General features: G+C 40.7%; 1 protein-coding gene across 1 annotated transcript; it reads left to right on the top strand.

Annotated features, from left to right (window-relative positions):
- Positions 1-859: 859 nt before the first annotated feature.
- igdcc3 (immunoglobulin superfamily DCC subclass member 3) lies at positions 860-57,782 on the top strand. Its single transcript, XM_022767798.1, has 14 exons — positions 860-926; positions 7,420-7,725; positions 32,673-32,817; positions 32,938-33,068; positions 33,396-33,533; positions 36,125-36,283; positions 41,529-41,694; positions 51,226-51,473; positions 52,631-52,795; positions 55,546-55,734; positions 56,125-56,229; positions 56,457-56,592; positions 56,795-57,005; positions 57,651-57,782. The coding sequence occupies exons 1-14, from the start codon at positions 860-862 to the stop codon at positions 57,780-57,782; spliced, it is 2,298 nt and encodes a 765-aa protein (XP_022623519.1).
- Positions 57,783-72,089: the final 14,307 nt, after the last annotated feature.

The raw sequence follows: 72,089 nt of genomic DNA on the forward strand, positions 1-72,089 counted from the left end.
TTATTAATATTGGAAACGGGGCCTTTTTAAAAAAAACAAAAATGACACTAAAACCTGCAATGTGTTGGACAAAATGGTTTATGGTTGTTGTTTTGTTGTCATTTGCTTCATCAAATATTTTGTCTACACGTGTGCAACCGATGGCAGAAGAAAGATCTGTATGAGTTTCCCACAAACTGCACACGTTGTGGTCACAATCCGTTAATTTATCCTGATCACTTTTAGAAACATCATCAGTTATCATCAAAGTCAGCTATAATCAAATATTACCAGTTATTATTAACTAGTTCATTGATATTGTGATTAAGACTATTGCTATTATTGGTAATATTGTAATTACCAGCCAATATCTGTAGAACTATTAGTAGTAGTAGGATATCTGTTGTATTTGTTGTATTCACATGCAAAAATCGTGCAGTTTTTGCAGGTTTCTCATGCGTTGGGAGCGAAGCAGTCAGCCGTCGGCTCTTTTGTTCCGAGAGCAGATTCAGTGTGTGTGTTTTTGTGCGTGCCTGCGTGCGTGCGTGCATGCATGCGGCGTGCATGCATGCGGAGAGAGAGAGAGAGAGAGAGAGAGAGGGAGGAGGGCTGTCTTCGGGAGGATACAGCAGAGTGAGTGAGGAGGAGAGGGAGAGAGAGCTGGATGCTGACAGATTCCCTGATAGATGGTTAAAATGGCGAAAGCTTGTTCGACCCTAGCGAGCCACCAAAGTGTAGCACTGTAGGTCGGAACATGTAGTAGCCGAAGCTGGATTTTTCTGTGTGTGTGTGTGTGTGTGTGTTTATTTTTTTTACCCCCCATCTATTCACCTCACATTGTTTTCTGCAAAGTGCTGGAATATTTTCTAGAAGTGTTTAAATGGCATCCACAAGGCGCCGCCGCCTTGTTCCTTGCTTTTTGGGAATACTCCTAAATGCTTTAATCGGTAAGTAGCATTATCTTACTACCGGAGTGTGATAGCTCCAGAGACTGGACAGCCGCTGTCAGTCTGCTGCTCTCCGGAGCCTGGTGCATGCTGCAAGCGGCGATGAGTGCGTTACTGACCAGTAACCCTGAACTTGGCCCCTCTCCGCTGTCCGTTTGTATTTGGCCAGTAAATGTCAGTGTGTAGTCTGGTGCTGGAGCCTTGTGCACTGCGGCATTTATACCTGTAGGATAGTGAGGTGCATATGGATACTCATCCATGCTACTGTGTTGTTAAAATTATATTTTTGTGCATTCTGCAGAACTTGAAATGTCATAGCAGGCTACTGGTGTTGTTTTCACCCTCACTTCATATGCACAACATGTTCAAATCCAGATGGCTTTTTGAGCTCTTGGATGTCCAGGCAGCACCGTAACAATACACGGTAGCCACGTGCAGTGCAGTCAGCAGAGTTTCTGAGTTGTTTCCATATTTATATAGATAGGAACACGATTTGAAGGTTGTACGGATTATTCTACTGAAAGGTGTTCAATATAGGTGCATTGAGAAAGTCGCATGTAGTCGCATTACACTGGTTCCAAGTCCTGGAGAAAACACTACACAGTGGTGGTGCCTGTTATCAGAAGTGGTTTCCTAGTTCTCCGCAAGACTGCCTTTTAATCAGGTGTCTCAGGAGCAGTATCAGAGCAACTTATCTCATGTTGTTGGTAATCACATGGTCTTAATGTCACCAGTTCAACAATAAAATGAGAGGTGGGACTAAACTCATCTAATACTCATAAAACTTATGAAGACAGAGTTGTTTTTGTAGATTTACATCCACTGCTGCCTTTATCTCTTATCGCAGTCAACATATCCAGTTGTGTGACATAACTCTTCAGAGGTTAAAAAGTGACATGCTTTCATACGTAAAGGGAGTTTTATTTCATAAACTGGGGACTTTTAAAGCTGAGTTCTTGACTGCTCAGTCCTAACAGCATACCACCCCGTGGCTGGGTGAAATGACAGTGGTTATTGCTCTGAGGATGGATTAAAAGACTGTAGTTATTGCCTGCTGGGGAGAATATTTGTACAGATTAAATGTCAAGACTGTCCCTCTCCTCCTTTTCAAATTTTCCTTTTCGGCCCATTGTTCATTATGATAGACAGTTTCTCTCTCTCTATGTGAGGCCCCTTAATTCAAAGGCAGGAGAAAGTATTGAGTATTTGCAAAGCATACCACACAGGGTCCCACAAAGGCCCCCACTGGAATCATAAAGGCTAGTACACAGTGGTTCATAACATGTCCAGTCAGAGGGCTGGGAACAAAAACTTCAGAAACACGGCTCTGTGATGGATGTAATTCCAATCTAGCCATCACATTAAAGAGACTGAGCTCTTTCAAGTGCTTGTCTGCCTCAGAGATTAGATTCAGTTTAGATAAAGGCACTTTTTATGACATTTTAAGCAGAGTTAATATGAGCGACAGAAGCGTTAAGACGAATATCTGCATGAGATCTCTTATGGATTGAAGAGCTCAAACTCTGAGGTAAAATACAATAGATCTTTCAGAAGATGTCATCATAAGAAGATCTTGGTTTATCAAAGGCTTTGAATGGATTGGCTGAGTTAGCTCGTGCCTTTCAAGCTTCGTTAAAAAGTACTATAAGAGTTAAGTCGAAGCATGTATGAGAAAAATACTGAGACTTAACTTTATTACTGTTTATGTTCCTGCTTATTAATATTGCTGTAAGCTCATTTATTCTAATCTAAAGCCATCAGAATGAATTTGGTGTATCAGGAGTAGGATTAGGATTAGGACCGTTACCACAGATGAATACTGTGAGAGATGACTGTACAGTACATTGACAGCAGAGAGAATGGCCAAGAGAGGTGAACTGTGCGACAGCTGCCCTATCTACTATCATGACAACATATGGACTGTTTCTCAGCATTCTTGTGTTGCATTTTTACTACTGTAGCCTATACTACTGTCATGTCTGTGCACTCATTACTGAGCTGCTGTTATTATAACAGGTGAATACCAGGACACTTGAAACTACATGTTCTTGAGCATTAAGTATCAATGCTGTGCACATCTTCCTCCTGGAAATATAATGATGGATGGAGATGGATGGAGTCCTTCGCTGTTGCACTTGTTTGAAATGCAAGTACAGAACTTTCTCTGTGCATGCTGGAAGACACATTTAAAGAAATACTCAATACACATTAAGTCTGTGCCTATTTAATACCCCACCACTTTTGTGGACAGGTTTCTTCGAAGTGGAAATGCTGCTTCAGTTTTCAACCTACAGTTCAGTGAGGATACATCCACAATCTTTGTTCAGTGTAGCAAACATTTCAAACACACTTAACATGATGCCACAGCAGTCAATCTACTCAGTAATGTAAGAATATGTTGTATTTATTGTGGTGAACAGGAATGTGTGGCCAAAGAGCTGCAACAGATGGAGAGGAGAGAAAGCAAGTTATTTAGCAATAAAGGACTCTTAATCTATAACTCTGCACTACTCCTTTAACAATATGATATTTAAATGCATTAAGTGGTATTTATAAAACAATACTAAAGCTGCAGTTGATCAATTAATTATTTACGTCATTATTTTTCAAGCAAAAACACCAAACATTTGATGTTTCCAAGATTTCAAATGAAAAAGAATTCACTGCTTTTCTTGGTCTTATCAATGAGTGATTATAGAAAATGTAATATTTTGTCAGACAAAACACGTCATTTGATGATAACACCTTGTCCTCCAGTATGCGGTGATGGATATTTTTTCACAGTTTTCTGAGGTTTTACAGACCAAACAATTGAATCAAGAAAATAGTCAGCAATGAAAATACTGGTTTGTTGCAGCTCTAGGCTATACTAAATCTAAGCAATATAACACAGCATTACTTTCATAGGGCTATCATTTGGTATGATGTGCAGCAGTCAGTCAGTAAACCATTATATCCTCACTGCTGCCTGTAAGAAGCCTGTGGTGTGTGTGTCCTAAGCATCACTTAGCTCTGTCAGTGTTGCCTGTGTCTGCTAACTACATCTGTCTGTCAATAGCTGGTGTGTGATCCTCTCTTTACTGTCAAAGCAGTAAACCTTTGTGCCAGCCAGCCAGCCACACTTAACAGTGAATAGTAAGCCAGAGCATGAGCCACATTTAGCCAACACTTGTCTCTGGTCTCACCCAGTAATCCTACATGCCAGCGTCTCTTTCCTCTGCAAAGAAAGAGCATTAGGACGTGTGTGTGTCCGTCTGTCTCCTTATCTGGCCATGAAAATCCACGCCTGTATAGATTCATGTCTGCGAACACGTGTGTGTCTGTGGACAAGCTTATTCTCAACACCAGTTTCTGCAGCTGTGCTGTCCTCTCTCCCTCTGCTCTGGATGCTCAGCCTTCACAGATAACCTTAAACCACCTAGACCACACAAAGTGTAAAATCCAGCCATTCCCTGTTTCTTTTGTCCTCTTATCTCCTTTGTCTCCCTGGATCTGTCTTATGATTCAGTGTTGTGTTCAAAATGATTTTTTCTGACCTTTCTCACACTGTTGTTTGTAACCTTCTAACCACCCAGAGCTCAGAAATGCATTAGCTAGTCACTGTAGCAACAACCTTTATTCATTAGAAAAGCCACAGCCCAAGAACTTTCACATTGTTCCAGCTAATGGAAGAAACTGATTAATTGAAGTCACAAGGAAGTATATACAACATCAATAAAGCTGTTTAATCAACTCCAAATCAATGACATTGTAACACGCTGAACACTGAACCATCATTATCCTGCTTGCTGCGAGGCTTGATAACACTGACTAATGTGATTTGACAGCTGAAAGTAAAAAGCCTCCAATATATTTCAGTCAATCTCCACAAAGGAAGGTTGAATGTAAAACACTTTCATGTGCTTTGCATCCGCGTATTTGTCCAGAAGCGTTTTATGCAGTAGATAATGCTTTGCTTCACTTTGAGATTTATCCATGTGTTGATCAAACATGAAGTGTGACTGACTGGATGTGTGGCTGCGAGCTCTTTGCATGCTATTTTCTTTCTGTGCTGGCTGCTTCCTGTGTGAAAACGTGATTTTTGTTGGACCAAAGGTAACGGAGCTCTGTGGCCAGCATCATTTCGGTAGAGCAGTAGAGCAGGCAGTGAGATCACTGCCTGCCAACTAAGGGTTAAATATTTCTCCACTGCCACCCCCTTGTTTTTCACAAGTGGTAGCACTGATGTCTCTCTGGTCCCATGGCCATTTTACTTACCGTGCTTGCTGAGTGAAGAAAAAAAAAGGGGGGGGGGGGGGGGGCACGTAAAGAAAGGATACAGTGCAAGATGAGAGGAAGAGGAAATGTTTCTTTATATTATACTCTATATGTGATCTTCATGAAGGAGTGAGTCAGTGAATTCCTTGCCTGCACCTAAGGGGAAGTATTGCTTGGATGGAATTTGAGGGACGAAGCCGGAGGTTCTCTGTTTTGACCCTTGTGCTTTGCCCCCCACCCCCCGCCCTTCCATAGTCCCCCTCCCACCAGATTCCAGGGCCTGGGGCAGAGACTGGTAGTGCTTAGTCTATCAGCAGCTGAAACATGATACCAAGAGAGCCCGCTAAGCTCCTCTTTTATAGTACCAAGTCAGGTCAGGCTGTTTACATCCTTTATTTATTGTTCTCCCACTCCTCCTACTTTACCCTCAGAAACCACAAATACAGAAAATTGGATCTTCCTCACACCATCATCAAGTGGGAAGCATCACTGTCAACAAATACAAATGATCTGGAGAATCGTTTTGTTTTGATGGGTGAAAAAAGAACAAGAGAACACATCAAACGTACAGCACATACAAGGCCATACATGGGAGGGGAACACATACTCTGGATGCATTCAATCTATAGCCTATAAGTTCCCTTGTGACCGTAGCCTGAAGGTAGCTAAGTCAAGGCTTTTTATTCATGAGGTGTAAGGCCTAGTGAGCAGCTTTCACTGACATGACATTGGAAGCATTCTTCCTGCTTGTTCAGGTGTCAGGGTTGATATGAAAAGTATTACTGTTGCAGTTATGACCTTGGATAGTAATTAGTAGGTATAGAACTCGAAATAAATAGAGCTTCAATAACTAGTCAGGAAAATATCAGGATGAATGAATTGCACAATGCTTGTAATAATACTGCATGTGTGAGATCACATAACCCCTGTTTTAACCTATATTTGATTTTAGAATGAAGATTTTACTCATTACTTTTAAAGCTCTCCATGAGCTGGCTCCTGCATATATGTGTGAGCTCTTGTGTCCACATGTGCCTGCACTCATCCTCAGATCCTGCAACAAATCTCTGTGAGCAATCCTGCAAAATCCAATCCTGTCTGAACTTTAACCTAAGGGGATTGTGCATTTGCTGAAAGGTTCCCCAAACTCTACAGTCTTCCTGTTGACATTTAAAGGAAAGTGAGAACACTGAATTACCATGAATTGGTAGAGAGATGGGCAACAGAGGTCCACAGCAGGACTCAAACTGAGGATGGTGCGGATCATGGTCAGCATCTTAGCCCCGAAGCTACAGGGGCACCCCTTTATACCGTATATTTCACAAATAAGTCTTAACTTAGTGTGCACTCATTTTCTTTTTCTCAAGCTTTAATGGAGTTTGACCATGACAACTGAGCAAATTCCATCTCTGCTGAGATGAAAAAGCTTTTTCAACTCTACAACAAAATAGAGTTATCCAATCAGATTTTTCTTTTTTTTTGTCTAGCCAGTGAAAAGGTTACCAGGCTCACTCACTGGTTAGCACTTTATAACCAGGACCAAAAAGCCTGAAGCCCCCATAGCCTCACGTTTGTTTAGAAAGTGGCAGCTGAATTAACCAATCGGATTTTCATTTCTAGTGGGTGGGGCCAAAAATCATTGCACTAGGCGTTTACAGCTCTAGGCCAGCGCTATGGCACAGGGTTTCCTATTTTATGTCCAGGATTTTAAGTTAGCAGACCCGTGGTTTCAGCCAGTCAGTCAGTCAGCAGTCACTTCCCCGGGTTGATGGTCTCGTTAGTGTCAGTGTCTGTGCGAGACGCTTCCTTTGATTGTTTTTTTTTTAACCTGAGCGCAGCCCTGAGCTCAGCTCACTCTGAACCGAAGGTATAGCCGCGGTGTTTCTGCTTGAACAGCATCGTGCTGGGCAGGTGACAGGTCTGTTTACAGTTTATGTATGTCACAGCACGGGAAAGTGGCGAAAATTGGCATGTTGACCCGCGTGTCATTTTTTTAGGTAAATGAAAGACTCACGGTCCGCCACAGGCAAACACATAGATCTAATGAAACGTTTGAACAAACTAAAACTCAAGATTGTGAGAAATAAGATGATTTCAGCAAACTTAAGGGGAAATGTGCTTTGTTGTACATGGTCAAGAATGAAGATTCGTGCTTAACTATATAGTTATCGTGTGTGTGTGTGTGTGTGTGTGTGTGTGCGTGCGTGTGCGTGCGCGTGTGCGCGTGCCTCCTCAGGTGTGATGTGCGAAGCAGAGCTCTCCTTCACCCTGGAGCCCAGCGACATCATCGCTGTACAGGAGCAGCCCCTCATGCTTCACTGCCAGGTGGACGGCATCCCCCCAATTACAACGCAGTGGAGGCATAACGGCCTGCTCTTAACTCAGGACCAGCATCATACCACCTTCATCAATGGCTCACTCCTGATCGGTCACTTCCAGAAGACCAAATCTGATGGCTCATCTGACGAGGGCGACTACGAGTGCATGGCCCAGAATTCTTTTGGGCTGGTGGTCAGCCGTAAGGCCCGCATTCAGGCAGCCAGTAAGTCAATTCTCTTGTCTTTGGCTTGTTTAGTTTCAGGGCTGGATTTGCTTTTGAGGAGGCCATAAAAAGTTTGTGTCCACATATACTCACTGTAAACCTAATTGGGTTTAAATATGTGTGTTTTTTTTACAAGTTTTACTTGTTAGTCCACAACTAACATGATTGACCATGGTACTGATTTTTATTTTTGTTATTAGATATAACCTTCAGATACCAACATAATAATTTGTCTGTGCCTGATTGTGTTGTCAGTAAGTTAAGAAATCATGATTGAACAATGCAGTTTAGACACAAGCAGAAGCTGCAACCACAGCCACTTACTTAGGTTTGATTAAGTTGTGCTCTGTGTTCTCTACAAATGTAAACATTGTAATTGAAATATGGCCTTAAGTAATCACATTTCAGGCCAGTCCCAGTCATCGGGGTATTGTTGTGCATGTAAATGTACTTAATATCCCTGGCTGTGGAGTGATTTGAATATTTTAATATCATTCTTTGAGTGTAATGAACTTTCTGATGCTCATCTACAGTGCTGCTTAGAAATTCAAGCCTTTGAGTTTAGCATTAACAAGTGCTCATGCTGGGAGTCTCCAAGCTTCTTTGTAAGAGTGCAATAAGCTCGAAGCAACCCAGCAGCCCACTCCCTGTAAGAGGCATCAAGATAAATTTTCTCTGGCTCAAGCACCAAATCTCTTATTTGAAGTCATTCTAGATCAACATTAAGTTCCTAGCATCGTTGCCGTGGTTCATTTTTAACATTATATCATATCATAGTGAGACAGTCTGACTCTCTGTCTTCCTCTCTTCTCTTTTCTCTCACACACCTACAGTGCATGTCTCAACTTACTTTAAATCAAAGGCATCAATGATGTACGCGTTCTTCTGTGGACACACTGAGATGTTGCAGCAGTGACTTTAGTGATACTGTACTGTTCCACACTGTGCTGAGTTAAGACTTTTTGAAGGCTCTGTTATGTATATTCTGTAACACAGAGATGGACAAAGGCTCGCAGAAGCCTGTTGATTCCCGGGCTGTGTGTAGACAGCATACTGCTGTGCTGTTGTGGCCAATACAGCTTTTCCACTCAGTGGGATAGGGAGGTTAGCATGGACGTCTCACTGGCCAAAGGGAAAAGTCACTTTATCTCAGTGGCTGGCGCTGTCAAACACATGAAACCTTTTAAGGCCTCACTGAAGGGTTTTTCTTTTCAAAGGTCAGATTTTAGATGCTATTTTACCACTTTGTTTTTATTCTGCATCAGGGAAAAGTCTGTTTAAGTTATCTGTATGGTCCCCCTATTTTTTATTTCACACAATTACTTTGACATAGTGGTAAGAAAGGATGAGGAAAATGAAAATCCATAGATATATAAACATGAACAGGCTGCAAGGAAAGCAATAGAATTATCCTGATGATTTTTACTGCAGCAATGTACACTAAAATTATATAAAGCTTCGATATTTGGCAGCATTCACTAGAAGTTGAAGTTTTGTTTTTCACTTGAAGTCCTGGCTTTTTGTTTTCTTGAAATCTGACGTGAAAAAATCTTAATCAGAGTTGGAATCAGTTTCATTACCAGATAGATGGATCAGTAATGGAAATTTTGGGTAATGGTTACAAATTATCCAATAATCAAGTGTAATTTTAAGGTTTTTGAATGTAATATTCAGCAAATTGATCTTTTTTAAATCAAGTTTTATGCCTTATGAACATGAAAAACAAAGGATTTATACGAGTGTAGAGCAATCCTCCATCACTCACATGTTTCTGAAAAATTGAATGTGGGTTTAATCTCAGTGAATGAACCTGACCTTGGCTGCGTCTCAGAGCTGGTTGCTCAGGTTCAAAATCATTCATGGTGCAATTATTCTGTTTTGTCTGGGCTTTGCTCTCCTGCAGACCTTTTCCAGATTTCCCTTTTGACTTGTATTGATTAGGAAGGGACCAAAGGATTACTGAAAGTCACATCCTGACCCCTGACCTCTGACCTTTTGCAGCGTGTTAAGCAGTCTTTTGGCGAGGCATTGACTGAGCAAAGGCTCTGCAATAACTCCCTAATGGAGTCTCACTTCTATCAAGGTAGCAAGAAGTCATCACTATGAAAATAATCCTCCAGAGACCCTTCAAAAGGGACTCAAATGATAAAAACATCTCACTGTAAAATGTTACCCATCACTGCCCACTAATACCTTCTGTATTGAGGAAGATTTAAAAAAACAAACAAAAAAAACCCAGTAATGTCGCCATTTCACTGTGGGTTTGACCATGTTTTCAGTTTTTATTGATTGGCAGTGTTTGAAAAGAAATGCCCCAATTCCTTTATTAGTCAAATTAATGGGGCTTTCGTTGCTCCATTAATTGTGGCAGTTGACTTGTTGGGATCTTGTACCTTCCCTGTTCACTAGCAGGCACGATGGCTTTTTCCTACCTGCATTGTTTCTGTTAGGCTGTCCTGAGAAGGCTTTATAGATGATGTGAACTACTGTATACTCAAGAGGGGTTTGGACAATTACTGGTCCATTTCATCCTCTCCTGGCCCACCAGAGTTCTGCACAGGGCATATATTATTTAGTGTTTTCATTTTGTTTTTGAAGAAAAATGGCCCAAAACAAGTAAATGATCTCCTTACAAAGGTCAGTGACTAGTGTTTGTTTCTTTTTCTGTTCCAAGTGTTTGTTAATGTTGATGCTCTCTTTGTGTATTTGGGGTAATTTGCTGTGTTATAGACCCTCTTACAACAGAGCTCTGACTTGTACCACTGTGATGCAATGGGTGGTGTGATTACTGAAGCCTCTTTATAGCCCTCCCAGTGGATAAAGCCTCCATCTTACCCTCCACACTACCTCCCTCCATAAATTTCACTTTTTATTTGCTTGACAACCATTTGTGTGAGCTCACTGTCGGGGGCTGGTGTAGGACGGACTCCCCGTTGCCCCTCTAAATCGGCAGTCGGTCCAGGAAACACTTTTTTCCTCCAAAATGTTATCTCTTTGATGGTCGGTTTCTCTCTCTCTTTCCTCACTTTCTCTAGGACCTCCTCATTAGCTTAGGTTCAGGAAGCTTTTCATCATTTGGATGAATGACAAGCCTGGTACAGTGGGCCCGGCCAGGGCTCCTGCCCCTCCCCCACAGCAAACCCGCGTCACCAGGCAACACACCACAAAAGCCCCCCGTTACAAAATAGCTTTTAGGATCAATTGAAATGACTTGCTTTTGTCTGTTTGTCTGGATTTAATTGGAAAGAGTTGAAGCTTTTTTAGGAAATAATTTTTTTTTTCCAGTCCCATTCATATGTGGAGACTGTAATTGACCTCAGGGACTATTCGAAAAGATTTGCAAACACAATATGAAGTGTGCTGAGAAAAGGCAAACTCATGAGCATGAGGAGGGTGAAAACACAAACAGTAAAAATGCAATAAATGAAAGTACAATAACAGTGCATTATTTGTGTTATTTATTTTATGCTCCAGTAGTGATGTAGAGCCCTTGGCTGCCGGATGATAATTTCCACCTTGTTCAATTCTGAAATCGTCATGGTAAATTGTGCTGCCATTACAATGGTAGGCTTCTGAATGAGACTTTAATGAAAAAGAAGAACCCAGGGGGCCGTAAAGGATGAAATAGAAGACAGAGGATGCCTGTAAAAGTGTCTCAGTTTATACCCATGCCTCTCATTTGCTTGAATTTAAATCCTCTGTAAATGTAAATGGGTGTGATGTTGACCAGGCAAACTCAAATGTGTAGCTGTGGCAGATGATGAGAAGTTGCAACATGCTACTCTTAAAAGCTGTGTTGACGGCTTGCCACTAGCAGCCACTCAGACAGCGGTTAGCGAGAGTGATTTATGGGGAGCTCATGTTAGTTTACACGAGAGTGTTTGTGCATGCGTGTGTGTTTGGAGGGTCGACGGTGGGCTCTCCATCACCCTCCGACCTTCCTGTCCCCACCCCTTTCATGGCCTCCTGCCTGGGTGAATGCTGAAGCTCCATCCCCGCATCTCCTTGTAGCTGCCTTTGTCTGCGAGCCAAACCCCGCCCTCGATCGCCCCCCCCTCCTACCCTTGCTCCTCTGTGCTCACTTGCCACGAAGCAAGTCATCCCTCTGTCATATAGATTAGCCAACTAAATGCCATATAAGCCTGTTCTGACATTTAAACACGAAGCCTCTTAATGTTTTCTTTTAATCCTTGCTAAATCAAAATTAGTTCATGCAAAAAAATCAACTGCATGTTTGACGTCCGTGCATGACTAACAGAGGAATACTCATTGTATGCCACAGAGCAAATATAGGATAGTCATCGCATGGTTCCTCTCACTGATATCACTGCTCTCATTGATATTCATGTCTTGAAAACATCACATAGTAGTAGTGCATACGGGCATGGCCTAAGACTGCCCTATTCCTTCCTCTGGGCAGGTATGTGGGCTGATGTTAAACCTGAGTGTTCCCCCCTGCTGCCTGGTCAGCGCCCCTCCATCTGTCTGCCAGTGTGTCAGAAGGATTGAGGAAGAAAGGGCTTTTTTCCTTTTTCTTCTGTACTGATGAGGCGGGCTGAAGGGATGAGAGCTCTGACCTCTGCTGTGTAATGACACAAGGAACTGGTTTATTACTGTACACCTGCGGACTCGGATGTCATTGCCTGATTATCCATGCTCGATTTGAGCTGATTTAGAGTTTGCAACAATGAAGAGGTTTCATTGCTTCTTTTAGAAGAGTGACCTGTTTTTCAGTATTGGTTCAAAATGGGTCCTTTTCCTATACTGTGTTGTTACATACAAGCAAAGGCAAGGGTAAACAACTGCCACCCCCACCCCCCTCTCTCTCATGTCTATAAAGATGCTGTTTGTCCTCTGTTGTTTTTTTGTCAGGAAGCTGAATAAACAGCAATACAGAATGTCCCTAATGAAAACTGGATATTTGCATTGACAAATGCTTGAGCTTGTTCAACTCTCTTGTGGATAAGGAGGCAGGGTGAACCTCTATTATTTCTGAAGATGGTACATCATTGACCTTGAAGCAGTGGAACATCACCAAGGGATCCTACAGTATGCCTTGTTGTTTTACTTTACTGCGTGTCCTTATATGGTGGTGGCTGTCAGTGAGATGCAGTGTAAAATTTGGTTTCAGTGAGATTTCCAAGCCAATTGAGACAGTTTAAGTCACTTGTTATTAATCACTTATAAATTAATTATTAAATACATGAATTACTATTTATGTTTTATACAGTATTGATAATGCTGCATTGTTGGAAACAAAAAGGGCATGCACCCCAACTTGCTTTGCAGAATAACATCAGTTGCATTCCCCTCTATCCCCATGTGTCAAGAATGAATTGCTAATATAAGAAAATCAAGAACACAGTGGTTGCTATTGTGCTTGAATCTTGAGCCATGCTGACAGGACTTGGAGAGCTATAACAATGTTCTGTTAGAGAGGAGCTGCTTCATAATGTGAGGGATGAGCTACTGTGTGGAGCAGAACATTTACCCTTATGCTCTAAAAATAAATGCCTGTGTAAACAACATCACTCTGGGAAATCGAGCCACTAAACAGGGGAAGGTATATACTGACAAGTGGTGAAACGGCTGGGTGATAGAATCCTTATCCTTATCCTTATCCTCCAGAAGCACTGTCTCCATGTTTGACGTGGTTTTAAGCCTATTTATGTCTATTATATAGTGATATAATAACACATGGAATTATGTTATGTGTGTTTGTGGGACCAAAGATGGGACTAAAGGAAACAGTAGTTAACAGATGGTTGGAGGCTTAAATGAGCCTTGTGGTGCTACAGTGGTGCTATGTAGTAGTTTACGTCAGTCAAAGATGTAAATAGTTGTGAAATAATTTAGGGCTTTAAGTCTTTTTATATCTGGCAGAAGCATTTTGTCAAGCAAATACCAAAACTGGATACAAGATTATTAGCTGTTCAGATGGGGATAGGTTGTACCTAAATCTACATATAATTTCATGTTGGAAAAGTAAAACAATTAAATTTATCTGTCCATCAGAGGTTGTAGAAAATCGTGTGCCATCCAACATTTAATGTTCTTAAGACATTTATTTCCAGCTTGGTAGCTGGATTTTGTTGGGGACTATATGAGTAGGTTATAGAGAGTTAACAGTAAGGGATCCAGAATTCAACGCTGAGGGACCCCATAGGAATATTTACTAGGACTGGAGTATCTAGAGACTGAAATGACTACTCTTGACTTGCCGTTTCTTTCTTATTATACTATGCACATTTCTTTTCCAGCAATATAAATTATTTAAAAATGTGAAGATACAAAATGACGAATCATTGTGACATGAGTGACATGAGTGTCCAGTCCAGATGGATGAAAATGTGGGAAGGACAAACATTAAATTAGAGTACAAAGTAACCACTGATCCTTTGGTCATCAACATCTTGGCTTGATGTCATTTTTTAATTGGTTTAATTAATTCAAACATTGTATTCATCCTGTCAGTGGTGCTCTGTATATTTAAAAGATCTATTTAGCTCTTATCCAGAACAACTTAAAATGCATGAGCAAACTTTGACCTTGTGATCACAGGATGCTGCCTCCTTCCACTGTGCCAACTTTTCTAGCAGCTGCTCTCATCAGCTGTGTACACCGTAGCTGATCATCCAGATAATGCCCATTCAGATAACATCTTTTTATTCCACTGTCATACAAAGGAGTGTTAACTTTGGAAAACATAATACTTAGTAAGTAAGTGAAGGTAGCCCCTAACAATGTGAGGGGATTGCGCCTTTGCTTGAAATTTGTGTAGCGTGTGTGTGTGAGTACGTCTGACTGCATCTATGTTTGCGTGCTCCACAAAGTGGGACTCTGTTAATGAAGTCTGTGTTGGTCTGCGGATGTCTCTGGGCCACCCTAGCTACTCTCAAACAAACAAATGAAAAAGGGGCCTGAAATTCCTTCTGCCTGCTTTTAAGGCTCATGGGAGGAATTCCTAAGTAATAGAGGTGAAAGGTGAAAAGAGAGAGCAGAGGCTGGGACCAAAGGTTGGATGAGGCGGACCAGTCTTGCAAATGCTGGAGTCTGGCTTTGCAATCTATACACAGCAATCTTGCATTGACCTGTTTTGATCTGGACAAATCCAGCATGATCTCCTCTCCAAGGGTTTCGTCTGTACCAATGAATCTTGTGTTTTTCAAGCCAGCGTGTGTCTTTTCGTCATCTTCACTTCAACCGGCCCAATGCAAGAGTGTGTTTGAATTGTCGTCTTCCAAAGTGAAGACAAAAGTAGCTTTTTTTCCTTACTGTTTTAGGTGGTGAACCTTCATCAGTATCAAAACGAGGATGTGGTTTAGATTACGGTTAGGCAAGAGGGAATCAAATTTTGTCAATAGAGGGTTCTCCTAAGGACGAAGGCATGCCAGTATGTGGGTTTGTGCTGAGTGTGTATGTTGGTGTTCCTGTGATTCCAGGCTTTCACCAGGGGCTTGGGTAGCTCTCGCTGCTGCCCCGTCACCACGCTTCACTACACTTAACAGAGCCTTTATGGTCAGATTGTGCAGTTAAAAGCCTTTACAGGGTCTGCACCATCCACCAATAAAAACACCAAAACTCCCTCTTCCTGTCTTTTCCTTTGGCAGACATTTTGATTTGCATGTGTGAAAATGTGTAATAAGGACGAAGACAGAAAGGAGGTGGAGCCAGTGGTGGATATTAGTCGGTGTTATTAGTAGTAGAGATAATAGTGAACATAATAGTGTTATCTAACATTATTGCCCCCTCAGTTGTTCACAGACACACACACACACACACAGACACGTAGACACACAGGGCCCCTCAGTCCAGTTTTCCACTTTGTTTAAGCAGGGATCAGGAAATCTTTCTGTGGTGGCCAATAAGCAGAGGAGTGGGAGACAAAGGCCAGTCAGTGATGGGAAGGCAGCAGCTCTCCTTTGGGCCTCAGCCACCTCTCCCCTCTGTAGCCCGTGTGTGGTTGTGTGTGTGTTTGTGTTTGTGTGTGTTGGGGTACCTCTTGGAGCAGAGCAGCACCTATTGTTAGTTGTGAAATGCAGGGCAGTGGAGTGGCTGGGAACAGGCAGAGGCTGTGGAGATGTGCAGCCTCTGGTGGCTCTGCTTTGTGTTGGTGGCCTGAGCGTTTGTTCTCCTGACCGACTCAGCTAGCTGAGGCCCCCTTTTGTCACTGCTGACTCCGGGTGGGTGTGTTTCCCCTTGCACCCTCCCTCCCCCTTCTTCTCCCTCTGTTTCAGCTCTGACTTAGAAATACAGGGGTCAGAGGTCACGAGGGGCTGGACGATGGAGAGGGGGGTTTATCTGGGAAACGGTGACCTTTTTGTGTGCACTAGGGCAGAATACCCCTCCCCTTCTTTTTTATTCTCCTCCCATTACTTTTCCCCTCCTCCAACGCTCAGCCTCCTGCTCATTCCCCAGTGGGGACCCATCCCCCTGTCTGATGGCTCTGGGGCAGTGGCAGTGACCTTGGCTTTGGCTGTGAAATAAGGTGGCCCAAACCTGCCACAGCACCACAACTCTAACCTTGCCCTTTCCCAAACAAGCAACGCAGCAGCCTTGAAGAACAACGATTTTTCACTCACTCACAAAGGACATTTATTTGTCTCTCTCACATGTTTTCTCTTTTCCATAAAGGCTTAACAGTTCATCTCTGAGAATAAAAGTCAAATCTACAGTATATGACAATATAGTTCGTCACCTCTGTTACTGCCGTTATTTTCACACATTTCTTACAATACAGGATTTGATGACTGATTGATTTTGGGCTTGGCTTGAGAAAATGTGACTTTCATTTTCTTCACACAATTACAATGATTAGGTTCTGCATTAAAGCCGTTTTTTGACCGCCACACTGATTGCACATAACATGTTTTAAGTCCTGCCCTCAAAGTGGAGTTTCTAGCTTTGCACACTGAGACTTATTTTCACTTTTGATGGAGGATAACTGGTGTTTGTGTGCAGGGAATAATGAGGGAGGGCGAGCAGGATACCGTGAGAGATTGTGGGAGGAAATGATTGAACTGTTTTATCCTCCGTGTTCGTGTGCATGCATTGCAATTGTCTTTTCTATCTTATTCTGAAATAAGGGATTTACTGTGGAAACATGAACTCATTTGGATATTTACTCTCTTCTCTCCATAGTCGTCGCATAGGGACGGCGCTCCAGAAGTGTTTGGGGTTAAAAGACTGTCAAGCTCCAGTGTGTGTGGAGTTGATCACCAGGGATGGAATGAATTCCACAGGAACCAATTAGAGGAGGTTGTAGCTGGCATAGGATGAAAGATTTCTGGGGTGGCCAGTTTCCGCCTGACAACCTGTTTGCAATGTCTGTAGTTTTGTTAGCATGTGTCACTTTTGGGAATCTAATTCACAAACTCTGCAGTTCATGTGGTTTATATTACCATTTATTATTACAAATATTATAACATTAAATCTGTTAAATTTACAGTATTTGAGATCTAACAGTGAAACGTTGGAGATCTGTCATTGAGAGAGCTTTCTCCTCAACATATAACAGAAAAAAAGCCATTTTTTACAATATTCAAGAACATTTCTAAACAATTCCTCATTCCAGCTCCACCTTCTTATGTCATGGTAAATTGATTATCTTTAAATTTTCAAATTTTGGGCTGTTGGCTGCACAAAACGAGACATTTGAAGACGGCGTCTTGGACCTTAGCAAATTGCGATCAGTGTTTTTTTCACTATTTTCTGACATTTCATTAGGCAGGTAATTGATTAATCAAGAAAATAATCTTCACATAATGACATCCTAGAAATAATAGCAGCCTGAAATTCCATGAGCATTGATTTGAAAGCAACATGATGTGACATATAGTTTTACTTTTAATCGCTTTATTTGCAGCATATGTCAAGAGTTTTCTTTGACAGCAGTTAATTTAATCTTGATATAGAAGTGTAGCGGACTCGGCAGCATTCATTTGAGTTTTCAGAGTCGCATAGTAAAACATGCTGCCATCTCTAAAGCAGGCAGCGATAGATGAAAGTGGGGAGAGGTAGGGAGTGAAATAGATGGAGCATGTGCCGGTGGTCTCAAATGATCTCTGGGCCCCTCTGGCTCTGGAGGCTGGACCTTGAACCAGGAAGGAACATTCCATTCCAGTGCTGTGCCGTGACCTCCTGACCCCGGCAGCTTTGTTTCGAGGGCAGCTTTTGATAGGCAGCAGGATGCAAAGCAACAGTGGCGGGCTGGCTTAGCTTGAAGAAGCACGTCTCTGGCGTTACAACATGCCGGAAAAGTGGTCCCCTGACCCCAGACTCATAATTCATCTCTGTAGCGTGCACATTACCTAGTCTTAACATCAAATAAATGCACCGACATGGACATGTGCACACTCTGGCACAGGCTCATGGTCAGTGACTGTACATACCTGGACCTGCTGCTAGTAAAAAAAACTAAAAAAAAAACACTGCAGCTAATGTGCAGTGTGCCTTCCTTCAACATATAGACATGTTACTGAGGCCTTTTTTCTCTCTCTCCAAAAATACGACTGAAACATTTAATTCAATTCCCACCTCAAGCGATGTTAGGATCCATCATATGAGATGTTTCAATTGGCCTTTTCTCAGTAGCTGCTCACGAGATGAGATGTGTTTATTTTATAATCATATAAAGAATTTGTATCATCCGTTCAGCTGGAGCCTTAAATCACATTTATGAATGTATCTCAGCTTTTTTTTTCCCGTCTTTATAGAAGTGATTTCATGTCATGTGTTAGTAAGTCATAAGGTGGACTATTCCAGCGCCTAGGTGTGAAAAGATGAAACATGATGCTAGTGGCCCTCTTCATTTGCCAGCATAGGCATTATTTGTGAGTGGGAAGACAGTTTTAGAGGGTTAGCTGGCTGATGGCGGGCTGAAGGAGCCTGTGATATGTGCTTATGTCTGACAGCTTATTGTAGTGCTCCTCCCATCCACTGCAGGGAATAGACGAGATGAGAGCATGGCAGTCAAGACAGCCAGCACCACAGGCTGCCTGTGTGTTCTTTGTCAACCTCTGTGTTTTGAGGACATTGTTTTACATCATATCTAATAGCAGTGTACAAAGATACTGATATGTGAGTGAGGGACTGCTCGGAAACATCCCAGGTGTTGACTTTCAGTTAGGGAACAACATATCACAATACTGTAAGGTAAAAATAGTCATTTAGTGGGAAAACACACTGATGTTTTATACTGAGCTCCCTCAAATGTTCAAAACAAGAATAGAATAGAGGGATAATTAATCAAATAGTCGTTTCACAGAAGGTGAATGGGAAACTATTTTTATAATTGATTGATTTGTAATTTTTCAAGCAAAAATAGCAAACATTTCCTGGTTCCACTGTGAGGATTTGCTACTCTCTTTGCCTTGTTTGATAGGAAACTGATTTTGGGACTTTTTGGGACTGTAGGTTGAACAAATCAAGAAATTTGAAAATGTCACTTTCTCACATTTTATAAACAAAGAGATTAACTGAGAAAATAATCAGCAGATTAATCTACAATGAAAATTAAGGTTGGTTGCAGCCCTAAGGTGGTCTGTGCAGACACCTGATAAAAAAAATATCTAAAGAAGAAGTGATAATCCTGAATAAGTGACAGGAATTGGATTTTAAGTAAAGAGTCAATATAAAGACAAATTCTATATTTTATTCCATCGTTCATAAACCCAAGACTTCAGATTTTTTTTCCATGGAAAAACTGTTTCTCTCAATTTATGTAAATCCAGAGCTGCTCTTTGTTTACTCACATCCTGAAAATGGTATTTCATTATCTGATAGAATAGATACACTGTCGCAACAAATACGGGATCTGCACAGTCTTTGTTTGCACACACACACACACACACACACTATAGGTAGAGGCAGAGACAAAGGGCTTTCATTTCTCACCCACTGTCTTGTAACACTAAGTGGTTATGACAGGGCCTGCACTTGCCTCTCCTCTCTCTCTCGTCTCTGCTCCTCTTCTTCCGTGGTTATTTTTCCTCGTGAATTGGTGTGAACTAGACTGCATGCAGTGGGCGTGGCAGAGGAATCGCACATGTGCATACAAAAGGAGCTGGGGGTTACTGACTCCATATTAGCATGAATTCATCAGGATTAGCCAGTTTGGAGGCACGGGGTGGAGGGGGTGGGGGGCGGGGGGGCGACTGCAGTCAGCTGGCAGCCTGAAAGGAGGGAGGAAAACAAGACAGTGAAAAGAAAAGAATAGGAGGCAGACTTTTGAGTTTCCCTGCTGTCTCAACAAGAGCATGTGCTGGTGACAATGTCTCGACGAGGCGATGGCAATTTTCCATACATTAACAACTGCTGCTCTCTTTGTGATTATATTAAATGCTCAATGCTCTCAGAGGGCGGCTGTCACTATGGCTGCCCAGGAATTATTCTGTATTTATTGCCTCTCTCTTTTTTTTTTTTCTTTTTTTTTTTTCCAGCAAGTTTTCAGCATGTCTGTTTACATGTCCATGAACGTATGTCTGTGTTGCAGCCACAAGTACCTAAAGGCGTGCAGTTGTTGAGCGAAGTATCTCCCCACCTATCTTGTTGGTAATGATTGATGTAACAGCATCTCTCTCCCCCCAGTAATTCAGCTCATGTTTACAGAGCAGAGCATCTGGACTTTTGCTACTTCCTTTCTTCATCCTCTGTTTCGTCCAGTATGGGCCAAGGCCCAGACTTGTCCTCAGTAAGAAGATGATTTACCGAAAGACGCACTATTAGATTTTTATGGTCTTTCCTTCCTCATCAGCCATTCCCTGTGTCTTTGACATAATTGCTAGCTCCTCCTTTGCTGTGTTGTAGACCCATTGCCCCCCACGAACGCATCTCTGTTTGCCACACACGTGATGGCACTGTGTTGCCCGGGATTGTGATTAATGGCCGCAATTCAGCCTGAAAAATTCCCTTGAGTGGGTGCCAGTTGGCTTACGCAGAGAAGAAACTCATTACTGCTGTCAGTTGAGCTGATGGAGCAGGGGAGGACTGTGAGAGGCTGTGCCGGGTGTCTGTGTGTGTGCGTGCATGCGAGGGAGAGAGAGAAACTCATTCTTGTGCATGTCAGTATGTGCATGCATGTCTGTCCACCTTTGCCGTATATAAGCCATCACGCGTGAATAAGTGTGCCCATGTGTTTTAAGCGGAGAGTAAAAGTGACAGTGTGTCCCAGGGCTCGTATCCAAGTAACATGGATAATTTCTTAGAAATGAATGAGCCTGGTTCCTTCAGCACCCTGCACACACAGACAATCCAACTTAAGCTTTTTAATGAATAACCTGTGCCCCCCATGCTGCTTTATGACCACAGTCATTCTCCCTCACTGTGTGTCATATACTGTATGTTTGGAACATATGGATTCTTGTTTGTCTATTACTGCACATTCCCATCCTCCATTCACAGATAAACTCTTATCTCAGGCGAGGTAAATATGGCAGGTAGCGAGAATATTACTCTTGCTTATTAGTCCTATGTTACAGCCAATTCTTTTTAAATTAATGGAAAGGTTTTCATTTTAAACACCGTAATTGCCTGTCTATTCTTATTAAAGATTATGTGGCAGTGAGAATGTGAAGCAAGAAGGAGGATGAAAATCAGGAAAGAGGAAAGGCAGAGGAGAAAGCAGTCTAAAATGAGGTTAGGCCTGCATAATGTGGATAAGCAGAGATGTGTGCCATTCACTGAGAGATTGCTATCTACATTCACTGACACTACAAATGCTGCCAAGATGAAGATTTAGGAACATTCATATATACATTTGGGAATTAGCTCCATATGCGACTCAGGCTTTTGCTTTGCTGCGTATAGTTCGAAGAGACTGGACCAGAGCTACCAGAGAAGTTATTTTGGTTAATCCATATTTTTTTGTAAAATGCATACAATATATGAATTGTGAATGTATGCTTTATATTACAACATATAATATTAGCAAATGTATTTTCTTGCTCTTTGTCATGCGAACATTATGTCCAGCTCTTTTACACCATTGTGGGGTAAATGGAGGAATTGGGAAGCCTAGCTAAAACCACAAAGATGAACGTTTTGCAAATAATAATGATAGCTGTGCTGTTATATTGTTGTTCTTGTAAAACTGTTGCACATACAGTATGTTTAACATTCGAGAGGTGGAGGGACCTTCAGAATTTGAATGACTTGATGTAGAGTTGTTATTGCATTGCATTATTGTTACTTTTTGGAAACGAAGCAACCAATAGTCGGTATATAGATAAACTTAGCCATATTAGTTAGCTAGCTAATGGTTGTTGTTGTTGATACAACACAGCTAGCTAGCTTGTTTGTCAGTTTATACAGGAATTAAAAAAAGATGAATTTAAATATGTCAGTTTATACAGGAATTAAAAAAAGATGAATTTAAATATGTGTGTGTGTGTATGTGTGTATATATATATATATATATGTATGTGTGTGTATGTGTGTGTGTGTGTATATATATATATATATTTATATATATATATATATATATATATATAGCTGCCACAAATCTTACTAAAAGCCCATATTTTATTAAAAAGTTAAAGGAAATCAGTTAATGTTGAATTCCATCAATCATTTTGAACAGTAAAATGAGCCGAAGCCATTGTCTTGGGATTTGCATTAAATGGACAGTTTGAGATTTCATACGTGCAGTTGTCACTCTGTTCTGTTGATGGATTTGTTTATGTGAATTTTTGACAGGATTGCATTTTTGGAGGCTGTGATGTGAGGATTTGGAAATCAGTGGGGACACTAAGACACAGATGAATGCCCAGTGGGAACCACGCAGCTGAGGCACAGTGGACCTCCCACTTACAACTACCACGGGCTTCTGTGTGTATGTGTATGTGTGTGTGTGATGGAGTAACGAACGGGTGAGATTTACGCAGCCATTTCAGCCATTTGGGGAGCACAGTTTTCAGGGTGCTATGAGATGCAGTGGAGCGCATGGACCGGTCCCGCCCTGTGTCTTTCAGATGTCCCGTGGGAGTGCCAGATGTGGGGTCATCCATCTACCCCTGGTTCAGACCAGCCCCCCCTCAAAGTCACTGTCAGATGCACCCTCTCAGAAAGGGGACATACACACAGAGACACACACACACACACACACACACACACACACAAACACACACAGAGGTATATTAATCTCTGAAATTTCTGTAGACATTTACAGCAGCGATGTATGATCAAGAAACAGCAGCACAAAGGAAAGACTTTTCTGGAGAGATTCATCCTTGCCTCCTCAAAGTGGCCTCCCAACCCAACAGTTGTCCTCTAATGAGGGGGAAGTAATGAGCGTTAGACTGAGGAGAATTGTGATGCCAAATGTCCGTCCAGGTTGTTATTCAGAACCACTGCTGTCTGCGGGCCTCACTTATTTCTGACTTCACAAAACAGGAGGCGGGGACAAGCCAAAGAAGAATTTAATGGCATTTCCATTTGAATATAAATGTTATTTTACCCCAGATGTCTCTGAACGTTTTAAAATATTTCACTCTCTCCAACACCAAGAAACAAGACAGGGACAAAGCCGGTGTAGGTTTTTGCTTTTTGTGCAGTGTACAGTGAATGAGCTGAATGAGAGGCTGCACATAATTCGTGTGGATATGAGCTTGTGTATTCTTGTAGGATGGTGGGAGAGGCATCTCATTTTAATTCTCAAGTAGGCAGTTGCATGCTGAGGTATTGGTGATATTAATTAGATATGTGGCCTCTGGGCAAGTGGAGAATGGCATTGTGAAGACACAGCCTCTTCCCAGCAGCAATATGGTGTGAAAAAGGAGAGTGTCAACATCTTTTCTTAAGGTTCATTACTCTTGACAATAAATGCTTGGAGACTGATGTTTTCGAAAAAAAAAAAAGAAAAAAAAGAAACATGATCTTGGAATTGACTGAAAATATCAAGCAAATATAAAGAGGAGATGTAAATTACCCCTCGTGTTCTGTCTTGTCTTGGTGACACTGTGTGAATGTGTGAAGAGTGCACATGCGAGTAAATTAGGTGAATTTCTTCCTCTTCAGCTAAATAATTTTGAGCACAGAGCCTTAAGGAAAGCTTATAGCTCCCCGAAATGCTCAAGAGAAAAAAAATTCATTACTATCAGCTACCTAGCAAGTTAAAAAGAGGAGAAAAGGTGGGAAATCAGCAGCCTTCAGAGAGGCCAAATCCCGACCCACTTAATCTTAGCTTCTGTTCTAGGGGCTTTCAGTTCTTTATGTGTTTTGCCATGAGAGGTTTCTTTCAACACTTTTTCTGAAAAGCTGAATATGTTTTCTGTCTGAATTCTCAGCTAAATGATTTCTGATACAGAACTGAACAGAAAAACTTGAGCCAAGACAGTAATTGTTTCCTTTTTCAACAACTACAGCTCCGATGAGCCATAGACGAGGACAAGATTCTCAAATTCTGTCCAATGAAGAAGTTAAGTTAGTATCATTATTCAGCTTTATATAAAGAAACCCTCTATTTCAGCCATGACAAGGGGATCTGTCTGGGGACACCCCACATGCAATGCTCTTAATAAGGTGGTAATTTAGCAGAGGGACAAACAAAGGAGGGGGGCAAGTTAAGAGGAGATTGAATTCTTTTGAGGAGAGGATTCCAGGCTCCAGTTATAGGAGAGTACCTCTTTGTCTCTGTTTTTCATGTCTGTCTTTCTTTTTTCAAACAGAGCAGAAGCAGAATTTCATCCCCAGTGTCCAACCAGGAAACAGAAATAGAAAACTGTAGGCTGCATATTGATTTAAGAGAGGTATTGTTTTCTTAAACCTAATAACTTTCAGGCAGTAGCTGTACAGAATATCAAGATGATAAGAACAAACAAACTCACACCTGTCCTTTGCCCTCTTCTTCCACCAGCCAGGCAGGTCTCTCTCCTGCATCAAACTTTTAGATGATCAGGATGGAAAACATCATTGCGACCGGGGCTCTGTGTGTTTGTCAGTGTAGAGGTGCCTGTGGGTGTGTCTGAGACGATGCACAAGATAAAGCCCCATGAGATGCTGGATGGTGCTGTGGTGGGATGAGTGTGCATAACAAAAAAGAAGCGTGGGCCCACCTGCATGTTGAAGAGAAAGACATCCGTGTTGTAGAGTAAACTAGATTGTGTGATGGGCAGCGTGGAAAACACACACATCAGAGTAAGTCTCGGTGAAGTCTTTGAGCCCGTTCGAGCCGTCTCTCTGATTATCATGAGAGATTGTTTGAAGTTGTTTAATGAGTATGCAGTTTTACGCCCAGTTAGTCCTTAAATGATACAAAAGACCCGCTCTTTTTGTTCCCGCACATCAAATCCCTTCTTTGTTGCACAGACTTTGCATGCACAAACAAATCTTTTAAACACTTATTAATTTTTTTTAATTAAAAAACGGAAACAGTATCAACAAGTTTTGCCACACTAGCAGTTAATTTCAAAATCAGATGCTACTTTTCATGGCACTGGTTGGTTATCTTAACCCTCCTTTCTCTTTTGTCCTCCCCAAGCTCTCTCACTCTCTCTTTTCTCTCTCGCGCTTGTGTCTAATCTTACCCCAGCCATGACTGGGAATCATTTAAATAATCCTTTAATTTTCAGCATCTGTTGTCCTTTAATGGGTCTCTCTTTAATTAGGGTCTGCGTGTTGAAGTGAGTGTAGGAGGCTTAGTGTGGAGATTTGGGGCGGTCCAAGGGAGAAGGGGCTGGGGGGTGCTGGAGTGGGAGGAGCAGAGGCCGGACGATGGGGTGTGGTGGTGGAGGGGGGAGCTAGAGGTGGCGCAGTAGCTAGTGGTGTGACGGAGGCACAGGCACAGAGCAGGGCACCAGGGGAGGCCCAGGCTTTGTCCCTGGGGTGGAGAGGTTAGAAGGGGTGGGGAAAAAATAACTAGACAGTAAGCAATGTGCCTTTCCCATCATGCTGTGTTTGTGCAACAAAAAGCTTTTATTTTCCTACTTATATTACTTTGCTGCTAATAGCTCATGCATTAATATTTACACTGATATAATTTACACTGCCTGATAATGCTGTTTTAGTATTCAGCACTGGCTACCGTGACTGGCAATGTAATAGTGTTTGCCACCAAAGGGTTAACAGTAGCAGTATAAAAAATATAAGATAAGATTTTTTCTTATGTGATGAGATGAAATAAGAAATAAAAATAAAAAAAATCGCTTTGCCACGTTTACTGTTTGTAAAAAATATTCAAAAACCCTCATGATATTGCACAATCCAGAATAGGGCTGGAACTAATGATTGTTTTCATAATCATTTAATCTGTACATTATTTTCTCTTATTTCAGTGCCAGAAAACATAAACATTAAAAAATTTAAAAAACAATTCCCCAAAGACCAAGCTGAAATAATCAAATTGCTCGTTTTGTCCAAACAAATGTTCAAAACCTGAAGAGATTTATTTTCATATCATACAAGACTAAGAAAACCAGCAATGAATTTTAGTCGTTTTTGCTATGACTTAAATGATAAGTCGCTTGATGATTAATTTTACATCCGTCGACATTCAATAGTCAATTCATTGACTTTCAGGTCTGATCCTGACAACTTTATGGTAAACTGCAGCTCCAAAAATTAGAACAAGGTCTAAATTTTACAAACTGCACTGCATTGTCATCATCAGCAGATTGAGTTTGCTCACTTGACCTCTCATCTCTACAACAGTAGTGCTAATTATAGAACTGTTATGTCGGATTGCATTAAAATGTACATGGGTCTCTGTGTTTGTGGTCACTCAGCGTGTCTTCTGTTAATTTCCTTGGTTAATCGAAGAAGAAAAGTTAAGCATTTTTGTCACTGATAACTATTGTAGCATTGCTGCTCCTTCCACCTCCTACTGGGAGCCTTAATAGCAGCCATCAATCTCACTATATTCAACTTAGTGCACACACGCTCCAGAGTATTGATCAACCCAACAGACTTAAGGACAATCACACCACTGGAAAGTCCAATGCAAAAAAGCTTGGAGCATGAGCAGAAGAGGTAATTAAATTCTAGTCAAAATGGTTTTGTAATGTGAGAGGGGAAATTCACTCAAGTAGGAAAATCTGTCATGTTCAGCTGTGAATATAAGAGGTCAAATCACCAGAGGCAGGTAAAGGAAAGGCCATGAAATCATGAACATAATAGGCTGGTAAATAAAGTGGACAGAATGTATTTTTTCTTATTCTAATATTTGACTTTGACTCACGCTATGCAGTCAGTCTCTTCTCGACATCCTCTCTCTGCATTTGGAGCACTAACTTTTATTGATGTTTTAAAAACAATACAGCAGAGGTGATCATTTAGCTGTGCTAGCGGCATGGCCGTGGAGGTGGCAGTGGAGGTTGGTGGGTTGGTTGGCTAATGACATTCCCATGAGCCTCAGCTGGAGTTTGTGTTTCACAGAGCCAGTGGAATGGCTATAGAATCTTTGCCGCTGTATCACACACTTATTGATCAGTTTTATTGAAGCTTGCAAAAACCAAAGGCAAAGAATTCCTTTCTCAGTTGCACTGAAATAGACAATCCATGCCCACAACATGTAAAGGCAAAGTTTACACTGGACCACCACAAGATATCACAGGATATGTATTTCTCATTGAAGCTTAACTGCTAGACAACTAACACGAAAACATGAGTCTGAGGTCCTACTGTATAAATCATATTACAGGTTGGAGAGCTTTTAATAAACCGGGCCCGAGCGGCAGATGTGCAGCTCAACTGATGCTTTTGCTCATGCAGGTACTGACACAGAAAGGTGTTGATTTGCCAAAGTATTACAGGAGGAGAACGAGTGTGTGTCAGAGGAAGACAGAGGTTAGCACGTGCAGCAGTTCATTTCGTAGGTGATAAGCATCACGCACCACAGACCTGCAGATTGATCACAGGAGTGCCAAGGCTTGGGCACAGGGTGCTGCCAATAAAATATCACATCTGCATTAAAATGCCATCTCTAGGGTCCCAGCACAGTGCCTGCTATTTCAGGGATGCCTATTTAAAGGCTGTTGAAGTGTGGGCTCTCCATGCTGGAATAGCACTGTACACCATCTCCATTATTTATGTGCCTCATCTCTATTTTACTGGTTTACCACGGTGGGGGATGGGTGGGTACAGCCGTCATCACCCTTGCTCGAGCAACATGTGCTTAATGATGCCACTGGCTTGAGAGGACTCAAGGGGGGGGGGGGGGTGTGCAATGAAGAGCCAAGCAAATGGTTGAAGTGTATGGTGGATGGTTGGGAGGAGAGCCTGGAGGCAAGGGTGAATGTGAGAGAGGGTGATGACATTATAACATGGCGGTTCACTGAAGCTTTACGCCATAGCTGCAGGTTTGAATGCTGCTGTAGGATCTCTGTCCCTCTGCTGGCATCATTACCTCTGTCATATCAATGAATCATCCCGAGCACAGGAAGAAAACATTCATGTGACCACAGGACTGTAAAAAAATAAAAAAACATGGAAGTGTCTCAACAGATTGACTGATTTGGTCACTGCAGTAGGAGCTGTCACATAAAACAGCACAGTTTGGGACTTTAATCACCTTGTTAATTACTCTCTGTTGAGTTTGTGTGTGTCTGTGTTTAACTGAGCAGTAAAGAATTGGATCATTACTCTGGAGCCATTAGGCAAAAAAATAATTCAGCGAGGGGTCATTCAGATAAAATCACCATTTAATCTACATTTCTTCATTAGATACAGTTTCCCACATGAAAAAGGAGAAAAAAAATCGACATGTTTAAATTCCTGTTGACCAGCAGTGTTGAATTGAAGGATGGGGAAATTCATCAATATTGACTGCCCTTTGAGCTTGTCATGGGCCCTCAAATCCAATAATCAGTATTAGTACATCTGCACTTGTATTCATATTTCATCCTTTGTGTGTCTTTGTGAGATTCCAGGAAGGATAAGGATGTAAAATTTCGACCTTTAAAATGACCTTTTACACATAATAATTTAATTTCTTCCTGGTTCTGACTCCTTATGGAACTGTTTAGTTGCAAATTGTGAAGCACACAGCAGGACAGTGCCACTCACTTGTTGGCTATTATTAGACGACCAGAGTTTTGACAAGACCTGATTTACAGCTTAGCAACCCGTCTAAATCACCACGCTTCACATTTCCTGTCTATGACCTTCATTCATATTACACCCTCACTCATTCTTCTTTTGTGGTTGTCACAGAGGAACCGTCAAACATATGTTCAAGGAGCAATCTCCTCCCTGTGCACTTGTGTATGGATTTCTTTTTAGTATGCACCCCAACCATTCTCTGCCTTATTGCAGTAATTAGACCTGCTCCATTTAAGCCAGCGGCGTCATGCTGGTAGTGGACAGTCCTTAATCATGTGCGAGTGTCTGTCAACACCTAGCAAAGCAAGAGTGAAAAACAATGGCGTTACAGGTCTGTTGCTGCTGGGTGTTGGGATGAGCGAGAGCGTCTCAGTGCCTCGTGTGTGTGTCTCTGTTTTCCTACAGTGGTCAGGCCGATCGATACAATGGTGTGTTTCTGTTGAAGCAGCTCTTCGAGTTTGTTTATATGTATATGCTGCAGCTGAACTCTATCACTTTAGATTGACTCTGCAACCTCTCCAACAATATCAGGCACATGCACAGTGAAGAATGGCGAATGGCTGTTTTTCTTTACATCCCTCGCAAACGGTTAACATGTTTGTTGTGTATGTTCTGTATGTGTTTATATGTATATTTATGTATATGTTTATATGTATGTAACCCTGGTGTGAATTTTTTTTTTTTTTTTCATCCAGTTGAGCGAGTTTGTCGATAGTGTGGGGTGTGGGCCTCTTAGAGAAACCATGTTTTATGCATGAGGGCCAAGGGTGGGGCCCGTTAGAGGGGCGGTGTCGGCGGACACACACAACAGCCAGATCAGTGGACACCATGACTACTTGGCAAAGATGCACAAGAAAGCTCCTATAGGCACTGGCCCTCGTGTGTGTGTGTGTGTGTGTGTGTGTGTGTGTGTGTGTGTGTGTGTGTGTGTGTGTGTGTGTGTGTGTGTCTTAATTTGAGGCTGTATTCCAAGGCAGTGAGCTTCTTTGGTCACATTAGTCACTCTGAGCTCTATTGTGTTCTGAAGGATTTCTTGCTGTTTCACTACACCTAACCTTTCTGTATCAGCAGTGGCAGGGCCTTCAGGACATTAATTCAATGCTGCACTCTGCCAGTCTCTGCCCCGAGCTCTATATTACAGCAGGCCAAAGCAGAAAGTGTTGCCGATTGCTTTTGTCAACACTCTGTCTCGGAAAGAAGTGAGAACCCATAAAAAGTGTTCTTACGAGCCAATATTCTGTCATGGGATATATACAATAATTTGATACTTCTACTACAAGTTTGCAATGACTTTTGGTGTTTTACAGCTTTAATAAATTTAAATGAAAGACAAGAATGTTTTAGGGCTTGCAGTTCCCTGTAGTAAAAGGAAACACATTATCTTAAGAACATGTAAAAAGCTGTATATCTACCATTATAGTGGTTCAGTGATAAAATATTACTGATGTTCTCTGTGACGTCTGAGCAATCTATGCTTCACAGTGAAGTTGGCCTCAAACATTTTATGGCTAGAAGGTTGTGAGTCCCAGGTGGAAAAAATGTAGTTGGGCCCTTGACATACGCACTTAAGCTGAATTACCTCAGTAACATGCACAGCTGTTTAAGTGTGGCCTTGTAGTAGAGAGGCAAAATGAAAAAAATAAATACACATGAGCCTGAGAAATCTGTCAGGCTGAGTAACATTCAGATTTTCTACACTGTTTTTTTTTTTTATCTTGACAAAACAATGGAAACGGTGAACGTGCAATCTCTTGTCACAGAGAACTCATAGCTTATGGTGAGTGAAGTCACTACTGGAAGAATACTAAATTAGCATGTTTAAATTTTCATCAGAGCTCCATACATTCATTCAGAGATCTAAGGTCAAGTCGTGTCGGAGAATGACACATTTCTCATTAAGCTCTGAAATGGAATAATCACAGCGTTAGACCACTGATGCAGCCACAGTGGTCTAAAGTACCCCACTCTATATCAAGTATCTCTCTCACCCTCATGCTCACTCTCACTCTCTGTGTCTCGCTCTCAATCTCTTGTCCATTAAAAAAAGAATGTTTGTAGTTTAGGTTTTTATTTCAATGCAGACATTTGTAACACTGCACCGTCTCAACAGTGTAAAATAAACATGAATGACATGTCAGTATAAATGATTCAAAGCAGGAATCACAGATAAGTCGGTAAACAAATAAAAAAAAATTAAAAAAAATTAAAAAACACTATCCACTGTGCAAAATAAAGACAATCGTGTGTTTCTTGGGACCAATGATACACACAAACACACTGAACATAAGAAGCAGAGGAAGCAAAAGACATGAGTGGAAGAACAAATGAACAATAACCAGACGTGTTCGAGGCATAAATAAGCCTCCTGAGTAGCGCTGCTAACTACTTACTCATCCTGTAAGTAATGAATTAATGCAGGCTACAGGTTGGGAAGAGCAGGAGGGTATGAAATAATAAAGAGTCCGTCCCTCTTGTTATGCTAACTGTGTTCAGATAAGTCCCCTTCGTCCAAGTTAATTATGGTTGACATTTAAATGAGTACACTTGTGTTGAAGAAGGTGGGAGAACTGTGGAAGCAGAGGGCCTCTCACTAATTGAGTTTGTCGCTGGCTCCACCTTCGATACCGCCTTTGTTCTGTGGGGAGTAGACATGTGAGGTGCAGCTGAATGAGGCTCTCTGTAGGGATATATTGATACTGGTTTCGCTATATGGCGATGTGTTTGTGTGTGTCTGTGTTGTCCTTGTCGTTGTTGACATGAATTTTTAAAAATGTGCCTGACCTACATGCTAAATGTTAACATATGGCAGGAAATCCATATGCGGGCCCTGTACTTTACATATGTATGACGAGATCACCTTCAGCAACTGATGGCTCATGTACAACTACTGTACATGTGCTGGGTCCTCTTTTGAACAGAACGCACCCTTTGAACTGTTTGTGTGGCACAACAGAAATAGCATATATGTTCCGTGGGATGTTATTTGAGGAACTAAGTAAGACTTTCAAAATAAATGTGGGTTTGAAAACAACACTGCATTAATCAGATATTCCTCTTGAAAGAAATGCTACAGTGGATCAGACTTTTGAACCCCACTGTATATAGTAAGTATACACATATACAGTGGATTTCTTTGTCAGAAATATACTCTAAATCTCCCAGTTGTCTTCTGTGACCAAGTAACCAAAGTCTTAAAATGCTATGACCGTCATATCCCTGGTGGTTCAGCCCCACCTTCAGTGGTGTCCAGAGTAGATTACTGCACTTGTGTTCTCTATTAAATGTAGTGAAAGAGAACATCACTGGCATCTCTGTAATTTTTACAGCAATTTATTTTGAGAAAAATCACAGCAGTAGCACAACAGTTAATACCATCCCTACACTGTGATGGCCACTAATCAGAAATCTCCTTGTACAGGTTGTGTGCAGGTTATTGAAGGCATTACTTTGGTGGTCATCATTTGATTGGTATTAGTATTCCCACTCATTTTCATTACTCATAAACACAGTGATGTGGCGAGTAAAGATAGCAGTGTTCACTTTATGTTGAGCACTGTTATAAAACCCTGCTTGTGTCCATAAATTCAACAATTCTACATTGCGTGCGCTTAGTCTTTTTTTTTTCTCCAGTCTGTATTCGCACCCTGTGAATCATCATCCCTTGTCATGAGTTTTCTCCATAATATGTGTTAATGAATAAATTCACGTGACACTGGCACGTGACACAGTGTTGCTGTGAAGCTATTTTCCATGCTGACATAATGCCTAGATGTTACCAGATAACGTGAACTTGTCAGGAGAATTGTATAGAAACCTTACAGAAATAGTTCTTTGATGTAAGCAAGCAGGCTTGTTGCTCTGTACCTGTGTTGTGATGTCATGGCCTAATGTCCCCCCTCTCCCTCCCTCTACAGCCATGGCAGACTTCCATGTCCAACCAGAGTCGGTGCATGCCGAGGAGTCTGGTGTGGCTAGATTCCAGTGCCAGATCCATGGCTTGCCAGAGCCTGTCATCAGCTGGGAAAAAGACAGCCGTCCAGTGGACACCAAGGACGAGAGGTAGGACCAAGCCACAGCACAAGCTGACACTTATTAGAAATGGCAGCACTTTATAGGTCATTTACCAGGTCTCATCGCGTTTGTCTCCTTCGGTCTGATGTCTCGTTTTCTTTCTCGTAGGTACACTCTGCTGCCTACAGGTGTTCTGCAGATTACTGGAGTGCGTGACGAGGACAGCGGAAAGTTCTGCTGTGTGGCCCATAACAGTGCAGGAGTGAAACACAGCACTGAAGCACTCCTCACCGTTTCAGGTTGTTACACTTAATGAATTTCACATCTACATACCATGTGCAGAATTTGTTTTTTGTCACATGGAAGCAAGCATGCACACCTTCATTGTAGATTAAGTTTTGAGTCCGTGTTGTGTGCTGATCTTTTGTTCCCTCCATCACTGCTTGAATAGAACCACTGCATTCTCCTCTGTTTATCTGCCCAGCATATTTCCAAACCTATTGTTCCTCTGCCTGATCTAAGAGATACAGCATATTGAGCTAATGCACTCCAGAGAAATCCAATTAAAGGATGCCATCCATCATGCTCATTCCCATCTTATGCTCCCCTCTCCCTTTTTCTTCCAGGCTCCCAGTCATCTGTTTACAAAGAGCCTATGATCCTGGTCGGTCCAGAAAATCTCACCCTCACTGTTCACCAAACTGCCATCTTGGAGTGTGTTGCTACCGGATACCCTCGGCCCATCGTGTCTTGGAGCAGACTAGGTGAGAAAATTTCCTAATTAGGTCAAAGTCAAGGCCTCAGAAGGTGCATATATGTTGTTTGTTTTCTTTTTCATTTCCTGCATGTGTGTCACAGAGACCAAGTACAATCACAGTGTGCATTCATACGTGTGAAAGTGTTTCCTGTGGGCCGTATCTGTGCTTGGTGTCCTCGTACGTTTTTATGTTCTTTGCATCACATCTTTGATCTGGCCTGCATTGCGTAACGCATGTGTGCACAGAATACACTTGATACAGTAGAGCATCTATTGTGTATACATGAGGCAATGGGATTCAACATTAGGCCTTAGGGCTAAACATTATGTTCAAATCTCTGTTGATAAATGCATGCTTCATGTCCTCATGAAGTTGAACCTCCTATCGAAGCACTGGAGAGCCTCTGAGTAATTGCTATGAGGTGCTGAGACAGATGCGATTAGTTTCTCCCTCCCGTCTTGTGCCTTTTTTCTTGACTATCACTCAAAGTCTGTCGTGACCAATTTTTCAATCTGCTATCTGTTTTCTTTACCTATTATCCAATCTGATTTGCTGTTCCAAATGTAAATTGCTCCCCCTCCCAAACAGTTTGGGCATAATCAGATTGAGGGTATTGCCTTACACAATATCGCTAGAATGAAATGCTAACACGATGGGATTTGTATGTATTAGATTACAGCAGGGGAGGCTGGGATAAGCTGCATAATGAATCTGATAGTTTCACATCAGTCACTCCTTAATGCTAGAGTTTGTTTGCTGCTATTCATTGCACAGCTCCACAGCTTGCAAGTGTGTTCTCTTTCTTTTCTGACACTAAGTTAATTAGTGCCTGACGGAGAGAAACTGATGGAGGGGGCAAGAGTGAGAGAGAAAGAGATATAGTAGAAAAAGGCACGAAAAGAACAAGGCTGCTTTTGTTGAGACAAAAGCTCGCTGGACTGTTACTTCTCAGTCCAGTGCGTCTGTTAGTGATAATGGAAAAATGCAGAAAGAGCAATAAGACACTTCATAATGACAAGCACAGACCAAAACCACTTGGTAAGCATTTTGGAGTGATTTATTTCATCTCAATAATTTGTCATGATTAATTACAAACATTGTCCTCTCCATCATCACAAGATTATATCTTGTCTAAATGAAGCTGCAAGGTTTCGGTTTGGCTTCAGTGCACAGGCTTCCAGTTAAGTTTTTAACTGACTGTGAGATTCCTCTGATTAATTGTGATGGATCTAATGTGTGATTGTGATTTTCTTTTTCTTTTTTTACTTCCCCCAGAAAGCTGTGAGAGATGTAAGGTCTTTAAAAAATCATCCGTTTAGAAAAATCTCGAAGGGAGTGTGTGTTCATATGAACATATGTGATTAAAGGGCATCTTAAAACTCATTAGCATTACACTGATTTTGTTGCATGATAATGTTTTTATTGTCTGTCTCATCGTCAGTCACTTTATTTCTATATATATATATATTTCGATATATATATATAAGTATATATATATATATATATATATATATATATTTACGTTGCTGTGTTTTATATAATTTTGACACATTCAGTAGATATGAAAGCACATCTAAAAATACCCTGCTGACTACTGACCATATGGTTTGTATTTCTGGCTGGAGCTCCTGCCTGTGCATGTGTCCAGCATGGTGCCCATCTCCCTGCCTCCCTGCCTCGCCTTTTAACACATCAAATCTGGACCATGCAGGCTGGCAGGCTGCAGGTGGAAGTAATAGATGGGATTAAAATGCCCCCTTGGCCCCATAGCTAATATCAGAGACAGACTGAAGTCATTGTTGGGGTTGAGGCTCTAGATAGGGAGCACAGGAAAGTGTGAGCTTATCATGTAAGTACAGTCAGAGCAGAGAGGAGGCAGCTATGGATTGTGTAAGTAGATACGAGATTAGAAGTTGCAGTTAGAGTTTCTTGTCCGCCAGCTCGACCATCTCCTGTGTAACCGTTTAAAAGCGAGTATACCGTTTTCCAGGGCTTTGTCAGACAAAGGCACGAAGAAAAAGGTTTAAAAATAGTGGAAGGTGAAAGCTTTAATTAACAGACCATCCATTAGAGCAGCTGTACTTACAGTAAAAAAAAATCAGTTCATTGTAAAACATTGGAAAACCTGATCTTTCTAAATGTGCAATACTGTCCCAACCATCACAAGCTCCCATTAAAGATGACTAATTACAGCACGTAAGGTGCTCACACAGCAAACACAAACCCTGTGACCCTCCTCTCTTTCTTACCTTTGTGTCTGTTGTTGTGGCAGCTTCATCACAAGACATTACAGTTCTCACACACTTCACTGTGAAGGCTGCATCCTTGACCTCTGGGAGGGCCAGAAATAGCACTGCCTCTGTCAGCTTGTGGCCGTAAATGTGCAATATATTTAATTAGTCTTTCTTGCTGGCAATTTAAGCCCACTTTGATCTTTACAGTAGTGCACACACCCCCGTTCACCCCATCCAACATGAACACATGCTGTACATGTGCACAGCCTGTCCTTTTTTTTTTCTTTTTTTTTTTTTGCTGTTTTATTATATTAATTATTCCCTTTATCCTTCTCAACTGCTCTCTCTCCTTTCCCTGACTAGACGGCCGTCCCATTGGTGTGGAGGGAATCCAGGTGCTCGGCACAGGGAATCTGATGATCTCAGACGTTGGTGTGCAGCACTCAGGGGTCTATGTGTGTGCTGCCAACAAACCAGGGACCCGTGTTCGTAGGACTGCTCAGGGACGTCTGGTGGTCCAAGGTGAGTTCTGGATATAAGTAATGTGCCATTTTCCAAAGACTGAGTGGTAGTTGGTGGAGGAAAAACACAAAGCACATAAATACAGCTGTGGTCAGGTGATAAGGTAAAGCTTGTCAGTTCTGTGGGTGGGCCTCTGTGCAGGCAACCCGAGTACCATGTGATAACCTCACCAGCCAGCACTTTGAGTTGTGTTTGTTGGAATGCACAACTCAGCTGGAGGCGGCTCTGCCTGTAGTTGAACCAGTGTCTCTGCCACTGAATCACTTCATGTGGGTGGACTTGAAATAATTCTGGTGTTGCAAATCTGTCAGACTTACCATAAAGTTTTTGCATGATTTTAATCCAAATGTCAAGAAAAGTATGCCATACCATTGTTGATTGATTTTCTGCCTGCCAAGCAGCAGTCCAAATGTTCGTTTCTGGTGTGTATCAGGTTGATAGGAAGCACTAGGAAGCACTTCTTTATGCCTCCACCAAAACCACAAAAATATCTCTGCTTGTTATTTTAGCAATAAAGGTCCATGGTTGCACTTCTGTCATAATACACTGCATTTAGCTGAGCTTTCAACCACAGATCATCGTGAACATTAGAACAATAGCCAGTGATCCCCACACAGATGAGGACAACTAACTAAGAACTAGCTAACCAATCACAGAATCATGATGAAATCCTCAACAATGGCAGCCACGTGGAGGCTGAAATATAAATGATCAAATGAATTCATTAACACCATCCCTCAAGCTTTTAATATTGGCTAACAACAGCATGGAACGAAACAAATCAACAACATTACATTAAGAAGAAATCTGTAGTACAATTACCAGTGTTGGTCATTTAGCACAGACAAGATAAGACAAGACATGAGAGGCAAATTGCTTTTTAGAGACAGGATGAACAAAAATACAATAGCTTTTAGTTTGGAGGCACTGAGCACAGTGTCCACAGGGATACTTGTGATTAGAGATGGGGCTCAAAAGAGTCAATTAGGAGGCGGTTTGTAGACCACCAAATCATCCTGTTTAAAACACAAATCCAAGCAATTTTATAAATGTATCCCCCAGAGATTAATCAGATGATAAGATATGTGAATGTTTGTGCAGGTTTTCCTCACATCTGTGGAACTACTATTGTTAGAAGAAATTAAAATGAGAGAAATGGACTTTCGAGACTGCATTGAATCGTCTTTGTGTAAGCACCGCAAAGTCAACAATATCCTCACCTCAAAATCTTCTCTTTCGTGCCCACGGATTGTTGGATGTTTTCACAGCTTGAAAAATTCATTTTCAACATTAGGGTATTTTTATCTGCCTCTTTGTGTTAGTTATGAGTCTTTTCCCCTCTCTGATGACACACACCCAATAAAAAACAACCCCCCCCCCCCCCCCCCCAAAAAAAAAAAGAAAATCCTGCTTTCTGCCATCAAGATTAGGTGCAGGTTTTGATCTTTAGAGCACGTTTGAGTTCAGTCTCACAGGACAAGAATATGCAAATTAAAAATATCATCAATAAAACGTAACAAGCAGACACTTTTTTGAAATACATCTGCATAATTTGGTTCAAACGTCCAGCCCTTTAAAGTACTCTTTAATTTTTTTCAAAGCACAATAGCTGAGAACACCTACCTGTACCTGACAAACTTTGTATAAGATGTGGATGTGGATGGCTTTGTGGGAGGGTTACAATAAATAAAATATCCTCAACAATTCCTCTCTGGTGGTAAATCCTGCAACCAGACACCTTTTGTAAGGTGTGATTGTAGTGAGACTTTCCCTGTCAAAATAAGGCAAAGTAGCATTTAAGAGCAACTCAGGTAAACACCATATTGCTTTAGTGAATCTCTAATATAAGAGAGTAGGATATTTTAATATTGAAGATTAGGTTTGGCAAAACAGAAAGAAATACCATTAATAAATAAAGTAATGTTCATCCTTTATATTAATGACATGTATATTTAATGGACTATAAAATCCAAAACTGGTGTGGTCTTTCTAGGTTAGAGAGACGGATGGTGTTGACCAATGGGATGATGCCAGGTGTGGGTGGCCATGTGCATTAATTGTCACCAAGCAGGAAACATCCAGCATTTGCCTCATTCACATATTGATCAGATGGACCACACTTTGTTTCAGCCCATAGCAATATTGATCCTGATCAATATTTCATTTTATCTGCCTGTCAACTCTGAGACAAGCCCCTACCCTAGCAGGAATAAAAGCCATAGATGTTAATTATGTGTCAATGTCTTTGTATTTTTTTTTTTTAATCGATTTGTGGACACAAAGGTGTACTGTTAATTCAAAATGAATGTAGGTTAGGCCTTTTTCATTATCAGGAAAAAAACAAGTTAATTGTACTACTTGTCCTTGAAGAACTGGTCTATTTGTCTAGTGTAAATAAGCCAGTTGACACTTCTGTGAATATGAGAGTATGTCAATTGCTTTCAAGTCAGAAAAGTCAATGGTCAGGAACTCCAAATGAAATCCAAATTATTGCAGACAAGAGTACTTATGAAACCATCACACAACACACAAATGTTCTGCTATAGTAAATCAATTAGGTTCATTTTCCTCCTTTGGGGTACAAAAACAGAGAAGAGAAACAAAGACCAAAGAAGAAGTCAAAGTGTGTGAGCCAAATGGGAAAAACAAGAGCAAGATGGATGGACGGTGCTGATGATCTAACCCACACCCTTACGGGTACAAATCAATACCTTCCAGAGCTCTGTCTGACCTTTACCTCTGAGACAGCCCTCAAAGAACACGCTGAGAGAAAGAGGGAATAAAGCTGAGAAAGAGGGAGAGATGAATGAATGGACCGTCACATGCTGTCAGCAGCCTCTTTTCAACTGCCTAAGGGTCCCTTAGCTTTTCCAATGGGAGAATGGAAATGCTTACATGGTAAAATTGTCAGACAACATTTTGTCTATTAGGGTGGGAACAAGAGGGAGGACAAAAGAGCGGGAAAAAAACAAGTATTGTCTGTGTAGCCAAGTTTATTCCTCTGTGCCATAGAGCTCCATTGTTGTCCAAAACTATTGTTAACAACATGAGCCTTCATTACGGTGAACATGGACACTGCAATTTATTTTGTGTCAGTCCCACATACATTGCAACTGTAAGTACTCACTAGGGCACCAAACTAGTGTCCCGCCATTTAAAGATCCTATATGTAAGTATTTGATATCCATACATAGCAAATGTTAGCATTAACAGCTGTTTACTTACCAGTGTAGAAGAAACTGCATCAAACTTCATTCCTTTATTCACGAACCAATCTTAACTGATGTTTCTATCACAATTTATCTTTGCCACCAAACGTGGTTTCTTGCCCTCTGGGCAGCACTACGTCGTCATCCTTGGACAGAGGGCAGACTGGACACTACAGTGCCTCACTATCGCCTCTTCAAGTACAGTGTCATTACGAGACAGGACGGGCCAGGGCTAGCTGGTTAACATGCTAACTTCAGTAGATATCTCTGTAACACAATACATAAGACATCTTTCACATAATGTCAAAACTTTCCTCACATTCGTTTGATAATTTCATTAGTTTTTGAATATTTCAAACTAAAATACTTACATATAGCACCTGTAAGGAAATTACTTGGTCTTTTTAAAAAGTGAAACTATAAATTTGTGATGTGTTTTTAACATTTAAGTCTTCATAAAATGGGCTTGAAAACTGAGTGCTTTATGCTTCTGTGGCAGGGAAGTCATAATGTATTGAGAGATAGACTAAAGACCCTTTTACACTGATGAGAGTTGATAGTCCTGAGGGAAATATGAAATGTGAAATATTTGGTCATCAATTAAAAACAGTGGTGTTACTACTGTTACTGCAACTCAGTCAGAGTATGACACGAATTGACGGATACTACTCTATCAAGCTAGCCTAAAGCTAATGCTAAAAACATGTTTACTTCAAACTCACTTTGCAGAACTGATTTGATTGACTTCATGGTGCCCTCATTTCCCTGGCCGATGGCTGGCTTCAAAACCTCCTTGCATATCCCTGTGTATTGTTTTGCTACATATTCAAACAAACACAAATTGGGGACATTTCTCAGGTTGCATGTCTTTTGCTTTTTTCTGTGTGGCATCATAGCAAAGCGTCATATGTCATGTCTAGAGCCCCATTTACATGCATTGTGGGTTGTGATCTATTCATGGGATTTGTTGACAATAAGAAATACTTATACTTTATATTTTATTATTTATTTAAAAAAAAAGAAACTCACGTATTATTTATTAATTAGGTCTTAATGAGCAAGAGTTGCTGTTTAAGAAAGAAACACCACATTGATCAAGGTTTTTCTACTCAACAAGAGAATTAAATTTACAATTTGACTCCAGTTGCTAAGTCCCACTAGGTAATGATGAGTAAACTGGGTGGTACAGATGAAGGTAGGACAGTGGAGCTTTTATACAACAGGAAATATAATAATCCTAGTGTTCCACCTTCCTACCCTCTAGTGATGACTCTGAGATATTATAATTACCATAACATTTTTTTGAGTTAATATGGGCATAAATAATTCAGGTTATCAAATCACCGATAACCGCCAGGACAATGAGTGCAGAGGAGATGATACAATACCTCTCAGTCTGTCAGCTCAAATAAAAGCACCAACCCAGAAATCAAACTCCAGCGGATGTAACTGTAATTACTCTGTGAGAACCAATGAATAAGTTATTACCACTAATTGACCCATAGTTTGAAACCTGTACCATGGGATGAGACAGGATATGATGAACCTATAAACTGCATCACTTTATTTTCATCTAAATGTGTTGTTGTTTCTGAGCAGGACTTGCATTGTCTTGTTCTCCTCCTTCCACGTTTCTGTGCTCTCTATCTCGCTTTTATTTCCCCAGAATCTGCATTGATCAGCTGTCTCTTACAATCCTGCTAATTGACCCTGAATTATAGATTAGCAACAGTATTTATACCATATACCACTAATACTTTACCCTGTTTCTGTATAATAAATGACAAAATGACATGGATACCCTGCAGGCTCTCATATTTTTGCCTTTCTCATTCTCACTCTCGCTGCTTTTTCTTTCTCTCTTTTCATCAACATCACTTTGTCCCTCTTTTCCAGTAACATAACTGTTTGCACCTCTGAATCCTGCTCAAGTCTTTGAGTTTGTTACTCTGGCACTGATTTATCTGGCACTGTATTTCTAGTTGGGGGAATAAGGCCAACTCATCTGACACTGACAGGTTTCCTTCCTCTCTCAGCTCCAGCAGAGTTTGTTCAACCTCCGCAGTCCATCGCTCGTCCTGTCGGCACCAACGCCATCTTCACCTGCCAAGCACAGGGCGAGCCTGAGCCCCAGCTCACCTGGCTGAAGAACGGACAGATTCTGGAGCCCAGGGGTCACGTCAAACTCAGGAACAACAACAGGTAAAAAACTAAAAATCTTTGTCTTGTACTCTTGCATAACTGTATTCATATATACAAGAATACTCACAGTTTCATAAGGGTGAGGAAAGCAAAACAATATCCCTGCAGTAAATATCATTTTGTGGAAGTGAAACTTATTTTTAGTTTTTGTTGACAGTGCCAGAAGTATTGCTTCTACAAAATTGCCATTTTTTGTCACACTTTGTGACAATTGATTCTCTATATATATTCAACATGAGATTTACTATGTGATTTTGGTGCCACTTTGGTACTACATAAATAACCCATTACAAAGGCTTTTGAAGTCCTAATAAATGTCTTTATTAATGGTTAATAAATCAGTAACTAACACTTTATAAATCATTTCTAAGCCATTGGTAGGAATAACTTTTGGGCTGGTAGTGAAAAATTCTTGTTGCTGGTATTTACCCTCCAGAAGACACTTCTTAACTCATTAATTCATCAGGACGACCCTCTAATTGACCGCTTACCTGCAGAGAGGGAAGAACCTGCGGAAAAGCTTTTTAACATGTGTAACTGTTCACTTGATGGCCAAATAAACACAACTTGGTGGTCTGTAAAGCATTTTTAACCATTAATGAAGCCATTAGTTCCATCTTATAAATGTAACAGGGTTCAGTCTCCTCCTGATTATCCATATACAGTTTACAACATGCCTGTTAAACCTCTTTTATAACATTGAAAATGATGACAGCCTCTGCGATGATGGTGACAGACTAACAGCTGACGGTGGAGTAGCTGACTCCAACAAAGAGACACAGACGGCTCAGATGTTGATTCAGTTACTTTTTTTTTTATTGCTTTCTAATAACTTTGGGATCAGGGGGATTCAAGCCTGGTCTCATTAAAACGATTCAGTCTAAAAGAAAATCATGATCAAAGGAAAGTTAAAATACTAATGAGTGAACTGTAGCCAAGTTCAGTAGCCATTAACTTGGCCAACAGTCTAACTCTAACCAGGATCAAAGATTTCTATATCAGATGAATTAATACACTTAGATAATCATTCTGGAAGTCTATATATAGTTTTTTTCTCTCTCCAATGGGCTATACATGAATATTTACAGATTTTCATTTAACACATTTCACACACTCATCTGGGGGATATAACTCCGGTCTGTCTTGTTCCCCCATTAATGCACTAACAAAATCTCCTTTGTTACCATTGGATACCGTGTAGCCTAGCGTTAAATATGAGTGAAACTAACACAAATGTGCACTTTACAACTAACAATTAAAATGACTGACAAAATAAACATTTATAATATAAGATTTTGCTGTAAGTAACAATATAAAGCTCAACTCATGTATTTAATGTAACATTCAAGAGATATACATTACATAAACTATAACCATAAACCTGACTTGTCAGAAAGTAATTCATTATTTAATTTCAATCTGAATTATGTAGAAGATGACATAATTCAAACTGTCATTAACACAGCGCAGACCATCACTGCACTCACTGTATCCTCACAAGGTTGGAAACAGCTCCCCGAAGTAATGTGGTTGTCAGTATTAATCACTACTTCCTTGACCTGATCATTGGCATCATCAAATGTTCAATTTCTGTGCGTTTCTGTTGCTTCTAACACTGCAGCTGCTGGAATTCATGCTTGCCAAGACATGAGCCTCAATTTATTTGTGCCTTTGTGTATGCGAGCTGCATATTGACTGGGTGTTGGATGCTTTCCCATGGCAGTCCCCAGGAATGTCATGAGGAGGACTGTGCAACCAGCACAGCTAGTTACCATTCTCAGCAGCTCACACTATAAAGGCTGCATGTTGCAGGGAATGTTTTTATGTGTTACAGGACTGTACGTGGCATTGCAGAGACATCTTAGCATTAATGTATAGGAATAATCACACGTTAGACCTGCTATTCTACTCGGAGTTTAGATGTCATTTAAAAGCGTGACCTTTTCGTTGTGTTTTTGACTTGGGTTCATTGAATGAAATAATGGCTATTAACATATCATGGCCAAGTCTTTTGTGTTCTTCTGTTGTGAACACAGTTTCAAGGCATTACTTAAAAAGGATAAAACATGTACACAAGTATTCAGCTGATTGATGCTGTTATTGTAAACTGCTGTACTCTATTCATCTAGCAAATGTGTTTTGGAGTAATTTCTGTTCTGCATTACTGCACACGGAAAGTTCAATTTTTCCAGTTGACCCTGGCAGTCAACCGTCCGTGCATGTTGTTACTATTCATAAAAAAGAAATATGAAGTGAATACATTAAATATGCACCAAAAAATCAATACTCACACTCTGTTGCAGTGAGTGAAGGGAGCAGACACCTCCATCGCTCACATGCACTGCTCCACTCCCACTTGCCACTACCAGTCTATATTAGACAGCGAGATGGAGCGAGCGACTAACAAAGGAGGAAAGAAGAGAGGGAGGGAACAAATGAGAGGCCAGACTTGGATGAAGAGAAAGAAAAAAGAAATAGGAGAAAAATGGCCAGGTGGTCAAAAGAGAAATGATGAGTCAGCGTGAAGAACGAATCAGGAGAAAGAGAGAGAAAGATAGAGCGGGTAGTCAGGGCATCACAGTGTTTCCACTTGCCACCATTAGTGTATGACCTGCTATAATATGGATCTCATGCATCACAAACCCTGTTCTGTGATTGGTTAAGGAGGCAGGCTTCAGCTTGAGATCTACCATTAGCTAATTAGCTCATAAACTCAGCTAGTTGACCAGGAAATGCAGTCAGCCATTTAGAGAACGGACCAGCTTGATGTGCATCTTAAGAATTGCACTGTGTAGCTGAGCAGTGAGTAGATAAAAGACATTACGATCTGATTCATTATCACAGTCTTTAGTGTAATATTACAGATTACTGAACGTGAAAAGCAGTCCTACCCAGTGTTAACCCTGTCTGCCGCACACTCTGTTTATATACAACTGGATTGCATTCATTCACAACTAGCGTTGTAACTAGTCTAACCAACAGTCCAATAAAAGCATTAAAAACCACATCATAAAACCACAGTGAAAGTCAGTCACTATTCATATTTGCTAAGCTACTACCAGGGTCATTTTGGATTTTTTTTTTCCTTAAAATCACAAAATAACAATATTGCTGACAATTATTCCAGAAAGATGTGGACTTGGACAGCAGAGACCATTATTTGTGTCCCGCGTCCATTGTGTTGTTCTGTGTAAAGTGCTAAGATAACTTGTTACGGTTCGGTAAAGAGTGTGGTTTGAGTTAAATTTTGCAAAAGTCAACATCAACTTGAAGCGCAGGATGCATTGATGTCATCAATATTTAAAACTACAATATATAACTTTTTTTTAGTTGAAATATGGATCTGACTCAGACTAATTGAGCAGCCTGGCAGCAGTGCAGAGATTCCCTTCAAAAGTTTTTGAGCAAGCCTCGCCCTTCTAACCAATCAGTAGGCGTGTAACCGAGCTGGGAGTGGGAGGAGGGGGAGAAGTGGAGTGGTTTTGCTTTCGAGTTTCATGCTAGCACTACCTTGATTTCGTAGATCTTGTGGGACCAAGTGGTTTCAGAGGCCTTATGTAACCTTAAAAACGTTAATTGTGCTTCAGTTGCTGAGATCAGGTGTTGTAGGGAAAACACAGAATATTTTGCTGATTCCTTCAGTACAAACATTTTGCATGCCCAGTGAACAGTTTTCAGATTACTTCAATGAGATTGAATTACAAATTGTACATTTCTTACTGTAAATTATTGACATTGCATTAGGTTTACAAAGATGACACATTTGTCCAACTGTCCACAACATTACTGTACAGTGGAGAAGCTGGGGGTACGAGCACAACCCACAAACCCATGCTCTCCCCCACGTAAAGCCACCCCATACATTTTAGTAGAATATGAAATTTTATAGAAGAGCAGGTTGGAAAATTCGTAGTAATTCATAGTAAAGTGTGTGTCTCTGGTGTAGACGAAGTCCTGAAAGGAAGGAAAATGATATGGCATGGGGCAGAGTTACCTCCTGAACCAAGCCAAAACAAAACTAATGGTATGCAAATGATATGCACAGTAATGGTATTCAACAGCTCCAGGCAGCACAGTAATTTTGCTCTTTTATATCTATCTATAACTATATGTGTGTGTGTATATAAGTACGTGTGTGTGTGTGTGTGTGTGTATATATATATATATATATATATATATATATATATATAACATACACTGATACTGGGAGCTTGGATATACAAATATACAGTGAGTGCAATATACCTAGCAGAGAGATTTTAATTAGTGTGTGTGTGTGTTTGTGTAAAAATATACGCAAGCAGAGGTTTCTCCCCTCAACCATCTCTCATGACGCTGACCTTCAAGAGCAAATCGGACAAGGGAAAGAAGGGGAATCGATTTTACATTTCATTCACACACACGCATGCACACACATTAATCAAAAAGCAAGTGAGCCTGTATGTGCACAAACAGCCCCGTGGTGCACGCCATCATTCATTTTGTGCACACGCATAATCAAACATGAAAATTCACAAACGTGTTGCCTGTAACTCCTCATCAGCGCACACACTTTGCACACAAAACACACACGGAGAAGACAAAGCTACATGAAATGCTTTATAAGATGCGGTGATGTCGGGGAAGAGCTGATTGGCTGCTTCTGTAAACAGACATTGCTGCCCGGGGGTGAAGCAGCATGTTTGCTCTCTCTCTGTCACATCTCAACAGACACACACACACACACACACACACACACACAAACACAAACTCACGTTGCCAGAGTTATTGTTACCCCATTCATTATCGGCCTTTGCTGACCAGGCTCCTGTAAAACATGCTATCGTGGCTATTTGAAGCCTCTGTGAGAGCTGTTCCTAATTATGTATCAGGACTCGCCTGACTCTTAAGTCTCTAAAGCTGGGACGTGTAATCATCCAAGACACACAAGCTGTGATCGCACATCACACAGTGTAATCAGCTTGAGGTTGAAAGCCAGCCTGCTTTGTTTTAAAAGTGATGATGATGATGTCAAAAACGTAATTCTTCCTTGTGGTGAATGAAGGTATGAGTGAATTTTACTCGTTCTCTCTTGAATCATTTAGAAACCTCTGTTTACATTTGTGTGAAAAGAGTTAAATTTATATAGTGAAGAAGAGAACATGTGTGTGAGCGCTGTGGTGTGTTTGATAATTAATGGCCGACATCTGAAGGAACAGGCTACCACACAAACCTGAACATTTTGTAGCAGAATCCTTTCAAAGGTTCTTTTTTCCTTTCTTTTCTTCTTTTTTCGTTTTTTTTTTTTTTTTTTTTTTTTTTTTTTTTTTTTTTTTTTTTTTTTTTTTTTTTTTTTTTTTTTCTTTCGTCTTTCACCAAGACCTGCCTTTCTTGTTTGCGGCCCCTCTCTGTGCCCCACATCCCCCTTCCTGCCCCCATTACAGAGAGCTGGGGCCTGGGCATTGGCCTTGAACTATGACCCCGCCTGTAATCAGTCATATCCCTGGGCCCTTCCCTCCTCTCAGGCCACAGACAGCTCATTGCTCCTCCCCTCCCTCTTCCCCACCTCTTCCTCCTGGTCTCTCTTTTGTCCCCATATTTTTTTTCCCCCTTTCCCTCTTGCTGGATCCAGAATGGCCATGCTGGCTTTTGATGGGGTGCTGCTCAGAGACAACAGAGAGTAAACACAGCCTCAGCAGCTGAACAACAGACCCAAAGCCCCACTGTCAGCCACTCCCCTGGCCCACGGCCTTATCCATCAATCTGTGAAATGACCTTGAACTGATGAGTAAATGATGGTGTCAACCTGTCAGCACAAGACAGCTCGGCTTTGGAGCTCATGTAAGACAAGCAAACAGCCCAAATTCAGGCCATATACCTCCAAAATCTCTTCCTCTCTCTCACTCAGACTTTATATCCTTCTTTTTCCCTCACACATTGCATGAATCTTTGCTCTGCTCTGCTGCTGCATATTAATGTATATCGATCTATTTTAAAATTCTAGACTGAGCTATCTGATCGAAAAGTCTTTAAAAAAGACTAAAAGTGAGGTTCCTTGTACGGCATGTCATTTTGTAATTTTCTTGACTGAGAATTTTGCATATTAATCTTTGACCTCTAGAAATGCGTCTTGACAAAGAATTTTATAAAAACAGTAATCTTCTTTGCAAACTCCTCAAGTTTTCATTAAATAAAAAAATTATTGCTAGACAATCCAAAAGATTTTCCTGTATAAATATATGTTTTGTTCCTCTCGGCCTCTTCATTTTAAACCGAGTCTCCTAAAACATTGCAGCCTCTGTCAGGTCTTTCCTGAGAAATATCCTGGTACAGGAAGGAATGTGGTTCACGTTTCCAGCTGCAGCTGAGTGCAGAAGAGTAACACCTACTTCAAACAGCTCTCCTCATTTTCTAAATGATTTATCAAATCATGTTCTAGAGATGATGCCAAAGTGAAACTAAAACACAGAATCTTACAGACTACAACTTTAAATTAAGTCATAACCAAAAAGAATTAAATGCTCTTCATCGCAAAATTTAGGGGGAAAAAAATACTTAAATGCTGCAATCATTAATAACCTGTGGTCATTTGCCAAAAGATACAAAGAAAATATGCATGAATATTTATTTATACAAGCACATTTAGCACATTAAACTCTTTTATACTCTAAAATGTTGAGACCACTAAAGCTTTCATCCTGGAAGTTGGAAAGGAAGTTTTGACAGCAGGTGTGGAATTTCATAAGCTACACATCAGCAGCATCGGTTCACGTGTGTGCGGCTTTGTGTGTGTACTGTATGTGTTTGCGTTCATGCATGTGTGTGTGAATGTGCCTATATGCGGTTGGACGATACTGTGCCTCCAGAAACAAGCAGCGTCTTGTGGAATTTCCCTGCCTTTCCCTCAAGGCCCATCCAGGCCCGGTGGCATCGGGTGCTAGTGCGTCCCCAGGGGCCTCTTTGCTGCGTCTGTGGCGTCTGGTCAGGCTGTCTGTCTGCAAACACTCCATCTATCGCTGATATGAAAGGCTGCCAGAAATGTGATGGTTGAGTAGCGAGCTGAGCGCTGGCGACTGCTGCCACCTCCAGGGTCAGAGGTGAGATTGACTCAGAGAGGGTGAAATACAGAGGGCCTCTTTGACCTGATAATTATCCAGATTGAATCCACCTGGTAGACCGGACAGAATAATGACTCTTCCACCTCACAGCCTATTCTGACCCAGTTTAGAGTCATACAGTAATTGTATCCAAGCACATCAATTTTGAAAAGGAAATGAAATGATTCACTCCTCCATACTGCCCGCTGACCCAGAAGAGCACTCCCCTGTCCTTACAAATCCATCCTTACAAACCTCGCCGAGGCTGGTATGAGGTCAGCTCTGTCTGTCGTGAACTGAAATGCCACTTTCCTCATGTCCCATTTCACAGGTCCAGAAGGTGTCCAATGACAGACAAAGGGCTGATACGTTGTTCTTTCAATAAATTGCATGCTTTTCCTCACGGGATCGTCCTGGCATTTCTTAATAAATCCTGATTTAATACACTGCGGGTCCAACCCGTCTGTCAAAGAAAGATGAGAATCTGCTCAACAGGTTCTTACGAACTGCAAATGACAGATTAGCGGGATGCTGCGGGATATGTTGAACTCCCGTGGCATTCAATCCTACTGTTTCAACGTGAAGCACAGCATGAGAACCAGAAGCCAGACGGTTTTTCTTCCCTTTATGTGGAAAACGCTTGTAATCTCTTAAAATGCCATGACCAAGGGCTACGCCATCTTAAACAGTGAGAAAATGGACAAAGCTACAACTCAAGCCATTCCATATTCCGAAGGTATTTTTTTGTTTGTTGGTTGTCAGTTTTCCCCAGCACACATTACACCTTAAATACAACAGAAATGGCCTTGGCATGAAAACGGCATGAAGAATTGTTTTGCGCCACAGGGCCTCATTTCCATAGTATGTTAAATGTTTTGTTTTTCCTTTTTGCTGTACGACAAATGCAGAAGAGTGGGTTATGTATTCTCATCTAATAACACCTACTCAACATACATACACACGCACACACTTACTTATATTTCTTCTATAGCAGGTGGGAGGGAAGACGAAGAAGCAGATATAGAAAGATGGGGACAAAGAGCAGAGTGGTTGAGGTACGATAGAGAGGAGCGATGGCTAGAACAGAAAGAATAGAGTGAAGGCACTGAGAAAAATGATTTACTGTGTGTGTGGGAGGTTGTGTGTGTGTGCACAGGTATGTAACTACATATGTGTGCATAGACAGATGAAATGTTTTACTGATACAGGCAAATTACATTTTGGAAACAGATTTATCTACTCCAATGGGATTTCAAGAAGAAGACGAATCAGTTTGATAGTATGTGCTTTGCATGAGCAAGGATCCCCTATACAGTGCAGTGCTGCTGCAGTCTGTAGGATTTGGTGTGTTTCTTTCACTCAGTCAAACACACACAGTTGAACTCAGCACCATGCGATGCTGACATACTGTCACTTTCATCTTTGTTGTATGTAGTCCCTACCTGAGGTATGAAGTATCTACAGTTAATGAATTTATTCAAGTACAGATATGTTACTTCTGGGACACTTCATAGTTTTAGTAAAAAAAAAAAAAAAACATTGTATTTTTTACTCCTCGACATCTGATGGTTACAGTCACGAGTTACTTTGCAAATGATTAAAAAAAATGTTGATGCTCTACCAGCAGTGGAGACTCTGAACTCTATCGGTACAAGCTAATCCTTCCTACAGATTTACACTTATACAAATTTGTTTTTCAACAGTCTGTCTTTATATTTCAACTAATGCACACTAACACAAGTGTGTAACATCTCTGAATCGGTCTGGAGTGAATTTGTTTTTCCTTTTTAATTGGTTGCCAAATTCTTGTGAGTCTGGACTATTTGATGTAAACTGCCATAACTCTTGAACACACATATCACCTGTGAGCGACCCCGTAATGTTAGATGGCTTTTCTGTCATTGGTGGCGCAACCTAGTAAATCGAAATGGTCATACTTCAAACCCAATATTCCCCAACAGCATTTGGATAACCTCCAAAAATCATGGCCACCATCAGCAAACCAGCTTGGTTGTCTGTTGTGTGTATTTTGCGGCAGATATGGATCCAGGTGTAGATTTAAAAACTTGTTCTGTTCTGCTACATGTTCTGTCATTGTGCAGCCTTGGTGATGGCATGCACTGTATAAAGTGTTGTGGAGGCAGTTCAAAGTATGAAACTATTATTATCATTATTATTATTATTAAACTGTGCAACAATGATGTCAGACTGTGACTCAAGTAGTTATTTTTACTACAATGGTACATTTGACTGAAAATACTTTTTTTGAAGAAAAGAATTGCTTTTAATGAACTATTCAACAGGAGAATTGACTTTTTGAATTTGGCCTTTAGATGTCTCACATACAGTCCTTCACCATAAACTCATATCCATGTGGGTGTCAAAGAAACTAAACCTCCCCGTTTTCTTCCTTTTCTTTCCTTCCTGTTCCACTTCTTCTCTCCTGCTCTCACAGCACACTGACGATCTATGGCATTAGCCAGAATGATGAAGCTATCTACCAGTGTATCGCTGAGAACAGCGCTGGCTCCACACAGGCCAGTGCGCGCCTTACGGTGCTCTGGGCTGATGGACTGCCTGGTATGCCAACCCATGTGCAGGCTGAGGCCCTCTCACCCACCACCATCCAGGTATCCTGGAGGGAGCCCGATCAGAACACCCAGGACGTCATTGGTTATGTGCTCCACATCCGCAGGACCTCAGGTGAGGCTGCACTGAAGATGCAAACAACTAATGACATAAAAATAAGTTACAATAACATCAAGTTCTAAAATAAATAATAAATAAAGCATTGACACAAGAAATCAGTTTCAAATGTCACGTTGGCTGAGATGAGGAGAGGCCAAAGAGAGGCAAATAAAAACTTCTACAGAGAGCTTAGGTCTGGCCAGTGGCATTACAGAATGAATGGTTTCAAGCCAAAAGACCTTTTTACTGAAAATTTTAAATAAATAAATAAATCAAGTTGTGGCTAAAGCTTAATATTTATATGGTTCAATCTGCAAATTTAACATCTGTAAATTTTTCCACCCACAGTAACTACAAACTAGCATTTATGTGAATATTCTGCATTTTAAAAAATATGAATACGCTGTTATACTGATGAAGATAGACAGCACTGACATTGTCATCGAGGGGCCTGTTTCACAAAAGCGTTTAGCCGCGTACATGCAGATCACAAATGGTGTCAGCAGCACGTTTCCAAATGATTGTCACTGGCAAACTGCAGATACATTTGTGAGTCCTGCGTTCCTTTCATTAAGTTTGACACCCTTGGTAAGTGTATGGGTGTGAATGTGTGTGATTCTGTGTATGGCGAGAGTCTTATAGCGCCAGCTACTGTTCTCCTCAGTAGTTCTGTCAGATGGATAATTAAGGGCCTCGAGGGCCAACCAATAGGATCTGCTGTAATTACCCTTCCAAGATTGCATGGCCCAGTTGATGAAGGGCTGAAGGTAGATAGTAGTTATGGCTGGATGTCTCTGGATTAAGAGCAATAAAATGCTTTAACACATCCTCTGTAACTCCCACTTTTACCCCTGCTGTCCTTACTCCACCCCTGCAATTCAGCCAACCATCATCATTCAGGCTCCCAGGGCCAAACTGGATTAGCTATTACCTAACAGAGCTGCTCTGATAACACCAGTGAAATGGGCAATAACCATAAAATGATGACAAACAGATTGTATCTATTGTTTCCTCTCTTGATCTTATTTTAATGCCTGCTCCTCCTCCATCCCTGTTTTCTTTTCCCATTTGTCTGTCTTTCCTCTTTTCTGTCTCTTGCTCTTTTCAACCCTGGCCTCCTCTTTCTGTTACTCCACTCCTCCTCCTCTTCCTCTTCCATCATTCTGCTTCAGACCCAGTGGAGATGGAGTATGAGGAGGCTGTCAGTAAGGTGACGCTGCAGCAGATCATCAGGGACCTTGAGCCCTCCACCAGTTACACCTTCTACGTCAAGGCATACACATCCCACGGGGCCAGCAATCCATCGGAGAATGTCACTGAGTGCACTCATGGGGAGGGTGAGTTGGGAGCAGAACACTCACCCACAAAGCATATCGTCGACCAATAACAAACGCGGTCTGCAAAAGAGCTGCATGTCCGTTGTGCTTGATTAGAGTTAAAATACACAAGATTTCGAGGTAGTAAATGACCGAACATCCATAAAAGGTGGATCAGAAATTGTTTTGGAGCATGATATCATTTGATTAGGCTGAATTTGGCTAGTTTTGAAACTGATTACAAAGATTGTAAAATAATGCAAATTTTTACTTATGACACACCTGATTAAATCCGTAATAACCACCAAAGTTAGATTCCCTTTGATTCCTTATGTCAGGTATGGTGAAACATCGTTAGAAATAAAAGAAAGAAATTCCCTTTTAAAGATTCCTTCCAGTAGATGCTACTGCACAAGGTGTTGTAGTGGACGTACCTGGCCTGGCATCAGTCACAAGCCATTAAAGAAGTTCATTGTAAGGACATGCAGAGTGACAGATCCAAAATTGACACTTTGTTACTCTTCCCACCATCAAACTATCAAATTGATAGGAAACAGGGACACAAACAGACCATGTTTTTAGCATGTCAGAGAGATGAACAACCAGATCTCAGGTGGGAAGGTCGGCTCCAGAGCATCAACGAAGGGCCCCCAAATAACAGTTGTAACAATAAGACTCTGCCTATTGATATTTGATTGTTTCTTATATAGGATTATCACTAAGGTGTGATTCCTGGTTTCTCTGTGCCATGCATGAATACACACACACACACACACATACACACACCCACACACACACACCCACACACACACACCCACACACACACACCCACACACACACACCCACACACACACACCCACACACACACACCCACACACACACACCCACACACACACACCCACACACACACACCCACACACACACACCCACACACACACACCCACACACACACACCCACACCCACACACCAGCCTCCCTTCCTCTGTCCCTCTTAGATAACTGAGTCATAAACTACAATCCACATAGTAATGACCAGCAGGACACTTTTCTCAGACACAGATCTGACGAAGAATATGAAATTAAATATCTAACTGTTCTGTAACTTGTGTGATCTTTCTATGTAGTAAGTCAATCCCAAATTTCTATCCTATAGAATGGTTGAAATGTAACATGTAGACTTTAAGACAATGTCCTTCATGTGACCATACTGTCAGCATTCTTCACACGAGGTAACACTCACTACATGACATCCAGGATGTCCATATTATTATTATTATTACAGTCAAAGAACTGCTGTGTAATCCACATTTATAGACTATTAGCTTTAGGAATGTTTATTATGTGTTTGATCAGTTAATCAGCATTATGATTAATTCCAGGTTTTGAAGGATGTAATATGAAATCCACACTTGTATTATTCCTGTCTGTCATTATTAGTGCCATTAGGTTTGTACGTTGTTTCATTTAATGTTTTATGGTCATGGTGGAAAATGGATGTGTGAGTTTATAGGTAAACTCTAGAATTAAACAATTCAAAAGTTCAGTGGAAAATTACTCTCTTCTCCAAGTTGAAACACAGGAGAAGACGGATGACGCCCCTGAAACGTGCGCCAGCCCCTAGGGGATAAAACGGTCGTGATCAATTCACACATTGCTCTAAGTCATTGGCTCTAAGTCATTGCTCTTCATCATCGGTTCTTAGCTCCTTGCTCTTAACTCTAAGCTCTTAGCCATGGCTTTTAGCCATTTTGCACTTTCTCCTTTATCGCTTGTCCGCGTTCTGTGTTCTTTCTTTGCCATGTGCTCCCAGTAACTTTTTCTTTGTCTAGTGCGATCTTTCATTTTTATAAGCCAAGTCAAACCAACTGAACCAAAACAGCAGAATAATTTTGGTAACTTTTAATTATTATCACATTTTTATTTTTAAAGATTTTTGACAGGTTTAGAGTCATCTGGTCTACGCCAGTCTCCTCTAAAGTTATCCAGCAAAAGTGAAGTGCATTAGATTTTAATTCGCATCAACCCGCAAGAGACGCCGGCAGATAACATGTCTGACCACGAAGCCTGCAGAGAAGCTGACAAGAAATCAAGAGAGCCCAGTCTCCTCCAAACTCCACCAGAGCTGAACCGGTGAGACACCGACAAAATCTGTCACCATGACAACGGGACTCGGCCTCCAGGAAAATCCACCTAGATCCCGTGTCTCCAGGGTTACAAAAGTAACCTCAGCCACCTGGGTTCCAGCCGGTCTTAACCTTCTGCTCATGACTGGGTTGATGTCCGAATATATCAATATTTAACCATCAAATCTCATTCATAGTAGTGATCATTAGTTTTATAGCCATAGTGTACAGCCATAACATATTCTCTCCCACCATTGCCAAATCATAACACTTCATTTTATTATTATTTTCATCTTGATGAACATTACACCTTGCATTTACTCTGTCGATAGTAGTCTAGTTAATAAACTCCTTTATTTACACTCAGTCGTTGTCCTGTTGTATTCTTTTGAAGTAGAGACTGGAGATCCATTGAATCGAGAAGTCATGGCTTCTGATATGAGGTTGATCACATTAATCAATGAAGTAATTCATTGGACTGGTGCTCCCTTTCGACGAGAAGAGAATTCAAAATTGTGGTGTTCACGCTACAGTGTCTTCATTCACACTCCAACAATACCAAATAAAAGTGTCCCCATCACAGTAACTGTTAGGTGCTTCTGTCATGTTGTTGTGCCACTTTGGTTGACAGTCTGTGTTGTGTTGCAGTGCCAGCACCGCCCTCCGTCTACACCAAGGTGGTGAACAGCAGTGTTGTGCAAGCAACGTGGGAGCCTTCCTCTAAAATGGGCCAACATCAAGGCTTCAGGCTGTATTACAGAAGAGCCCACACACCTCTCTTTACTGGTCCCATCACCTTCCCTCACAACGTCACCCAGTACAACATCGCTCAGCTGGGTGAGATTGCAACCATTTCTTTTTCTTTCTTTTTTTTAATTGGCTGAGCTGTTTCTATAATCTTAATCGACATTGTAATCTTATTAAAGTAACCACATTTCATTCTGTAATCTGGGCCCATAAACAAGCATCTCAGAGTCACTCCTTAGAAGTGTGCTGAATATTAATATGGGATTAAAAAACTCCTACATCAGAGAAGGACGAGAGTTATTTATGGAGCTTCTGACACTTAATTTCAGAGAGGAAAATAGTTTATTTCCTACAGTAAATAGTGGCAGAAACAGGGTTAACAAAGTATCCCCCACTGAGATGCTTACTAATTTTTAATTCGTTTTTTTTTTTCTGCGCTTCATTCATCATCTGAAAATCTCTCCGTGTCTTTTTTTCCAGATCCTGCACTGGTCTATGAAATAAAGCTACTTGCGTACAACCAACACGGAGATGGCAATGCCACTATTCGATTTGTTTCACTTCGGGAGGCGGTGGAGAAATCTGGTGATTTTCAAACACAAACCAAACACACAGCTGCACACTGTCCCACATCACCCCAGCACATCAAAGTTGTCATCTTTTATTTTAGCAAAGTCAAGTTGAGTGGTCACGCCTCAGACAGACAGTCCACTGTACAGTTCACTATACAATCCATCCTCACCTCATGACACGCCCTGGTTCATGCAGACTTTGGCGGTGGTTTGACTGTATTGTGTGCTGTGTCTCCTCAGTACTGGACACCCCATGTGATTGTGTCAAAGATGAACAGAGTAAAACATCCACTACAGGCATTATCATCGGCATTCACATCGGAGTCACCTGCATCATCTTCTGTGTGCTCTTCCTCGTCTTCAGCTACCGCGGCAGGTCAGTACAAACATGATGTGTAAATCACTGTCAGCAACAAGTGGAACCGCTGGAAATAACTTGCCAATAATTTTTGTTGAGGTTCAGTTTCGCCCCATAATGCGTATGCAGCAGACAAGTGTTATATATATGCGTGTGTGTGTGTGTGTGTGTGTGTGTGTGTGTGTGTGTGTGTGTGTGTGTGTACCGGTGTAATCCCCAGGTTAATGATCTGTAAGACGGTTCAGGCCACCCCCCAGGCAGGGCACAGTGCAGTGCTCGAATCCTCATCCTCTTCCCAGGGGGCCGCTGGGCTGAACGGGGCTGCCAGGAGAGAGATGGAGGTCAATGGCAGCGCAGCGGGGAATAAAGTGGTCGACAGCAACGAGCTGGAGAGACTTTTCACTCAGCCCAACACACAAGACTCATGCATGGTGAGTACTGATAGTGAGAGCACTGGTTCAGGATAAAGGAAAGACCGTTTTAATCCAGTCACTGTTGAATGTGAGATGTTTTATACACAAACACAAGAATATGACCTAAAGCTTTGTGTCTCTGGTTAAGAATGACTGCAGCTTCTAACAGTCGCCACTCAACAGAGGAAAAATCAAAGCTAGAATGGTCATTATTAATTTAGTTTATTTATTATTACTAAAATAATTAGGCAAAATTATTCCCAACAAACTGGACAGTAGAAAACAATACAACACAATAAAATAGGACGAAAATATTTTCTACAGACCGTTAAGTTGTAGGCTGAAGCTACAGTGGCAGATGCGTTTTTTTACTATACATATATTACAATGTGATAAAAGAATGAAAAATACACTGAGATAAAGCAGTAAGGGAGTTCACAGAATAAACTATTGCTCTTTACATAAACAAAGAAGTGGGGAATCCTGGTGGTCTATGTTGGGAAACCTGTCATCTAGCTGCAGATTTCTGGCCTTTGTTGTATGTCATCCCCCTCATCACATTTCCTGTCTATCTGTCAACATGGGCTAAAATGTCCAGTGAATTCATTAAATTCACTCTCTATCTAACTCTGTTTAATTACTATTGTCTGCATGTGTTTTCAGTCTGACTCCTACATGCTGAACAACACCCAGCTGTCTACGATACCACTGGACAAGTTCGCGATGGAGCGGGACACAGAGACACAGTTCCAGGAGCCTCCTCCAGCAGCAGCGGGTCACCACGACCAAGGCTAATCATGTATGAAGGCTAATTCACACGACACTGTCCACAGTGTCCACTTAGACTCTTCTCTCACTCAGGTTGACAAGTGTTTCTTTTCAAAGTATTTTTTTTTCCTTTTGTGCAAAGATTTTTTTTTTTATTGGTAAATTAATAAGTTCTAGAGGATCTAGGACTGTGTATCGGAGTGTTTTTGGCCTTGATTTGGAGAGCTCTCCTCTGATGGATGGCTGTTTCTAGCTAGGCCAGTTAAATGTTCTTTATTTTTACAGTTTTACATTTGTAGGGCTGTCACTTTAAAAGATAAATATATAAATAAATTTGGACAAACACATAATTTGTCCAAAGTAATATGAACATAAATTGGCCTCTTCATGAGCTCCTGGCGCAGCTCCAGATAAATCGATCAGAGCAGCTTTGTACACTAGTGTCCCCAGCCACTTCAGTTCCACTGAACTACTTCAAACCCCCTGTTGCAGTTATAGAAAGACAATTTTGGTTTCAAACAGTTAATTACAGTTGAAATATTAAATTTTTTCACACATAAAAAAAAAGATTTACGAATTTTAAACAAAAAGTGACAGCCCTAGTTCATGTATTCATTTTCTGGTGTTGGGCAGCACAGAATGGAGGCCCCAGAATGTCCTTGCTATACAATGATGATTTTATTTTTAAGTTTATATATATATATCTTTATCATCTATACGTCAAAGTGGTTATAAGTTATTGGTCTTATCTCTACTTTTCTGTGGATGTCAAAGACTTCTGTTGCCTGCTCTCACCTACCAATGATTCCACCTTCTCGCTCACAGAAGACCTCGGCCTTCTTCCAGGGATTCGATATATTCTGTCTCAGGACTTTGTTTCAGTGATATCAACATTTTTATGAGTTCTCAGCCTTCATACAGGCACTAGACTTGGCTGTGTGAACCTTACGATTCAACAAAAACCTACCTCAGCCGGAATGAATGTGTTGCGGGAAGCTTTTAGGGACTTTACCTTCCCCTGTGCTCACAATTACTTTACATGCGGAGGAACTGATTGGTTTTAAAATTACAAGATCAGGTGCCGCACTACCTCAGATGTCAAGAATCTCCTCTCTTCTCCTGCTTGTCGAAGCAAAACGAAAAAACGAGTATCCAACGTGAAGCACTTCCAAATGCTGAAGTTAATGTTCTACCTCAAGATAACAATGTTGATGTTGTCGCTGTTGTTGTTGTTGTTTGTCTGTTTATTGCATAATGAAAAACCCTCTTCCCGCCCCCTCTGTGAAACCCTCGCTTTCCTCTGTTGATGAATATGGTGTTTGTAGAGTTCAGTGTCAGTACCTCATGCAAGTTGACAGACTGATAACACTGTTGTATGAATTACAGTATTTTAGTAATATGTATGGAATATGTTGTTCCATTGTAAGCAATTTGTTTTGTTTTGTTTTAAAGATCATAATACCTTTTTTTTTTTTTTTTTCTAAACATAGTTGCTTCAGTTGAATGAAAAGACCATTAGAGATACACTGCGTTGTTAATGATTGTCAGGACTATTTACTGCTGACTGAGATGTGGCACATTATGTTCAATTGGATATGAGTCAAAATAATGTAATACACAGACATCATATGTGTTTAAAATTAGCTGTGTGCATGTGTAATTGTGTGTCGGTTTGTGTGCAGATATTTTATTGACTGAATGAATGTTTTCATACATATTATCATGTATGTTAAAAAAAAGAAAAGCTAAAAGATGAGCACAAGTCTTATCAAAATGTCCCAAAACATTATTCTACTGTTGTTTTTGTAATGACTTCAAGGAATAGTTTGACATTTTCTGAAATACGCCTGTTGTTGGCAGCTAGACGACACTGCTCTTGTGTCTCTTTGTTAATTATAAACCTATAGCCAGTAAGTGATTAGCCTAGCTTAGCATGTACAACATGTAACATGATAATTATTGAGCTTTAGAAGTGCTTGGAGACAGGTTTTTGAACAATGGACCAAGCTTTGCTTCAGTTCTTTATGCCAAGCTAAGCTGTTTGCCTCCCTTCATACTTAAGCTAGAGCTAGCGGACGGTTAGTTTAGCTTAGCGTAAAGTCTAGAAACAGGGGAAACGGTAACAAATCTATCTAGTAGCACCTCTGAAGCTCACTATTTAGCACATTATATCTTGTTTGTTTTGTCCGTACAAAAATTGAAATTAAGTATAAAAATGGCCGCTTATAAAAACAACTAAATATTTTACAGCAATTTGTGCCAGATTATTTATTATTATATAGAACTACTCAGATTTCTAACAAACAGACTTGAGAGTGGTATCATCTCATCTAACTTCATGTCAGTATGCCAATACCCATACAGTAGTGTGTACTGTATTTCCCAAAATGTTCAACTATTCTTTCAAAAACACAGAAATGACGGTGGTATTGATCTTTCAAAAAGAACACAAATAAGCTATTTCCCAAAATGTTGAAAAGTATTTCTTTAATTTAAATTGACAGCAGTGTATCTCTAAGCTTTGTCTGAATATTTGTTGCTGCAGTACTCTTAGTAATTTTGTTTTCATGTCACATTATCTGCCTTCTTTTTAAACAAAGTCAGTAGCCTTTTACACTTCTGGTGCCCAGGAGACATGACATTTGCTGATCATGCTTGTCTGTCGTTACTCTCTTCCCAAAACCACAATTGCTGCTCAGCCTTCTCCCTCCTGTCAACACTGACTTGTTAAAGCGCTTCAGGAACACCATGTTTATAATAACGCTGGATGCCGACGACTTCTGACAGAGAGCTGGCTGAGGAAGATAGAGGGTTGTTTGGGTGGCTAAATGATCGCAGGGTTTCTCTCTCCGGCTCTCTGCTCAGCGTCGTCACATACTGTACAGGACTTGCTCTGATGCATTATGTTTACCCTACCTCAACCCTGTTTTTGGCCTTTCTCTCAGGTCTTAATGAAGAAAACATACAGAGTTCAAACAATGGAGTAGAGGAGTACACACACACATATATATATATATGTAAATGTATATATATATTGCAGTTGTTGAAACATGTTGGACAGACAGACAAAAAAATAGACAGAAAGGGACACACACACACACACACACACAAATGGAGGGAGAAATATTTTGGACCTTTATCTCGTGCACTAACTATTAAAACAGTTCATCTTCATGCTTAGCTTCTAGTGGGTATGAATGGTTATCATCAGATTTTTTATTACTGTTTTTTTTTTTTTTCATATCAGAAGCCTTTAACTTTATTTTTCTCAATGGTGTTTGACTTTATATCCTCTGTGGAAAGTTTGTCTGTGAATGAAATAAACTTAGTAAAGTGGGTGGCACCTACAACTCCAGCACAAACAAAATTCCACATGATTGGTTTATTGATTTGTCCTTCTGACTCATTACCTCAATTATATTGTGTTCATGTGGTATGGTTGAGATTCTTCTTATAAGCAGCTGAATGGGAAACACTGTTGATGTCATCTTACTAGTTGTAATTCCTAGTTGGTGATTTTGGGAATTTCCGACAGCTATGATATCGTCCAGAAGAGATACAGACGTTTCAAAAAATCTAGTTCAAATGAGTTTGAACTAGTGTGTAATTTGTTCAAAACACTGTAGAGTTCGTTGTGCCCCTGCTGCCCCTCTTGATAGACAAACTAATGTTACAGTAAGCAAACATCTTTATCTTTAACTCTGTTTTTTTTTGTTTTTTTTTACATCTAAGTTGTTGAATCCAAAATGCTTCCTCTCATTACCTCTCAGATAGCTTGGTGTAATCCCCTCAGCACTTCCAAGTTGGAATAACAGGAGGTTATCTTGTTTTTCCCATTCTGCCACCATTGCATGAATGCAGCATAACTTTCAATAGGAAGTTGGAAAAAAGAAATGCTCATTTCGTGCCCCATATCTAGTATCATATCTTCTGATCATTCCTTATGAGAGTTGTATGTGTCCCCACAGCAGAGAAACACCTGCCATTTTAATGTGTTATGCAAACCAGCATTATACACAGTTTCCATTTTAGTAATGATCGTAGGTACTGTAATTTTATGCCTTTTTAAAGTTATTTTTTATGCTGATTTGTCTGCAGATTTTCTCCTTGAATCCATTTCTTGTATTTAATTGTACACTTTGGTGTTAATACCATGTTACAAGTGTTGGAAAAACAATAATGGTACTTATCAAAATAGCAGAACAAATGCCCAACCTAAATGTCTCCTGCTTGTATATTTATTAATTACCAGTATGATATTTTCTCTCCAGGGCTGCTGCAGCCTTAATCAGTGTTTTTACTTCTGTTGAGAGTAATTCCACGGGGGAAACAAGTGGTGTGCTTTTCTTCCTTACTTCCTTCCTTCCTCTGTCCTTCGGTGTAATTTAGGGTTAATCTCCTGCAGGAAATTGTCCACATCTCACCCGTGGATGTTACAGGTTTTTAGTGCCATACTGTTTAACCTGATTCACTGGGAATGTGGTGCAGTGACGATCATGTTTACGTGAATAGACGTTGATAGGTCAGGTTGTCGTATTGCCGTGTAATATTAGAACTTGTGTGATTTCATGGAGCCCTGAAAGCTGTTCTCACTGACTAACTAGTGCTCTAACTCTGTCAGCATAAGGGACGAGATGATTCCTTCACTGACACAGTTAGTAAAAAAGGGGCCTTTGTCGTAAATATTTTGCAGCCATGGGAAGTGCTGTATCACCAAACTCTGCTCCTGTCAGTTAGCCAGCCTCCTTTTTTCATCCTTCTTGAATTCTGAACCTTTAGACAGGGAGAGTGTGTGCTCAGGGACTCTCTGATCCTCGTGTTATATGTATATCAGCAGGCCACACTTGGCCTTCTGGACTGCACATGATTTTTCATCCTTAAAATCTGCTTTTTGCCCAGTTCAGACGGATTTGCTGTGAGCGATGCCCTCATTGTCGATCATTTAGATAAGTAAGACAAAGTGTTAGCAGGATAATGAGTATTAGTATTTGGCCACACTGCTAGACACACAAAGGGAAAATTTCTCAGAAAATAGTTCAACTGGCTTCTTGGTATTCCCGAGGGTAATGAAAACAAGGATGTAGGGATTAAAAAAGTAACATGAGGTTTTGCATGGAAAAACAATGTGAGGTCCATAAATCCTTAACAAGTTTCAGTGGATTACCGTACAAGTGATCAACCTTGCTTCTTGCTATTAAAATCTGCTAAATAAAAACTAGTTAGTAGTATTTGGTGTGTGAATTATTAAAATTCCTTCTAAAAGCTGAAACAATTAGCTGATAAATTAGTCAGAACCTATTTTTATGTAATTTTTCAGATTACATAAAAGATTACATGCCATCTAAACTGTGAGACTTTGATGCTTTTCTTCATTATATCTGATAGTAAATTGAATATTTTGGGGGTTTTAACTGTGGTCTTCATAGACCAAATGATTAAGTGATTAGCTGAGAAAATTATTAGCAGAAGAATAGCTAATGAATATAATCATTAGTTGCACCTGTAACTCATTCAGATTTCTTCCAGTAAACTCAGGTTCTCACAGAGACAGCATCCTGGACTGGGCATGTGTAGGATTTGTGTTACATTGAGGATGGTGCCAGTATGGCGCTAAATGTTAATACTACACATCTGTGTGTGCAGTTCGTTCTCTTAGTATGCATTAAGTGAACACAGGTAACCAGATCCCGTCAGAAGGTTAAGATAGGCTTAGACTGGCTAGATTGACTGCGTAATGTCTGTTCTGGACAAAAGTACAATGCTGTAACAACGGTGAGGATGTTTAGGAGACCTGAGATATTCTGACTCTGGTTTCCTTAAAAGTCCAAAGACTGATGACACTAGCCTCCATTTGAAATATCCTTTACATTATGTGGTATTGATCATTGTGGCACCAAATGACCATCCGATATGATTGTGAATTGATTAAATTTCCGATGCATTTATCTCTATGGTGTTTTGCTCTGAGACCCTGATGACTGTACATGTCAAATAATGCTGAGTTTAAAGATTTTCCAAGTAATTTATACTCTTGTCAAATGGTGATTTAATGTAATTGTACTTTAATGTTTGAGATCAGTATTATATTTTATTTACCTCTGTCAAGAAAGCAGATTGAATCCAATGTATTTAAAGGTAGTGGGCAGAGAAAACCCTACAATAGATCTGCATGAGAAACGAAAAGCTAATGTGTTATTTTAGCTGAAATGAAAAGTGTTAGTTAATCATTATTGGACTTGTGATGGTAACACTGTGATATTTAGCCGAATAATGGCAAAATAATGTTGTGATCTCAATATGGTGCTATTGATGGTCCTTTCTTACATTGTCAGTCAATCTGTTTTGATGGTGTGTATTGATGAAAATAGGCTGAGTGACCTTTTCCTTTGACAAATCTAAATCTATCTTGCCCTCGTTGATGCCTGATGATCACCTCATCCTCATTCTGTTGCCACCAGTCATGTCCACATGAGTGACTCGAGGTGAGGTCCTGTCAGTCCTGTTACCTTTAAAGTGACAAGTCGTCATCATTTTCCTTCTCAAACCCTCTTTGCTTGAGGAGAATGTCTGTTCTGTATTGATGTTGTCAGCTTGATCTAAAGTCATTCAGTCATCTTTTATTTGGCCACTGAAATAGGGAAAGAGTAGAATCTACTCTGCAGGTGTTACTGACTCTTACAGCCGTCCTGTGAAATTAGCATCAAGCATGAAAGTCAGTCACAGCCTCTTGGTGAAAACATCACTGCCTGCAGAGACATGCATTGTAAAAAATCTTCCTGTACAGAGAAACACATACCAGATATGCTTAACATTTATGTTTGTGATTCAGTCTAAACTTCAATCCTGCTGCACTACAGGCAAAAGGCGTTTAGTCTTAAAGGGAAAATGATGCCAATATATTTTTGCTACATCAGACCATAATGGGTGTAGGAATATCTGACCTGCTCTTGCCCAGTGTTGCTGGTTCACATTAAGAATTTTACTCATATGCTTAAACTAGAAGACTAGTTTGTTTTATTGGCCAATGACTGAAACTTCCCACACCTTGTAACCAGCTCCAGTGTTAAGAGGTGATTGGATACTCATCCAATACTCTTCATCAGGACAGGTTAACAGCCAAACAACCCCACAACCATCATCAGATGTAGTGTGCATCGAGGCAGGATGTCACCTTTTTCCAACTTTAAACCAATGAGGAGAGCGAAAACAGAAACACCCATGCAGAAATTTCATATGTGAAATCATGAGAACTATTCTAGGTTTTATGTTCATGTGGGACCTCTGTTGCTCAAACTCTTAAAACTGTTAATTCTGTAAAAATACAAACATGGTGTAAAACTCATTGCAATTAATGTGCTGGTTCTGAATATAAGAAACTTTATGGTCAACCCGGACCCCACCAAGGGTATTTTAATGTTCACCATTCCTTTCCATATAGATTGATATATTACTTAAAAATATAGTAGAAACCAGCTGCAATTCCGGGTGAAGCTGATAATATGAACAGGACAGTTGTCCTGTGCACACAGGACGTAACCTCAAGCACAACAGTTGTCGTGAATTTGTAGAAAGAAATCACCATCAAACTGTATGTAAAATGCTTTTCCTAAGTGATTTTCATTTACTCTCTCCTTTGTTTCCCAGTGAAACATTGTTTTGCTTTTACACTGAAAGAATTAATATTTATGGTCTAAAGCTAAGTAGAATATCTGACCGGAAAAACAGGCAAGAGAGGGGAATATTCTTTCGTCCACTTCATTTTCACTACATTGTGGAATTGCTTTTCCTACAACTACAGTTTATTAAAACAAGTCAAATTTCTATTTAATCTATGCAGTTTTATTTATTTAATTTTTTTTTAATCACTTCAGGGTTCAAACGTGCTGTCAACTTGAAACCAAAAACCATATGCATTGCCAGCTAGCGAAGCCTCATTTGTAGTGTTACCTGTGTCTGATTACTTGACAGGTCATTTTGAAGGAATAAAGGGAGCACAAATCTGTTAAGTCAGCCCATGATCACACATCTGTCCATCTGTCTGTCTGTCCATGTGCTTTTCTGCCTGTCTGTCTTGTTATGGGTCTGTCAGCTGAGGTCACTGCCTCTCTCTGCTTTCACTGTTTCTCCCACAGTTAAATTCAGGTCAATATGAGATGATTTAAATTCTATAAGTGTTGTCAGGGATCACTTACTGTATGTTTCCACAAAGTTATGTTTCTACTCTCTCAAGACCAAGGTGTTGCAATTATAAGTTTGTATACATATCCACATATACTGTATGTACTGTATGTGTGTATGTATATGTGTAAAAAGGCAAAATAGACCATTTTTAGTGGTTTGTATTGTTTTAGGGTTCATTGTGCAACATTGAAGAAAAGAAAACAATAACAGTGATAATAAACTAGATCTAGTAATAATAAATCCAGAAACTGGCTTTATTCTTTGTGTGTGTGTGTGTGTGCGTGTGTGCGTGTGTGCGTGCGTGCGTGCGTGCGTGCGTGCGATGTTGTTACCTCTGGGATCTTTAACAGTATAAACACTGACCTTGTCGGGACCAAAATCTGGTCCTAATGAGGCAAAACGTAATTTCTGATGTCCTGGTTAAGGATTTGGTTTAGACTGTCTACATGGAATGGAAGTCAATGCAATGTCCTAACAAGGATAGCTGCAAGAGGTGTGTGTGTGTGTGTGTATGTGTATGTGTGTGTATGTGTGACTTCAGCTTGCCGGATAAAGAAGCACAGTTTTCAGCACAGATGTGTGTTTGCTTGCTTGTTTCCTGTGGTCCACTGAGATACAGCTAATCAATCTGATGCAAGCTTCTCCTCTCCCTCCCCACTGTACCTTCCTTTTCCACTGTTCAGCACATTAACTTATGGCATGCTGGCCAGACAAAGAGTATTGAGCACGAGGCCCAGAGCTCCAGGTCGATGAAGGTTGGTGCCAGACTTCTAATCACTGTGAATCCCAATGCATGATTGAACTTCAAGACAAAGACTCCAATATGGATCAACCTCCTCTTTTTCCATCTCTCTCTATCTGGTTTACTCTCACACGTTTGGGTAAGGCATCAAAGGGTAGTTCAAGTTTATTAGCTCTCCACAAGCACTGACTGAATTCTCATTCAGTCTTTATATTTTAATCTCAACCCTTCATGTAAAATTGAAGTCGGCAGTTTAAATAAACTTAAAACTAACCACTGCACAAATTTCATGTTATCTATAGTTTTGTCAAGTCTGTAAGGGAATCTATTTTGTGCATGACACAAGCAAACTGTTGTTTGTTTGAGGGGCCGGTGTACTTCACAAAATAGATGGCATCATGAGGAAGGAAAATTATGTGAATATATCGAAGCAACATCTCAAAACATCAGCCAGGAAGTTAAAGCGTGGCAGTCAATGGTTCTTTCAAATGGACAGTCACTCCAAGCATACTTTTGGAGTGACCATCACAAAGCCCTGACTTCAATCCAATAGAAAATTTCTGTGCAGAACTGAAAAGGCGAATGCAAGTAAGGAGGCCTACAACCCTGACTCAATGTGTTTGAGTGATTTGTTAACTGCTTACTGCAAGTTTATTTCTGCTGTCTAAGACTAAAACATTGCAATAAATTACAATAATTGTCTGACAGTGTGGAGGATGTTTTCATTGCCACTTTGGATCCCACATCCAGTTCCTACGCACCTGCCACACAGATTCTCTGATAAGGTTAACAAGATGTGTATGGTAATGAGAATCAACTCATAAGCTTTGAGAGAATTGTTTAATGACAGTAAGAACTCATGTTCTGTCATAAGGGTTAAAATACTAAAAAGTATTTAATTCGTTCATTATTTATTTCATTCTTATTGGTAAAAGTTAAGCCATGGCAGTTTTATCAGTGATTTACAAAGTGATGATGATCTTGATCTGCTAGTCAGTGATCGATTGTTTTTGTCTCCGCCCACATTACATAGCCGGAACCTGTCTCTGCGGTGGTAGTTACTGTCATTGTTGAGAAAACTTTACTCGTGACTATTTTGGTTAGGTTTATGCTTGTTTCTGAGGGGTGTAATTTGACTTAATTAAACGCACGTAACATAGGAAGGACTTAACTTACGAAGAACAGTGGGAGCGCTGCTGCAAGCAGGAGAAATGCAGGAGAGAAGGAGCTAAGTGCCACAGGAGCTCGCTAGAGAAGGTAAGCTACATCTGGTAAAATACTGTAACACTTAGAAGAGAAGTATTTATTTTGGTTCTGTTACTTTTTGTCAAATATGGTCAGCATATGTGCCAAACAGTGAAGTTTGCAAGCCTCAAGCTCAGATCACATGTGGCTGTGAGCTAACGTTAGCTAACTGTTAGCCAGCTACACCCCCTGAAAGACAGTGTGTCGGTGCCTTGCAGGTTTTAAGAGGCTGGCCTCATAGATTCAGCGGAGGACGCCGGCGATCTCAAAATAGTCAAAATACTGTTATCACATGAAACTAGACGATCTAAGGAATCCATCGGTAGAAATCATGCCATGCTAGGTTTTTGGCATGTGGGCAAGATAATTCTCCAAAGTTAGGTAAAAGTTTGGAGAGGGAAAATTCAGCATAGCTATTTTCAAGTGGGTCCCTTGACATATCATCAGAAGATATGTGAATGAAAATGGCTTCTGTTGTACTGACGGGTCTCCTCTGGAGACATGCCTACTTTATATTATTAACATGCAGTTTGGGCAAACACTATGCAGTTTTTGTTGATGCAATATAAATGTGTTATTTTAAACCCTATTCTATAATGGTGTATTAGATTATTAATGCATAGTGTGGCCTTATATAGTCCTGGGGTTATATACATTTGGTATGACTGGAAAGCTGAGACACCTGTGGAGCCAGTGAGCCTAACTGTACTCATGTACTGAGACCATTGTAGTGAGACCATTCAGACTATTATGAGACAATGAAATTATAAAATTAACCAAGAACCACTTTAAAAAAAAAAATCTAACTTCTACTTTTTTGTATTTTACAGAACGGAGTACCCACCAGGAAATTATAAAACAGACATGCTCAGAGTTTGCAACCTATCAACGAAGAACCAGACGGCTCACCCGAAGATGACAAACGGTAGCTGAATCATTGTTCTTTTACTTCACAGTTCTTTTTCTTTCTTTTCTTTTAATTATATTCTCTAATTGTTTTGTTCTCTAATTGTCCTAAGAGCTCTTCAATTTAAGCTGTTGAAACCTCTACAACACCAAGATAGAAAGTTAAAATGAGCGCAGTGCAAAGACTGGACATTGATATTGACATTGGTTATGCTACAGCTACAAACATTCTCATTTTCTTGCATCTCTGCAATTCTCAAGACGTCTACATCAGTATATGTGGTGGACTTTGTTACTCTTTAAAGGTTTGGCTGTTAAAAAAACTCTAAATGTCTTCAACAGTTGTGTAGCAAAATTAATTTCTGTGTTTCAGAATGTGTTCATGTTTTTGTGTAGGTGTGTTGACGAAAAAAAACATTTTCCTCAGGCCGTCTTTTATAATTTCAGATGTTTATTTTTGTGAATATCAAATGAAATAGTGAAATTTGTTTTAGTAATATGTATGTCACTGACTTTGCTGTGTTATTCCTGACAGACTTCACAGTTTCTCCTTTTCCTTACAGCAGTTTTAGCAAGACCATTTGTGTACATGCACATACTGTGATGTGTAAATGTGTGTGTTTGCGTGGGATGAAAGCTGTGTGTTCTGTGGGAGATTGTAGTGGCATAGGGAGAATGTTTGGGATCATTACAGGGAGTTTCTTCTTTATTTGTAGTTTTCATAAAGAGACAACGGCAGAGTAGTTCTCCACAGGCAGCTCCCCTTTCTCTCCCTCTCATGGACACACACACACACACACACAACAGTCCAGACTGGCCGTGTAAAACAGTGAAACCCTACCCCCGGCTGGACCACCTCAACTGGGCCCCGGCTCCTCCTGACCCCACAGCATTTAAAGTGAGTTGAGAAAGGGGACCTCAGTTTCCCAGAGAGAGCCCAAAGGAGGAAAAGGGGGGGGTGCAGCTGTCTTCTGGCTTCTCACACCGCACGCCTTTTAGTGGCTCAAAGGGAGCAGCCAAGAGAGAGGGAGGCCAGAGGTCACACCAGCCTACTTTCATACCAGCCTACCTCTGATGTTCCCCTGTTTTTTTTTCCTGTTTTTCCCTCTTCTTTTTTTACTGTTTCCAGATTTCCCAGCCGTAACACTCTTCCCAGGTGACATCCCTCCTTTCACGTCGCAAATAATCAAAACCGTCTTGTCAGCCCCTGTGTGTGTGTGTGTGTGTGTGTGTGTGTGTGTGTGTGTGTGTGTGTGTGTGTGTGTGTGTGTGTGTGTGTGGATTCAAGCAATTCTTAGTTATGCACAGTGTATGTGTATGGTCTTTACTTAATACCACATTGACAAATTACTCACACACAAGTCAAAGTTTCATTCAAATTGAAGTTTAAGGACAGAAGTAATATCATCAAAGTCTACTTGGAATCTTATCCTTAAGGATTTCATTGTGTCAAACCCATTTCACTGTAGATGGTTTGTGGTCTGCAGTTTTTTTTTCCAGCAATTGCCATTCATGTATTTGTATGCTGTACTTGCCTCTACATAGTAGTTATCATTGTTATTAATAGTCTGCCTTCCCCATGCAGGAGTCAGTTGTGTACCAACACATAAGATATTCAAAGGAAACAATGCACGTGTGTACTGAATGTAAAGCAGAGAACAAAAGCTGGTGCATGAAAACATTGACTTTAAGACGGGAGACCGCTCTTCATTTGCTGTTTCAAACTGACAGTCAACAGTGTTTCTTTTAACCACGACTACGGTCATCCTACAATCTTAACGACATGTTAATTACTTTAACCTAATCAAGTTGTTTTCTTGAATAAACCTAACCAAACCTTTAGCATTGCATTGTCACATCATAAAAAGGGTAGTTATTTCCTTTTTATCTGTGTTTTCTTACAGTTTATCTGTGGCATGCTGCTGATAGATGCTACCTGTGGGAGTGGAGGAGAGGAGATGAGATTTTCTTTTTTGCCCTGCTTGTGATTTCTCCCTCTGAAAATAAGTAAGTTTTAATCATTTCCTCAGCTAGAATGATTTTTTTTTTTGTGATTTGTACACTGTTATATGTATAATGAGTCTATATGAATTGTCATTATACAGTGTTGTCTTACAATCTAGCTAGCACCTAGCTGCTAATCAGGTTAAAATTCACAGATTGAAATCTAAAACATGATATAACTTGGGGAAAAAATATTTTTATAAGGGTGGGGCAAATGCACAAAACCTTCGCAGAATTCAAGTCAGGGTGAGCCGTTTTTCAAGGTGGCATGTTAGGACATCTTCACTGGGAAACACGGAAATAATTTGATGTTCGTTCGCTCGCCCGTCTGCATCACGTCCAGTTAGGATCAGATGGCACGGAGAAATGACCATAGGTCGTTTAGATTGGAGGACTTGTTGATTTGGTGGCCGGTACAGTATTGTACATTGGGTCAGCTGCCTGTTGTGACTGGAAACAAGACTGATAAGAGCAGTGAGAGCGAGCCAAAGCAGTAATGTCGTCAGTTAAAAACCCCAAAACAGCTGAAAGACAGTAAAATACTCCACTTTGCTGATCAGAACTGTAGATAATTCTATATGGGTATTTCACTATGAGGGAGACCTTTTACATTACATGTTCATTGACCAATTTTTTTATATCAAAATATATATAAAATGTAAATATAATTAGGTATTCTACCTGGAGAGTCACAACAGGTTGAGGGGGTGGTCCACTAATTGCAGGCTTGGCGGTTTAATCCTCGACTCCTCCTATCCACATGCTGAAGTGTCCTTGAACAACAAACTCAACCCCAATCGCTCTTCATGGTGAGACATGAAGTAACTTTAATGGAAGCCTGCCACCATGAGAAGCAAGTTGTCGGATAAAAGTATTAAACTAATGAAGACAATTTTTTACAAGATGTTTTAAAATCTTCAGATAACTGAGCTGAACTCTTGCCTGTTGTGTAATATACACAGACTATGACTGTGTTCTGTGTGGGTGTGTTTGTGTGAAGGCTTGTGTGGTTGAAAAAGACAATATCATTTCTGCCACTTCTCTCTTCCCTGTGCTGTTGCCTGTGGCAGCAGTTTAAGATGGAGTGTCATGTGGTGGAGGGTGACTGATGGAGAATGTGGGCATTAACATGCCGAGGCCACAGGAGACGTGGCACTGAAAGCATTAATGGAGTGACTGTTTCAGAGAAAAGGAGGGCTGATGTGATTGCAATGTGTGCCGGGGGAATCGCTCTGCAGAAGCCGACCATGCAGGCT

The sequence above is a fragment of the Seriola dumerili genome, unplaced genomic scaffold, assembly GCF_002260705.1.
Source record: "Seriola dumerili isolate Sdu_G_001 unplaced genomic scaffold, Sdu_1.0 BDQW01001299.1, whole genome shotgun sequence".
Taxonomy (NCBI): Eukaryota; Metazoa; Chordata; class Actinopteri; order Carangiformes; family Carangidae; genus Seriola; species Seriola dumerili.

Bases quoted from the DNA above. Each gene is read 5' to 3' on its own strand.
- igdcc3 (XM_022767798.1), top strand. From the start codon at position 860: ATGGCATCCACAAGGCGCCGCCGCCTTGTTCCTTGCTTTTTGGGAATA. The intron at 7,726-32,672 runs GTAAGTCAATTC...CTCCCTCTACAG, and splicing joins GGCCCGCATTCAGGCAGCCA to CCATGGCAGACTTCCATGTC. The intron at 36,284-41,528 runs GTGAGTTCTGGA...TTCCTCTCTCAG, and splicing joins GGGACGTCTGGTGGTCCAAG to CTCCAGCAGAGTTTGTTCAA.